At 39.6% G+C, this 72,089-nt stretch overlaps 3 protein-coding genes across 3 annotated transcripts; 1 reads left to right on the forward strand and 2 right to left on the reverse strand.

Moving 5' to 3' along the window:
* Positions 1-3,659: 3,659 nt before the first annotated feature.
* On the reverse strand, positions 3,660-21,346 carry LOC133407589 (centrosome and spindle pole-associated protein 1-like). Its single transcript, XM_061685637.1, is given in 27 exon segments — positions 3,660-4,000; positions 4,079-4,190; positions 4,337-4,446; positions 4,615-4,675; positions 4,783-4,820; positions 6,003-6,131; positions 6,264-6,355; positions 6,757-6,883; positions 7,543-7,609; positions 7,815-7,871; positions 7,873-7,929; positions 8,141-8,272; positions 8,359-8,508; positions 8,982-9,094; positions 10,258-10,356; positions 11,036-11,183; positions 13,746-13,857; positions 15,214-15,346; positions 15,437-15,555; positions 15,802-16,079; positions 18,193-18,250; positions 19,096-19,192; positions 19,303-19,403; positions 19,471-19,724; positions 20,360-20,463; positions 20,601-20,673; positions 20,897-21,346. Coding segments are annotated over 27 exon segments (3,129 nt in total). The 5' UTR covers positions 21,044-21,346; the 3' UTR covers positions 3,660-3,839.
* Positions 21,347-23,152: 1,806 nt separating this feature from the next.
* snx25 (sorting nexin 25) lies at positions 23,153-38,892 on the reverse strand. Its single transcript, XM_061686163.1, has 22 exons — positions 38,728-38,892; positions 37,764-38,460; positions 36,386-36,470; positions 32,805-33,021; positions 32,159-32,331; positions 29,692-29,878; positions 28,920-28,990; positions 28,176-28,366; positions 27,935-28,066; positions 27,683-27,832; positions 27,466-27,591; positions 27,194-27,358; positions 26,864-26,995; positions 26,374-26,514; positions 26,135-26,248; positions 25,800-25,877; positions 25,425-25,508; positions 25,235-25,352; positions 24,978-25,044; positions 24,692-24,873; positions 24,461-24,561; positions 23,153-24,374 (listed from the first exon to the last, which is right to left on the reverse strand). Exons 2-22 carry the CDS (start codon positions 38,106-38,108, stop codon positions 24,309-24,311), a joined length of 2,925 nt encoding a protein of 974 aa, XP_061542147.1. The 5' UTR covers positions 38,109-38,460; positions 38,728-38,892; the 3' UTR covers positions 23,153-24,308.
* Positions 38,893-56,290: 17,398 nt separating this feature from the next.
* Positions 56,291-58,688, forward strand: LOC133408092 (fibroblast growth factor 20-like). The gene is made up of 5 exons (XM_061686585.1): positions 56,291-56,342; positions 56,488-56,554; positions 56,643-57,055; positions 57,276-57,379; positions 57,728-58,688. The coding sequence occupies exons 1-5, from the start codon at positions 56,291-56,293 to the stop codon at positions 57,971-57,973; spliced, it is 882 nt and encodes a 293-aa protein (XP_061542569.1). The 3' UTR covers positions 57,974-58,688.
* The last annotated feature ends 13,401 nt before the right edge of the window (positions 58,689-72,089 follow it).

Consider the following 72,089-nt stretch of genomic DNA (forward strand, 5'->3'; position numbering starts at 1 on the left):
AAGACATGGGGGCACATCAATTTTGGTGAATATAGGTCATTAGGTCCTTTAATTATAAGAATTGTTTTTTTGTTGTCGGCTCCAAGAATAATTCGTCGTGAATTCGTTGTATTGTGCCATCCTAAAAACCATAAGCTTCTGGCGTTCAAAAATTCTCAGTGTCAAAATTTCTGTGTAATGTGATTTTTTTTTAACTCAGTTCACACTTGAGAATTTTTTTGTCACTCAGAACATTAGCAAAGGTATGGTAACACATTTTGATAGTGCAAAACATTTTTTAGATGTATAGCGCTTTGTAGCTTTTATCTATTTTTTTACACAACTGTTAAAAGTATCAACTCTGCAAGTGATGGTATGGCAAAGTGTTTTATTATATTATTATTATTATTATATTATCTTGTGGGTTAAACATTAGGAGCCTTTCATAACAATTAACTAAATAATACCTTAAAAAAATAAGAATTTTGGGGTAGCACAGTGACCTAGTGTTTAGTTCTTGGTTCTCAAGTTTGGGGTTAAAATCTCATCTCAGTATGAACATTCCAGTCCACTTTGAACAAAACATAGCCAAAGGTTACTGGGCTCATGGGATCCTCAATTACCACAAAAACGTTTTGAGTTTTTCCATTTGTTTTGGATTGAAGGAAAGGTGTTCCCACCCTTTCTTACATAGTCTACATATTTTGTAACATTAAAACTTTTTGTAATCACTGTTGCATAGCCTCACATTTGCTGCTGGAAATGTTTTGTCTTTGGCCAGACGTCTGTCATCACCTGGCAGAGACGATCTCACTGGCAGCTGATTTTTACAAACAAATTAACTTTGGTGGGGGTGAGCAGCTTTGTGATCAGGTGGCAAACAAGGCACTTCTTTACAGATATTTAACTTGTTAGCTATGAGTTCACTGACTAAAGAACTTGCCCTTGAAACTTTGACTATGATTTGATCCATTTAACCTGTCCAGTTGTATATTTGCACTGTAATGTCTGTTCTAATTCCTCCAAGTGCCTTGTACAAAATGGCCTGACTTACAGCCGATCATGTCCATTCACTCTGAATGGCTTCTCACACTCACTCTAGAGTGTGAGTCTTCTGAGGGGGGCTGGTTGTCGTTTCTGAGACACGAAACAGTGCTATCTCCTTTGCTACGAGTACACTCTAGACCTGTACCTAAGAGTCCTTTTTCAAGAATCAATATTCTTCCAAGATACTACTTTCGTGCCCGCTCAAGGTCGTCTGACATGAAATTTTGTCAGCGAGTATCGCTTCCCAAGCTTTGCGCCCAATACTTTTGGAAGCAACCACTCGGGTTCTTTTTGGGCTATTATCAATCCCGATTTTCCATAAAAATCGATAACTAGCCCCATGTTGGGCATCACATGTCAGATTTCGCTTACCCGCAGGACTATGTCAGATTTCGCTTACCCGCAGGACTAATCGGGAGAAATGTCCTCACCGACTCTCCGTTTAAAGGGTCAAGCTCCCCCTCAGTGTCATCCTGACCTTGACCTCTTTTTTGCTCACCCAAATAGGTTCTCAGTAAATACATTCGACTACAAGCATATTACATATGTCTTGTAGGTTCTTCAATAAATTCAATTACAAGCATATTTCATATGTCTCGAACACAACAAATACACTTCATCACATCCCGTTAATCTCTAAGCATTCTGCAATACATGTGTATATGTTAATTGTCAGTTAAATGTATATACATTCATGTGAATACAATTCTCTCATGCATTTCAACAGGTCCATGCTTCTTTTTTGTAGTATATTCGTGTGCTTCGTTGCCTGAGAGACAACCTTACACAGGTTACAGTACTTGCATAAAAGCTGTTCCAAAGCATTGCATAGTAATCCAAAAAGTAAGAATAATATATAACAGCCTTACTAGGCTTGATGCACTTTTTATAAATTATTTTCAAAAGAACATCTGAGTTATAACATCAAAGAGAACATAAAAATTATCTCAAAGATATAAAATCAAACAAATGATTATAAGTGGTTGACTTCAGTATGTGTTTGTTTACTATGACAAGGGGTTTAATAGTATTAAAATATTTAAGACGACTTATGCTTGACCTGGCGACTCATACGTCATGATCTAAATTTGGTTTGTCGACCTCTGGTGGTTGAACCAGGAATTGAAACCTAAATTTGGTGTGGCAACCTCTGGTAGTTGAACCAGGAATTGAAACTGGGGCTAAGCTCAATCACATGAACCCAGCTACATAAGCCAATTACAACCTTTTGTACCATCGCTATATGTGGCTTGGCCGCCCACTAGACAAGGTGGGTACAGAAAGTTTTCAGAACCCCTTACATTTTTCACTCCTTGTTATATTGCAGCCATTTGCTAAAATTATTAAGTTAATTTTTTTCCTTCAATAATGTACACACTGCACCCCATATTTGCAGATAAAAACAGAATTGTTGACATTTTTGCAGATGTATTAAAAAAGAAAAAGTGAAATATCACAAGCATAAAAGTATTCAGACCCTTTGCTCAGGATTTGGGGATCCTCTCCAGTTCTGTCAGGTTGGATGGTGAACATTGGTGGACAGCCATTTTCAGGTCTCTCCAGAGATGCTCAATTGGGTTTAAGTCAGGTATCTGGCTGGGCCATTCAAGAACGGTCAAGTTGTTGTTCTGAAGCCACTCCATTATTTTAGCTGTGTGCTTAGGGTCGTTGTCTTGTTGGAAGGTGAACCTTCGGCCCAGTGTGAGGTCCGGAGCACTCTGGAGAAGGTTTTCGCCCAGGATATCCCTGTACTTGGCCGCATTCATCTTTCATTCGATTGCAACCAGTCATCCTGTCCCTGCAGCTGAAAAACACCCCCACAGTATGATGCTGCCACCACCACGCTTCACTGTTGGGACTGTATTGGACAGGTGATGAGCAGTGCCTTGTCTTCTCCACATACCGCTTAGAATTAAGGCCAAAAAGTTATATCTTGGTCTCATCAGACTAGAAAATCTTATTTCTCACCATCTTGGAGTCCTTCAGGTTTTTTTTTTTTTTTTTTTTTTTCTGTCTGAGGTCTTCAGGCGGTTCCTTTGACCTCATGATTCTCATTTGCTCAGACATGGACTGTGAGCTCCAAGGTCTTATGTAGACAGGTGTGTGGCTTTCCTAATCAAGTCCAATCAGTATAATCAAACACAGCTGGACTCCAATGAAAGTGTAGAACCATCAAGGATGATTAGAAGAAATGGACAGCACCAGAGTTAAATATATGCGTGTCACAGCAAAGGGTCTGAATACTTATGGCTGTGTGATATTTCAGTTTTTCCTTTGAAATAAATCTGCAAAAATTTCAACAATTCCGTTTTTTCTGTCAATATGGGGTGGTGTGTACATCAATGAGGGAGAAAAAATAACAAATGATTTTAGCAAATGGCTGCAATATAACGTGTACATTAATGAGGGGGGGGGGGGGCGGGGAATAAATGATTTCAGAAAATGGCTGCAATATAACAGAGTGAAAAATTTAAGGGGACCTGAATACTTTCCGTACCCACTGTATTGCCCTTGAGCAAGGCACTGCATGTGGTCTGTTTCTCAGTGTGGTATACAACAAAAATATACAGCAATGTAAATTTAAATTCATCATTCAATATGAAAATGAAAGAAAAAATAAACAAACCATAAAATCCATAAGAATATTTATTCAAAATGTTATTGTATCAATACATTGTAAAATAAATTATTAAATAAAAAGTTGGCCTCTAAGGTCACTGAAAACTGACACTAAATTCCTGCTCAGAAATAAAGATTCCCACTGACACATTTGTCTGTGCAGTGACAGAGTGGACAGACTCCTACGTTGTCAATCAGTCCCTCTTCACTGATCCCTCTAAACAACTGAGAGTTTCTGAAGTACCCGGTCGCATCCAGGAATCCGTTGAGAAGGATTCTAGTGAACTTTGAAGGTTGTGAGGGAGGCGAGAAATTTGGGAAGGTAACAAGTCATCATCAGATAGATCCACAGTTCCTGGAGATTGGGGAGGGGGAGTCATTCATTGTATTTACACACAGCTTTAAACATTTTTAAATATGACAGATGATGTACCCGCTGTGTTGCCACGATGACTGGGGGACAACTTTTCCTGGCTTTTTTCCTCACTGCTCGACTCCGCTTCACTCTGCTTCCTACTACGTGAGTGGGTGGGGTTGTCTCGTTCCTAACCATCAAAGAATGTGAAATATGTTTAGTAATGAGTAAGACTCCTCACTGCAGTGTTATAGCAGTATAAATCCCACATGGACAGAGATGAACGACATGGGTAAAGTACATAGATTGAGCGATCGAGTGTGTAAAGCTGAGCACCGGGGAATGCTGGAACTGTCTGGTCAGCCTCCTCCTTGCCCGGGCTGAGAGCTGGGGTGTCTCCTCACCCTCCGGGGAGCTTGGCACAGGAAAAGCATCTCCCAAAGGGGCTGAAAACAGCCGAAACCAGAAATTAGTCAGAGTTACCCTAACCACAGGACACTCTCTTTATATATGCCACTCCTTAATGAAGTGGAAAATATTCAATATTGCTTTAAAAGATTGTAGCTCTTGAAAACAACTCGTGTTAACTTCCTGTTCAACCATAGCTCTCTTACCAAGAAAAGCGCTATCCGACTCCAGGAGAGATCCTCTTGCATGTCGCCCCATCACGCTCCCCTGAAACACAGACATCCTCATTTACAACTGCACTCCTACATTTGCCACTAAGTTCATTGGAGAAATGTTGAGGATGACAAAGCAACCATTATTTGTTTGTCGCTCACCAGATCGTTTTGATGAGGAAGGGACATGTCAAAATAATCTGAAACACAAAATTTTACGTTTTATGGCTTCCACACAAGAAACAAGACCAAACTATTCCCATTTACACCCACAAAAAATGGCTCACATCTTTTACTCCTTAACAGACAATTGTCAAGTATAGCCTACTATGTGGTTACCCAAATTACATACAGGACAAAAATCCTACAACAAACTCTACTGCGATTGTGTTAACCCATACTGCATATTCGTGAATAGACCACCATCTTGGAAAAATTATTACCGGTAGTATCGACTTCATAGACAAAACATTTAGCCATTGATACAAATTTAAGATCAAATGCATTGTACAGGACCAGGGGTCAAACATTTTGAAACGGAGAGCTACTTCTTGGGCACTGATTAATGTGATGCATGGGCTTCTGAAATAACAAATATACTCAAATTGCTTTTAATTTGATCATGTTATTACTAATTATTATAATTATATTAATCTATATAAAGACACTGATCACGTTAAGGATTTCTCACAAAAAACGAAAAATTATGATTTAACAGGGTAGGAAATATATACACTTCATTTCAATAAATGTCTGCAAAGTGTTGACATTTTCAAAGGATCACTTATACAATGTTCGTCAGAAATCACTTTGGCCCATCATTGGTCAGCAAAATTAGGAATAGGCCAGCGGACTACTCATGTGGTCCATGGAGGCTACCCGGTGCCCGCGGGCTCCATGTTGATGACCCCTGTACTGGGCAATAGTCTCAGTAGAATATAATCTTATTTAGAAAGACCTGAGGGAAATGCACTTTTCAAGATGTATTCTCCCCCAACACCAAACAAATACTGTATAATATTTGACTTACCTTTTTTCATTTGAAAAGCATGCTCACTCAAAGGTTTTTATCTAAATTCCCTTCTTTGTGACCATGGGCCTGGCACAGTTGCGTGTGGTGCTACGTCTGTGGTAGATGGTGGCCTTTCGAGATTGGGACCATGTTTTTCCACGTGAGTGGCCATAGAACCTCAGCTGTAGATGCATCCATATGTATTTTGGGTAACTACAGACAGGCTATTTCTGTAGTCATTCCTGTATTTCTTTTTATCATAGGGACTTGGCAGTTTCATGAAGAGAGTTCATCATCCAGACACAATCAAAAAGGTCAGGTTTGCTCTAGCTACACGATCTGGAATAAAAAAGAAACACTATTCGCTAACCATTTGTGTGTGTGGATCGCCGGCTACTGAGCTTCTGATGAGGATCATTGTAGACTCGCCTCCTTCTGCTGGCCACACCCATTCTCTCCATCCTCTCAATCTCATTGGAGCTGAGCCTGGATTCACAATCTAACATGCAAATACAAACCAGTCAGTGGTAATTTGCTGCTGTTATTGATTCTATTAGAATGCAATTAACTGCTAAAGTTTATCAACCTAAGTAATCGAGCTGAAGTGAGTCATGAATTCGCAGCAGATTACTTGGTTCCATGTTTCTGGAGTGGGGCTTTCGAACTGGAGCCTGGAGCCGCAGCCTCGCCATATCAAAAACATCAACTTTTGGACGTGCTTGTCTGTGTTATTGAAGACGAGAGGAACATTTTACATAATCTATTTAAAACATCTATCCATCACTGCATATAATTAAACAAAAATAAAAAACATTTTAGCATTGCTTTATATTATTTTACCATGGTTCATTTCCACCATTGGCCTCAATGTTTAATGCAAATGCAGCTGGTGACCAAGTACTGTTTTTCTGGCTCAGTACTATATTTTGATATACACTCTTTATCTAAAAAGGTCCTTTCTAGTTAAATTTATGTCAACACTTTTCACTTGAAACAGCATGAACGAGAGATCTGCAGTCAGATCTATTTTTCAGCACTAAAAGAGAAAGGAACCTACAATTCATTAAACTTTCACCACAGTCTGGAATTTTCTGATGAACATTGTAAAACATAAGAACTCTGACCTTCCAGTTATAAGGGAGTCTATTTCATCACAACCCCCCTGCTGCAGATGACGTTCGAGTCGCTTTTGCTCAGCGCGAAGCTGCTGACGCAATGCTGACAGTTCACTGTACACGTCAAGTTTGCCGACTGAAAACAGATACAATACAGAGACTTGTCAATTCTGTGACAACTAGAATAGAAGGACAATACAAAACATGTCTTTTCTTCGACAAAGCTTATGTTCTTGTAATGAGCAGTCACAGGCCAAGAAGAAAACGCAAAAGGCTGGATGACTTCATTATTGTGTGGTAGTAGTCTTTGTTGAATTACCAGTTACAACTCTGTCGCAACGCTAGGATGTCATGCTGTTTACGTAGCTGACAGTGGTCCTGTAATGATTTAAAAATCAATGCTTGGTTGTTTGATAATCGGTTCCAACTCTAGACGGATCTTCGGCATACCACAATGGAGAATGGGTCTTGTTACTAGAGGAATTCTTTATTTTCTGAAGTACTGTTGAGGTGCCCTTAACCCCAACTACTTGGAACCTGATGCTACTATGTGCACAACCAAGTCACTTTGTAATCACTATTAATGCACATCATATAAGCATTTTTTGCTTGAGTGTACATTCATGTGAATAACAGTACTATGGGAATATCCCATTTAGATAAAATAAAAGGGTCTTCTTATGAATACCGTTCCAAATTGTACCCCAAGGGATTTGAACTGAACCGCTTGATGGAAACAAAGCCGCTTATAGTGTTTTTACAAATGATACAAGCTCTCTGTCATTGTGTAAGCACCTGCAGCTCGTAGTTGATTCCTACAAGCAGGGACAGGGGGAGACTGGTTCCCAGACAAAGATTGCTCCTGAAGACATACATAGAAAAAGCGAAAGGGTAATGTTTCCAACCAGAAAAAAAGAAAAACATTTCGGGGAAAGAAAAGCATTTCTGTTTTATAAGCCAACAAGAAAGGAAACTTATTCTTGTTCTGTCCTGACACTGTAGGCAGCCAAGAATCATGTTCACAGCCTTAAGTTAATGTGGTGTGTATGCACATGTATGGGACTCACAGACAGTGGGGCAGTGGAGTGACGACTCTCAACAACGGCCGGCCCGGAGCAGTACTGTTGTGGCACACTGTTTCCCGTGCAAGGTAGGAATCGGAGCGGACGACTCATGGTGGACCTAAACCCACAGGATAAATGATATAAATGACACACGGGGAAATTAAATTAGTAGAATCTTTTAAGACTTTCATTACGGCCCCCCCCCCCCTTTTTTTTTTTTAAATTATTATTTATATATATATTTTTTTAAATGTTTTTTCTTTGAAGACATAGTGTACTGCCAATAAATTAAAGGCTACAAGCGGCCAAGGAGAGCAAAGAGGACGTACCATTTCTACCTGGGCCTGCTTCTCTTGCTCACGTTGCTTCTTCTCTTTCTCCCTCTCTTCAGTCTTCTTTCTTTCCGTTTCCATTTTCCTCTGTTCAGCCAGCTTAAGGAGTTTCTGTTCCTTGGCTTTTTGCTGTGATATAGATATCCCCCACCCAACAAAATGATCCGAGAGTGAAGTTTGTTTGGCACTGTGCCTTTGTACAATAAGAACCTTACCTCTAACGCTTTCTGTTTCTTCTTCTCTTGTTCTTCTTCATACTCCCTCTTGATGCGAGCCATCTGCTCTGCCACCTTCCTCTCTAGCTTTTCATCCTCCTGTCTGTTCCGTTCCCTCTCCTCTGCCTTTTTATTCAGTTTCTCCTCAATCTGAAAACAAGGGCGGTTTAAAATCTCTTTACCAAAATTCCAAATCATAAACCAGCTTTACGGAGGTAAACCAACTGGAGCTTGGAGAGATCAGACCAATTTTTGTGAAGGGCAATTGTGGGTGATTTTAAAATGTACTTTAACACTACATGAGCAGCCACAGGAATTTCAATGCAACACAGTCTCCATCTGATAGTCAAATGACTGATAAGACATCCCAGACAACACTCTAATGTACTACCTGACCAACATTCAAATATGTATGCAGTGTAGCAAAATGTTCATAACACTTGGTCTTTCAGGTCAACACAACATAAAAACAACTCAATTCTGAGCTTGGAGCTCTGACTGACAGAATTTGTCTGACATTTGTATGAATCTTCATTAGCTGAATTATCACCCAGAAAAAGCTCTTTGAGAATGTATCTTAAGTCATATTGAACCTTTTGGACCAACACTGTTTTAAGAGATACCTGCTGTTTTAGGTAAGCTTTATGCTTGTGCTGGTCATTGAGTTGCTGCGGTGTAGGCTGGCTGGTAATCACACTGCCCCTAGCAAACTGGGGTGTTTGAACATGGGTGAAGCCTAAAAAAAAGAGCAACAGAACAGCAACAGCTTTAAGTCTAGATTTTAAAAAAGTAAAAAAAAAAATTGTTGGGATTTGTGAGTATGTGAACTGAAGGAAATGAGGGTAGTCTGTGCCACTGTTTGCAGCATGTTCCACTGAAATACTGTAAATACTACTGATGCAGCAGAGGTTCTGTAAAGAAATTAGCCTTCTATATGTTAAATTTACATTTCACCCATACCAATTACCGGTACTGCTCGTAAGGAATACTCTATGAAAATGATGGACAGTTTGAAATGGAAGTAAAATAAAAAATGGAAGTAAAATAAAATAAAAAAGTAAAATAAAAATAAAAAATTCAAAGACTGTAGCGTCAACATGAAAAATCTCTCTTATAGTGCTGGCTCCACAAATAACTTATATAAACATACAAGGACTGCCCACCCATCAGTACAAGGGAAAGAAAAAAGAAAGGCAATTGAACCTTATAATGAATGTGCCAGTGTTTCTAAAAAATACAATGCGTGATTTTACTTATTCTAAATTGTCCAAATCATCGTAATTCTAGCCTCCCAACAGTAAATATGAATAATTATATTTATTATAATACTAAAGCAGACTTATTGTCTTTGTTTCATGAAAATAAGACATTGGCAAACATGTTACTTTGGAAAACACTCATCAACATCTTTGTCTATTTTCTGACACATTATGGACCAAACCGGTCACTGATTCAGAATATTTTTATGTTTGTGCTTTTTCTGCACTGTCAATTTGAAATAATCTCCATTTATTGAATAAACGGATGGAATTTTTAAAAAATCTGATTCATCGGAAAAAATAATCAAAAGATAAATCGATTATTAAAATAATCGTTAGTTGCAGCCCTATAAATTTATTTAAATATCCATCAAGCTATATTGGAAACCACTTGTCCTCATTGGCTGGTTAGATGGATGCTTTATTTCTACTATATTTATTTCCCGAAACCACTTGATATTGTTACAATTAATGATATACATTTTACAGTATAATTTTAATGTACATGTTTTTCAAGTCTGATCACACACTGCGTTATAATCCTCATCAGTTCGGAGAGGAAGGCTGTAGTGTCTAAAGAATATTAACAACACGTGTTATATAGTATGATTGTCATGGATACTTCTCTCTGCTACAGTACCAGAGATCCTGTCGTTGGGGTGAGTGTGTTCAACTGGGGCTCTCTGTTGTTGGTCTGGGTTACTGGGGGACTCTTCATTCAACATGTAGATCTGGTGTCCTGTTAAAAAATAAATAAATAAATTATACATATATATATATATATACATATACATACACATACATATATACATATGTGTGTGTGTGTATATATATATATATATATATATATATATATATATGTATATATGTATATATATATATATATGTATATATGTATATACATATACATATATATATACACACACATATACATATGTATATATACGTACTAATTCATCAAATAATTCATCAAATAAGAATTATAAAACAACAAAAAAATACTACTACTGACATAAGTAATCAATGTCAAAAGGCAGTAATGTCCAAAATAATTTGAAATTTGTCATTATCCATCTATCCATACTCTCTACTGGTTGTCTTTATTGGATTGATTTAATAGATGGCTAGAAAGAGAGAGAGATTGCCGATTATCATGGATAATTCACTCTGCTACAGTACCAGAGACCCTGTCATTGGGGTCAGCGTGCTCAGCTAGGGCTGGCTGCCATCACAGTTGGGGCTCTCTGTTGCTGCTCTGGGTTACTGTAGGCTTCTTCATTCAACTTGTGCATCTGTTTGAAGGTCCGCTGGCCATGAGAAAACAAAGGTTTACTATTACGTGTAGAAAAAAAAACTGTGTGGTGTAGTTATCAAATTGGAGTATTAAGAAAAGCTTTGATGGTAACAGTGGGACGCACCAATGAGATTTCCTGTACTGTCTTTGAGTGGGGCTCCACCTCCACCTCGACCCCAAGGCTGATGCCTCTTCATGTCGGCCTCGAGCTTGGCTTCGTAACGCTCCTGTTCCTCCCTTTCCACACGCTTCCGCATTTGTTCCTCCTGAATCTTTAAAAACAGTGCTTCTGTAGACACATGAAGCTCCTGCAGTGCTAGTTATTCTCAAAACAGTCATACTTCATTGATTAGTCGCTGGATAACTTTTTTTCCCAGCTGATCAAACAGATGATCATCATCCATGTGCATGTACTATCCTAATGACAAGTGAACTTTATTTATGATATATATATATATATATAAATATATATTTATCCCCCGCCCCATTTTTGCCCCATTAGACATTTTAAGATTAAATGAAGTTACTGTACTATGATATGCAAATAATGGATTGATACAATACTTTTAATACTACCATACTCCAGTGCTGAATACTGCAAAAAAATGGAAACAAATTACCCCTAACACAAAATACTTTTTTTTTTTTTTTTTTTTTTTTTACCCAATAATTTAGTAGGATAAAAATGTCCTCCTAATGTATTTGAAGAAGCTGCATTTTTAGAGCAACTTTAAATTTACTGTACATTTCCAAGCGAACGCTGTACCTTAAAAATAAAACGTGCTCACCGGGAGATATGGGATCCTACAAATCATGACAACAGAAAAGACTAAGGAGAAGAGCAGGAATAGGAACAAGATTGGTGTGGCAAGGGAGCATTTAACACCTGATTGTATAACAAACATTTAATAAATACAACCCCAATGAAGTTGGGACGTTGTGTTAAACAAATAAAAACAGAATACAATTATTTGCAAATCATGTTCAACCTATATTTAATTGAATACACTACAAAGACAATATATTTAATGTTCAAACTGATCAACTTTATTGTTTTTAGCAAAACATCATTAAATTAGAATTTTATGGCTGCAACACGTTCCAAAAAAGCTTGGACAGGTGGCAAAAAAGACTGAGAAAGTTGAGGAATGCTCATCAAACACCTGTTTGAAACATCCCACAGGTGAAAAGGCTGGGACAGGGGTCATGTTTACCACTGTGTTACACCACCTTTTCTTTTAACAACATTCAATAACACACTAATTGTTGAAGCTTTGTAGGTGAAATTCTTTCCCATTCTTGCTTGATGTACAGCTTCAGCTGTTCAACAGCCCGGGGTCTCCGTTGTCGTATTTTACGCTTCATAATGCGCCACACATTTTAAATGGGAGACAGGTCTGGACTGCAGGCAGGCCAGTCTAGTACCCGCACTCTTTTACTACGAAGCCACGCTGTTGCAACACGTGCAGAATGTGGTTTGGCATTGTCTTGCTGAAACACGTTGCTTGGATGGCAGCATATGTTTCTCCAAAACCTGCATGTACCTTTCAGCATTAATGGTGCCTTCACAGATGTGTAAGTTACCTATGCCATTGGCACTAACACAGCCCCATACCATCACAGATGCTGGCTTTTGAACTTTGCGTCCATAACAGTCCGGATGGTTCTCTTCCTCTTTGGCCCAGGAGGACACGACGTCCACAATTTCCAAAAACAATTTGAAATGTGGACACGTCGGACCACAGAACACTTTTCCACTTTTCATCAGTCCATCTTAGATGAGCTCAGGCCCAGAGAAGCCGGCGGTGTTTCTGGGTGTTGTTGATAAATGGCTTTTGCTTTGCATAGTAGAGTTTCAAGTTGCAGCGGCGAACTGTATTTACTGACATTGGCTTTCTGAAGTCTATCCATGTGGTGATATCCTTTACACATTTATGTTGCTTTTTGATGGAGTGCCGCCTGATGGATCGAAGGTCATGGGCATTCAATGTTTTCGGCCTTGCCGGTTAACATGCAGTGATTTCTCCAGGTTCTCTGAACCTTTTGATGGTGATATGGACCGTAGATGATGAAATCCCTAAATTCCTTGCAATTGTACGTTGAGGAACATTGTGCTTAAAACTGTTCGACTATTTTCTCACACACTTGTTCACAAAGAACATCTTTGCTTGTGAATGACTGAGCAATTCAGGGAAGCTCCTTTTATACCCAATCATGGCACCCACCTGTTCCCAATTAGCCTGTTCACCTGTGGGATGTTTCAAACAGGTGTTGGATGAGCATTCCTCAACTTTCTCAGTCTTTTCTGCATTAAAAGTGTATCTGCCTAAAGAAGCAACAAGTTCTTGTTAGTATGATCAGATCTGAGCTTATGAATAAGCATCGAGAAGCACTTTCACCATTTGCTTTGAGCAATCAAAGACTAAATTTCCTATATGTGTAACAGTGGTGTCCTGCACGGACCAGCCAGCGCTGGGCTCGATCTCGCCCACCTTCGTCATCACAGGTTGAAACTTGAGCGCACTAAAATGCCAGACCACTAAACCACCAACGAGTGCAACTCATGAAACGTTGGGGAGTGAGATTCATTAAAATACTGTCACACAGTGCTAGTTGGCATCCGTTACATATGTATGAATGTCTGTGTGCACATTTGAGAATATTTTTCAGTCCCTTACTTGATAGGTGTGTGTAGCATATGCTAAGAAGAACTAATTCTAAAGGTGAAACATCCATCAAACATTGGTGACAATAGAAATTAATATACTCAAGAGTGCAACAGATTTTTGTGGTAAGGTACAAAGAAAACAAATTATTTCAAGAGTACAACTTACCTGTTTTTTCAGGTCATCTCTATAGCTCAAAGTCCTTTCCCTGGTTGATCCTGGCCTCTCTGGAGGGAAAAGCCCAGTATGGGGGGCTGCTGTAACAGTCTTAGTATTGGGGCTACCACGAAGAACAGAAATATTACACTGTAAAGATCATTTTTTTCCCCCATTTTATTGGTCTATCATTTAACCTATTGATGTACAGTATTAAGAATTTTCAATCGAGTTAATAAAATGGGACTACAAGTAATCTTAATTTAAGAATGCACCCCTGTTGATACCCAACTATTTGACCCACCAGGATCTACACTGGCCATTTGTGTTCACCTTGCTTTTTATTTTATTTTTTTATTTTAGTGGTGTTCATAACAATTTGGGTAAACTGGGTTTCATTCTTGACTCAACACAATTTCATTTTAATGTTTTCTACCAGATCACAATAAATTTTTGGACAGGGGAGTTATTTTATGTAATACTTTTATTTTCCAAAAGAGGCCACGAACAAGCGGAAAGGGTTTAAGAATTAAACAAGGCCTGACAGTTAAATAATAAAAGTTCAAAATATCATCAAAAACAAATTAATATCAAACTGTGCAATTCCTAGAGAAATTGCGTGTGAATGCAGACATGCTGATTGAAATCATGTGCTCATCATCTGATTTTCTGGCTTTTATTTTGAAAATTAGTCAAATTTGGGGAATGGGAGAGGTTCACAGGATGGCTAGAATGAGCTGAACACGCAGAAGTTGAAACGGTACAAATGGGTTGAGAAATAAGGAAACTAGCAAAATTTGTATAAATGTTAAATTTCGGGCTTTTATTTTAAAATTTTGTAAAATTTAGAGAATGGGAATGGTTCACAGGTTGGCTTGAATGAGCCGAACACGTAGAAGTTGGAATGGTGCGAATCGGTTGAGAAATCAGGAAACTGGCTAAATTAGTAGAAATTTTGAATTTCGGGCTTTAATTTTGAAAATTTGTGAAATTTGAGGATTGGGAGCTGAACATGTAAAAGTTAACACGGTGCAAATCGGTTGAGAAATGTTGAAGCAGGAGTCAAACATGTAGAATATGTCTTAATTTAGACATTTTGTGGGTCAAAAAGTGGAAAGATTTGGTGAAAATTGTGAAATTTTTAGTGGGTGGGAATTTTTTGATTGTTGAAAATCGATCCCAAGGTGAATTGAATGAGCTGATGGAAATGAATGGTCAATTTTCAGGCGCAGAAAATTGAATTGTGGGAAATGTGAAAATGTTGCGGCTTAGATGAGTAATGCCACGCGAGGCGTGAATTTTTTGAACATGTTGAAGTTGGAACCAAGTGAATCGGATGTAAAATGGTGAAGGACAAACCCATCAAAAAAGTGGGCGGAATAATAATAAAAATAAAGATAAAAATAAAGGTAGTGCATTTACACAATTATGTAAATTTAGTACTCAAGCAACATTGACGTAGAGAAGCAAAGATATTTACTGTGTTGAGGACTCAGGGATACTGCTTCCACTTTGAGGGCTGGTGTCACCAAGCTGACTAGGCACAGCGCCTCCTGGTGGCATGTTATAATAAGACAGTGGAAGTCCCACAGCAGGGTAAGGCAAATGACCGTCTAGATAGGGAAATATATTAAAATGGTATAAGTTGTCTGTGGCTGAGATGAGAGAGTTGTTTCTATTCAACAGAAGAGTTTAGTACTCACAGTAGGCAAGGTTTGGGTCAAGCAGGTTTCTGTTACCGTAGTAGTAATGGGGCTCGCGATAGGGACCCCTGTAGGCTTCACTGACTATGTGGGGGTGATGAGGAGGGAGCAAAGGAATTCTGAAGAATGATGACAGTTGAATTAATTATTTAGTTATGTTCGAAGGATTTTAAGTCATTAGATATACAGCAATGGGACAGTCAAACTAACAATGAAAATGTAAAAAATCTGAGACTACATCTAAAAAAAAAGTTAGCCCATCAGATTACCTAATCAGGAAGTGCAGTCCTTCTGGTTAATAAATATGAATATTATTCCAATAACCAGACATGAAAAAAAGTTAACGTTACAAAGACAATGCATACCTGGAAGTGTCCATAGCTCTGGGGAAGGAGAGCGCAACAGGCTGTCTATTGGGAGCCAGCCCACTTCCATTCTGGTTTACGGCAGCACTGCTGCAGTCAAACATTGGGGACTGAAAGGCTACATGGGGGTGATCTGGTGGAGGCGTCCACCTGCCTCCAACATCAGTCTTGCTATGATTAGGTAGGCTTGTTGATGATTCACCCTGTCCCAACATCGGATGCCCCAATAGCTGAGACTCTTTTCTTTTGCCCAGTCCAAACTGCCTGATTCGGTTGGGCTAATGTGTGGAGACAGACAAACAAATTTGCTATGAATGCGCGCATCACCAGATTGGCATAGGTCTTACAACTCAGGTCTCAAACTCAAGGCCCGGGGGGCCACATGTACCCCACCACATCATTTTTTGTTTCCTGTGAAAGCAAATGTGTCAACATCCAAGATTCTTACTAAAATCTGCATCATTTTTTGTTTGTTACCAAGCCCCTTTTAGTAGTTCTCTATCAATTTCTTGTGTATATGTATTACTATAATGAGGTGATGAAACACTTCCATCCATCCATTTTCAACACCGCTTATCCTGGTTAGGGTCACGGGACGCTGGAGCCTATTCCAGCTGACTTCGGGCGAAAGGCGGACTCCATCCTGAACTGGTCGCCAGTCAGTCGCAGGGCACATATAGACACGGACAACCATTCGCACTCACATTCACAACGTCACTGAGTGGGAACTGAACCCACGCTGCCTGCACCAAAGTCAGGCGAGTGTACCACTACACCATCAGTGACTGATGATGAAACACTTATATGGTTATAATGGCCCTCTGAGGGAAAACGCATAAACAATGTGGCGATCAGCGTTGCCTGACAGTTTTAATATTGTTTTGCTGACCTAAGCAATCAAATGTCATAGTTGTCAAAAACAAGCATTCATTTGTTAGTAAAGGTAGGTTTGGTAGTTCTTTTCTATTGGATCAAGTTAAACTGCTCCGACAAACCTAAACGCTGCTGTGGCTGACAAGTTTATACAGCACAGGGCGGTTCTTGGTATTGTAGCTGTCCCTCAGCTCAATTAAGGGGTGAGACTTCTTCAGATGATGCTTCACGTTATTTTCAGCTTGGTACCGTCAGACACTGTGTGCACTCATCAAACGCTGTCTTTCAATAGGCACAAAAGGAAATTACCTCGTTCTGCTTGCAAAAAGGTGCTTATCTAAGATTCAAGAGAAGCTATGTCGTTGCCTGCTTTGTGTTCTGGAGGCCCTCTTTCCACAGTCTCAGCCTCCCCGACACATCTCAGTGTCGTTTTATGTCGGTCACTTTGAAAGAGGTTCGCTAATAAAGCTGTGTGACATGGAGACGATTACCTTAGAAAAATGTCATTTAAAGCTTTGTGACATCAAGATGACCTCAGAGTATATTTCATTTACACTCCCCACTACTGCTGCCATATGGCAAAATTTGAGACTTTTGTTGGATAAAACAACGAACTAAAAAAAATAATAATAATAAAATTTAAAAAAGCACAGACTAGACTTCTGAATCGGTCGCTCAATGATTGTGCACGTTAATGGGTTGCTTTTAGTTTTGTCCCTAATTAGCACCTTTCCCCAACAGACAAGTCCATCACTTCCAGTCATGGTCTTCACCACTTTACTTTTTGGGTTGCGCTAAGTTTTGTGCCAGTCCTGACTGTCTGATATATTTTGAAGATACTCTTTCTTACGACGACACCGGGAATGATAGGAGATATTGCACCCGACACCACCGTTTGTTCGCATCGAGTTCCTCTTTCACAAACTTGCCAGGAGGTAGATGTACTACTTTGGATTTCATCATGAACAAATGGTTTGGATTGAACAGTTCCAATGACTTAGAACTGATGATTGGCTGGCACTGCTCTCTGATTGACTCTGCGATTGGCTGGCGACCAGTTCGGGATGTACTCTGCCTCTCGCCCAAAGATAGGTGGGATAGATTCCAGGATGCCCGCAAGCCTAGTGAGGATAAACGGTGTGGAAAATGGATGGATAATAACAATAATATATAAGTTCTGAATCTGAAGACAATATCCATGTGAGATCAAAGTTACTGAAAGAAGAAACAGAGCTGAAGTCTTAACTCTTAGATTAGTGCTTTTGCCATGCGGAACAATTACATTTTGTCCTGATCTTGGAATTTATGTATTCATTTTTACATACAGTTTTCACATGACACTGTATTTGATGACTGCACACAGTGTCTGATATTAGCAAGCTTCAAAATAAATGAAGTGCCGGTCTGAGAACGTCTCGTCCATTCAATGAGGTGAAAACAGCCACAGGTATCGCTACAATGAATCTAATAGTGATAATTAATCTTGACATGAATTCGGTAAAAGGAGGTTATGCTGACCTGTTTCTCTGGATCATTTGCCCCCGTTGCAGCAACTTTTAGCTCCAAATCTTTCTCCCTGTACCAAGATACATTAAACATATTCATACATATTTAATATATTTTACATAGCTTCAAATTTTCCCTTAATTTACCTCACAGAAAAATCTAATTGAAAGTTGCAGAAATCTTTTGACTACAGTGATTACTTCTGCAGGTTGTGCAAAAAAGTATTAAGGGTGCCATCATTTACATCCAGGCCAGTTTAATTATTTTTTTCTTTTTTTGGGGTCAACCACAGTCCAAAAGCAGTAGAGCATCTTCATTTGTTAATTTTCAATACTTGTTGTGGAAGCAAGGTGTAATAATGGTAAGCACATCTGCCTCACAGTCGAGAGGTTCTGGGTTTGACTCAGCTCAAGCCCTTCTGTGTGGAGTTTGCATCATCTTCCCGGGCATGTGTGTGTGTGTTTTCCCTGGGGACTCTGGCTTACTCCAACATTGCAAAAATATGCATGTTAGGTTTATTGAAGACTCTAAATTGCTCATAGGTTAATGTAAGCGTGAATCGTTGTTTGTCTATATATACTATATGTGCCCTGTGATTGACTTGAAGCAGTATAGTAAGTGATTGACTGATGTTATTTAGTTTTACTTTTGTCAGAATTAAGCTATTTCCAGTTACCGTTGTGGGTTTTCTTGAGACAATAGTTTTGTCCTTGTGTTTAAGTGCACTATGGGATACACCTCATATACCCTTTTTCTTGTGCATTCATACAGGGCTCCATGTCCTTTTTGACTGTAAATCGAGCATCACGGGCTTTCCCATTCCTTGTTACAATTACTTGTTTACATGTGAATGTTTTTTGTGAGCAGTATGTCATATACGTAAATTATTCAAAGCCAAGCATAGTGAAGACTTGCCTCTTTTTGTTTCTGTGTTGCTCAGCGATCTGTTCCTGCAGCTCCTCTCTGTAGCGCTCTTTCCTGCTCTGTAAGGCTTCATCTGTATCAATTTCTCCTGAGAAAGGCGTTTGTTCAAAGAACTTTATTCAGAATGGTCTACTGGATGTCACAAGGCAGCAAGGAGGCACAGGTTCAAGTTAACTGTGTTTTGCGAGTCCTTTTTACCAATTAAAAGGCCAGTAGAAAATTCCGCTTCATCAGTTTTGTTCAGTGTTCTTAATCGCCTGCTTTGTCCGACAAAATATGTAGGAACGTCCCTCTTCTCCCTGGGAAAAATTAATGACTAAAAGATGCACACAGAACATACATACATAAAAAAATTCTTCTAACTACCTGCCATCATCCCTTTTGTGTTGTGCCTTCTCGTAACTGGAGTCCAACCCCATTCGCCTGCTACTTCCAACATCTATTAGCTTCTCTTTAGTGTACTGCTCCTCCTCTGACTCCTGGTCCACAGGCAACTCTCGCCTTACCTGGTGTCTGGAACCCTCAGGAGGGGAAAGAGCTCTGTGAGAGTCCTTAATGGCTTCCGTCCAAGTTGCTACATTCTTCCGTGAAGGGGGGCGCTGTCTGAGGACACCATTTTGCTAGAAAAACAGGGATGTAACGTGTAGTTTAACTGATCATAATGAGACAGGATTGAATATTTAAATTCTTCCCCATGTTTTTTTAAATTGTCTTCCTTGCTTGCAAATTGTATGGTGCACTTATTTTTAAACTAGTTAAGGTATGTATCAATAACCAATTGCATTGTTAGTAAGAGTGAGTGGAAACTGTGCAAGCCACTTCAATCTGCAGAGTTGAACATGACAGAGTGTGTGCAATTATTTGGGCACTAGGGAACTGTTACTGGAAGGTATCATGACTAGACCTTACACCGATTTTATCAGCCTTATCGGTATCGGCCAATAATTAGCATTTTATGCTGATCGGCTTTCATGTCATAATTCGCCGATCCGATCCATTGATCAGTCATACGTCATTTGTTCTGTCTGTGACTATCCCTCACTGGCATAAATAGAGGAACAAAAAAGGTACATTATTTATTGTAAATATAATGTTTTGAGAAATGAAGTACAGTAAAAGAACAGCTCATTTAAATAGACACATTCCTCCATCTTGTGATCGGATATCGTTTTTTTAAACTCGCTGATCGGCCCCAAACATCCTGATCGTGTAAAGACTAATAGTGACTTTTATGAAAGCATTAAAAATCTGTCACCTGTGCAATGTATCGTCTGTAGTCCATACGAAGCTCATGCTGAAGCCTCTTTTTCTTCTTTTCATATTCCACACCGAGGGGCAGACCCACATTGCTGCTTTCCTCTGACAGAATTCAATATTTCAATAAACTTCATTGCAGGGATTTCAAAATAAGACAAATACAATTTTACCATTCATTGCAATGAACACATGACAGAAAGCTGAAAACCAACAATGTGGACTAGTGGGCAGTCATGTACCTTGCTCCTGCACAGTTAACTTGGGAGGGATGTTCTCCTTGAGCAGGGATCCAAAGCTTCTGTGAGGTTTCGTCTGTCAGATGAAAATTAAAATACCTTTAAGGACATACAAAATTGGCCTCAAAGCTACCAGTATATAAATAAACCTAATACAGTACAGTATTGCGTTCAGCCTTTCTATTACATCAAACACGTGAGTGTTTGTCTGTGGACAGCCTACATTTGATCACAATGTGATGAGTTATCGTGTCATTATCAGAAAGTGTAGCTCAGTTTTGACGAATAAGTCAACTCACCTGGATTTCCATGTAAGGAGGATCCAGCTCCAAACTGGCTCTATCTTGGGCCACTCTGGCCTTGCGCTCCCTGATGAAAAGCTCCAGCTCATCTTCCATCGCCACCTGGCAAAGGTATTTACGTACCTGAAACTGCAAAAATACCATAATGACATACGTTCTCCAAAAACTCTCTTAATAACTTCACAAATTTATTACAAAAGCAAAAGAATAGTCAAATCTATGAAAATTCTTACAAAATGATGAGAGGACAGTTGAGGTTTTTTTTGCCTCAATTAATACACCTCTATAGTTCTATTGCTTGCACAAAGCACAGTACTGAGCAGCTCAATTAGTTTAGCTCAGGCCCTTCTGTGGCGTTTGCTTGATCTCTGCGGGCTAATCTCATCAATGGTAGAAATTACATCACGATATCTTTAACAAAATCCAATAGAAGAAAGTCCTGGAAAGTGATACTTATGGCGCTTTTCCATGACAAGTTCCAGAATGGGCTGGCCACTCTCTGTCCCGGACTCGCTTGGCCTGGCCTGGCCTGGCCTCCGTTGCTTTTCCATTACAACAGGCACCAATCAAAAGTGGGAGGGTTGAGGCGGGATCAAGAAGAAGGTAATGTGCTCGTTTCTTGTCGCGCCTACAATCGCTTGTTGTATTTCATCTTCTGCCAATATGGACAAAAATGCCCGCACCTCCTCAGTCGACCATGGAACAAAAGCCGCTTTAAGCCTGCTGCACACTGCGCGATGTGGTCAGACCAGACCATCGCGTTGACACCCCCCAGCACAGTGAGCGATTGCAAAAGTGGATGCCCAGCATTGTAAGAATCTGGTTTCAAAATATAAAAAAAAAAAATGACCAGGAAGCACGCTAGCAAGTGATTTCTGTCAAACAAATCACAATTTTAAAAAGGATAGGGGGAAAACTTTTGGTCCAGTTCCAATTAACTATAGTAAAGCACAATGATGCCCAGCCATGCGAATACCCTCACTGTCTCTTTAATTTCCGTTGTCAGGCAACCACAATACAGGCATAATTACCGAGCAGGAGTGCGCTATGGTGAGCTACAAACGGCGTTAGACTGCCCTAGCAGCGAGCGCAGTTATTTATCTTTGTGGCACGAACGATCAATGAAGACAGCGGTGGTTTACAAGCTAATATAATACCAACCCGATAGCTTGGGTTTTGCTAGCCTTTTGGCTTCATAATCACAAGAAAAGAGTCAAGACGAACATTAAACTAATCAGGCTAACTAATATTTGACATACAAACTATTGTTGGGGTATTAACGTTTACGCTGTGAAGACAATTTCAACATAAGTTCGTGAAATGTAACGTTACCTACCCACTCGGTGAATGTTTGGTACTTCGCAACTGTTCAGTGGCGCCTTATGTGTCTTGAATACTATCCGATATCATCAATGTAGATTCCGGCGGAACATGTCAAAATAAGTAGACAGTCTGGGAAGTATGGCCGCAAAATGTCATTCGCGCCTTTTAGCAATTTAAGGACCAGCAAAACATGATTTGGACATTTTTAATATAAAGATCTATACTGATTAAGCCGCAAATATGGGGGGAATACGCCCGAATATTATACTGCGGTTCCTGGCCCCACACCACTCGTTATGAATCCCGTGGGTTGCGGGTAGCTGGAGCCGACACCATGATGGACTGGTCGTCACTCGCCAGTCAATCACAGGGAGATTGTCTATGAATATGTTTTTCCACTCGTACCAGGGCACTCCGTATAATCGCGGAACGCACACGTATAGAAAAAAAATTACTATTTCACGGTTAGCTTTTATTTCGAAAGCACCATGGTCTACTTCCTACACATTGACACAAGCTTCTTTTGACAGAATCCAAATCTGCTGGGTGGGTGGCAATGCGTGTTACTGTGATACTGCTGAGGCCAAAATCTGCCGAGAGGGGTCGACGCAAACTTTCAACCTTTCTTCCACACTATAAAAATGTAAAAAAATATTTTAAAGTGCCTGTTTGTAAAATTACACGCTTTACAAACCACGTCGTGGAGAATATGTTGGCGGTATATAGGAAATGCTATTTATCCAAGATAAGATATTTAAATGGATACTTCAGTACATCTGGACCAGAGCTCAATGTTACTGCTATTCACCTTGGATCAGTGGTTTGATAATTGAAAGCACAATAATTAGTATGGTCAAGTCGAAGATCTCAAAATTTTAAATAACATTTTTAAGGGGAAAAGAAATACCACAAGTTTTCTTTTTCAATTTATTGCTTATATAAATGTTCTCTAAACAATTTTGGGTAAAAATAAAATCTATCAATAATTATAAATAAAATAATCACAATGACTTTTACATAGCATATTGCACAATTATAAGCCTTAACAAGAATCACAGAACACAAGTGTTGCTCAGATTTTGTGTAGCAGGTATGTTCAAAGGTTGAATTCATACATTTGTCACCTTAGAATGGCAACAAGCAACCTGAACCTCATGTCTTTGCTGCATTTAATCAAGGTCTACATATCAATTTGAACATGACTCAACAAACAAGTCTTTTACTTTCACAACTTGTTTCTTCTGTCTCATCTTTAGATCAGAGTGATTCGTCAAGAAAAGATCTTAGCTGGTTTTAAAAAGAGACCTTGTGTTTGCTGCTAATAAAGGAGAAGTGGGTCTCACAGTGTCAAAATGTGAATTCACACAGTGTTCTTGAGGGACTGTCAGCCTTTTGGAACAAATGTGAACTGTGTAGTTAGTCTCATTTGGGTGAAAATCTAAATCTGTGGAGTTCCAATTTGTAGCAGAATAAACATCAGTGCCTTTCTATCGCTTGCCAGTCCAAGACTTTCTCATTTCACAGCCAAATTTTACAAGTCGAATGAGCCTAATGCCCAACACAACTGCTTTGTGTCAGTATATCTTGGTAGGTAATGATTGGTTAACTTCAGAAAGGCTAAGTCTGTGCCAACATAGCACATTTTCCCTCAGTGTACCATTTTTTTATACAACCACTCAAAAAGCATATTGTAGAAAAACACAAACTTCTTCATTATTATGCCAGTTTTGTCACTCTCACTAGCAATGAAATAACACTTTTGATCTTGTTCCCATCACACTCAACTAATCTTCAAGGCTTATTGTGTGCTCTGGAGATGCTACCACCTGTGCAAAGACCTGTAAAATACAAGAAGTGGACTCTAACATTGACCTCATTCATGTTGCCAAAGGATCACAACATCCTCCTCCCAGGCAACAGTAGAAAGCATCTTAAAGTTGCCATTATGATAGACGAGAAAACAAACAGATGAATAAACTGTGAATGCTTGAAAGCTGTCACCGAAACAATATCCAAACTGTTTGTTTTTTTTCCAACTCTGGGTATCCTTTCATCCCCATCATTGGCAGTACTTTCTGCAACAAGTTCATATGCTGTCAACTTCTACTCTGAGTTCAGGACACACTTCCTTAAGTAACATTTCCATCAGAACCTGAAAAAAAATAATAAATAAAAGACAAAAGGGTTACGCTTGCACAGACAAAAAACTTGCAATACTAACAAAACTAGTGTTCTTACATAGAGAAGATGTTTGTTGGCACTAGCTTCCTGCAGGGCATTGAAAACCTTAATGACGCCATAACGGGCATTCTGTTGGCCCACTAGGTTTGCTAATGCATCTGACAAACAAAAAGAAAGATTGGGAAAAGTTATCAGTCAGTATGAATCTTGCATCCAGGTTTCAAACTTAAATCAACTTAGCTAATTTTCTCTTTTTGATATAATGTACAAACACATTTTATTTGCCACCTGGAATATTGTCAAGTAGTTTTTGTTGAGCTCGTTCCTTGGTTTCAGTGCGTTCAGCATCAGTTCGGACATTGACATGTGGTGCCAGAATTCCGTTGGGCCAGAAAGTGTCCTTGAAGACATTGATGTAACAGACCAACATTTGTTCAGAGAAGATCCAGTTCACAGTGTCCCTGATCTGTCTAGAATAGGGGAGGACAAAACGTTAAAGTACATATTCACAATAATGTTTTAATCTATTTATTGTTTGTTAAGCATATCAGTTTTACTTTTTACTTGTACTCACTTGTTGATAGTTCGTCCAAATGTCACCTGGACTAGTGCAATAAGAGTTTTCCTCACCCATTTAAACACTGAGTAGATGGACAGAAATACATGCATTTGAATAAACATTCATGAAAGGTGATCAGACGCATACAGAATTCATTTTTCCTTCTGAAATAGACATCTAGAGCAAAAGCAAGTCTGACATCAAGACAATCTTCAAATCAACAAAGTGTGATTCAAGTGACAAGAGGTGATGGCACAATGTGATGCACTCACTTCCTCGGAGTTCAAATATCTCGCCAATGAGCATAAAGCAAGGTTCAGCTAGGGCGTCTCTCCTCCCGTCTGTCTCATCACCGTAATCTGACAAGTCGCTGTCGTCGTCTGCCTCCTCCTGTAAGTAACAATGACAAGACGTGGCACTCGCAGTCCAAATTACAGCCAGAAGTCCTCCATGAGTTGGTACCTCAGTATGAGAAAAGAAATCCCCAGGAAGTTTCTCCAAGAAGGAGGCCAGAGAGAAAGAAGACTTCTTCTGAATGGACATCACCTTCAAACATCAGATAGTAGCATGACATGAAGATAGATGAAGAAGCTAATGTATTGCTTATGTCATTCAACACCAAATGAATTCATTTTATATTAAACCTAAATAACAGCCGGGTGACCCTTGATGGCACCCATTCATTCAGTCTGTTTTGACATCACTAAGAGAATATAAAAAAACATAGAGCAATTAAGTTAACTTAAAAATTTGGTGTTAGCTAGAAACCACAAAAATGACAAAACCGATTACGTGTTGTTGGTTCTTTGAAATAAGAGTATGAGAATAATTGGTTACCTTTAGGTGTTCTGGAGACGGGCTGAGGAACGCGTAGAGAGCCTCTGACTGACACAATCGCTCATCTGTCAGCAGACGCTGCAAACGTAGCAAATTTTATAAATTGCTGATATGGTCAGTATCACTGTGGCCACTGAGCGACCCTGAACCAAACAAGCTCAATTGAAAGTGTTAAGACAACAAGAGAAATAAAAAAACTACTAAAATGTGTTAAAAAATGTACATGTAGAAAAAGGAAATACTTAAATCAGACTATTTAATCAAATATATGCTGTGGAACATTCTAAATGTTGGTGTAAGTGTAACAATACATTATTTACAGTTTTCATGTTTACCTGTAGAAAGGTATTAAGCTGGGTTTTACTCTTGTCCAAGAACCTTTGGTCAATGGATTTGAAAGGCAGTTTGCTGAGGGATGGTAACTGGAATTTCTTCAATGATGGAAAACACTGAGAGAACAAGACTTAAATTACTATTCGCAAAGATATTATACGTCACATTACTACCACAAGTAATGTACATCACAATATATTTCCATGTGGTACTGGAATTAGTAGGTTTGATAATGTATTACCTCAGTCAGTTTGCGGTGCAACATATGGAATTCAGTTAGTTTTCTTTGGACGCTCCAGCGACTGTTAATGGTCTCCTCACCTTCCAACAGGTTGACACACACACTGTAACAAGCTACAGTCTCCCCGCCTTCCTCTGTAGCCTGAGACAGATAGACATTCTTTAGGGCTACAATTGTTTTTACCTTTTTCAAATTCCTAAAAATGTTACTATTTTCCACAAAACCTTGTAGTATGCAGTGCCCCATGAGATAATACCAGATTAAAAGGCACTCTCTTTTGTCAACGCTTGGATTTGAAGAGAATGGCTGTTGGATTGTGTTGTTTTGCAGGAAAAAAGTATTTGAAATATTTGTCACAAAGTCAGTCAAGAGATTGTAAGACCTAATCTTCTCGAAAAAAAAAAAAAAAAATTCATAAAAGAATGATGTTGGAAATCAGTTGGCTAATTATGTGCAGGTCGAGTCCTCTATTGCATCTGAATGAAATTACTTCAGCAGTAGTAATGGTAGCCCTCCAGTGACCCAGGTTTTCACACCACCAGTCAGTCCTAATGATATGTTGCTGAAGTTCACTGTGCTCTCTCTCCATGGCTCCTATTTCTTCTTTTAGTTTGCTCACAATCTAGAAAAACAGATGCAGTTTAGCCAGCATGCCAAACTAGAGTACATGTAAATTAATCCATTCATAATTTGCAGATGGCAAGATTTGTGCAGACTATGTCCATCTATTGGTTGAATGTAATCCACATTCTCGCATCGTTCAAGAGGTTGATCGTTAGTTCTAATAGTACTACCTAACCATTTATTGGTATTTCCTTACCCTTTTATCTGGTTTGGGTGCATTCTGAATCGATCCCAGGGCTTGTCTCTTGTACTCCAATTTGTCATACAGCTGGCGAAGTTTAGTTGCAGCGTAGCTAGCCTGTTCATTGATTCCTTTACTGCCCTCGTCACACACCTCATCTCCAGCATCTAGACCCCGACACTACACCACAACACAGAAGAATTTCATAAGACATAAAACTTCAGTTACATACGACCAGGAGGAATTTAAACACCAAAGCATGGGCCAATATTGTGCATGTGTCTAACCCCTTCTTCCTTCTCCTCAGGACTACAATGTGATTGGCTGTGCTGCTCTTCTCGTCTGATAAGCCTTTCATAGAGATCCGAAACCAGGAAGGAAGGGTAGTAACGCTCCCTCATAGTCTCAGCCACCTAGAAAATGACAAAGACAAAACTGATATAACAGAATATCTTGACATTGCTGGGCTTTTTCGCTCATAGTTGTGATGAGTGGAAATTTGACCTGTTCCTGTAATCTCACGAAGACTTGAGTTCCTCTGTTTCCCACTAAACTTTGTTGGATCTCTTTCAACAAAAACCTCTCCACTGGAATCTCTCTGCTTTCGACAAAGAACTTCTGGTAGATTTCCCCAACAATTTGGGGCACCTCATTCTGTTAATATGAATAAGAAATGAAACACCCACATACTGTACACTTTACTGTATTCAAACTTTGGCTGAGTTAGTATACTGAATATCTTGTCCAGTGTGTCACCTTGTTGGCAGTTTTCAGTGTTTCCACCAATTCCCAGAAGCTTATCAGAGCTCTCTTATCAACTCTCTCCATGTAATCTCTGAAATGTTCCCTGTAACCTGGATTGCATATGATGTCATCAAACAAGAGAATCTGAATATGTAAAAAAAAAAAGACAGATATAAGACAAATGGGGTTCGGTTTAATCACAAGCAACTTCACCAACGTAATATTAATTCAGACTTTAAATAAAAAATAGTACCCTCTGACTTAGAGGCTCATCCGTGTCATCAGTTCCTCCATCTTCATTACTCTCATAGTTTGGTCCACCAAGCAGACGGATACGTTTCTCACATTGTTTCTTAGCAACAGTCAGCTGATTGATATATCGTTTCATATCCCTGGCCCTTAGCAGGTCTGCCTTCATGGCTGCTGATTCTTTGCCTTTACGCTCTGTGTGAGAGATACAGACATATGGAACAAAATTACTTAGTGTTCAAAAGAGCACGCTAAATAGTTCACACAAAAACAAAATTGCTAATAGAACTTCAATTAAGTACTGATTACTTCAGTAATAGATCTAAAATTTACAAGACCCTCACGTCTTACACTGATGCGTAATCTTTTGTCAGCAAGTCATATTTTAGTGGTTAATGTGGTATTGAAGGCTGTATAATACATTTGAAAAGAATATTAAACTACGGAAACTGAATCAAGTGAAACCCAAGAACAGCTAGAGGCTTTAGAGCCCTGAGCTCTGAAAAAATGCACTGCAGAACAACTGATTTTTATAGTATTCAGATGCCCCAAATTGGAAGGGATACTTTTTGTCAACCTATTAACAAAAGCTAAATATTACCTCCTTGATGAAGCTAACACTTAATATTAAGTACCAAATTTAGTACAGCTGAAGATTAAAAATGACAGCACAAAAACAAAAGTAAGCCAATAGGTCTGACTGAAATTTTAAATAAAATAAATAATCTTGAGAAACAATAAATAGTACCTTTCTGTTTTTTGAGCTGAGGCAGGCTGCTTATGGTAGTGGCATGAATAATTTCTACCACTATCTGATACCTGCAGGAAGGAAAAAAGATAGGCTGTCTAGTACATAAAGGGGTGTCTTGGGATGCAGGGATTAATACAGTAGGACCCCCGCTATTTATGAGGTAAAGGGACCGGGCTGTACCATGTATAGCGAAAATCCGGGAATGAGTGACACCCATTATAATTGCAAAAAAAGTATTGAATAGGCAGGGATAAACTACCAGTAAGCGTTTTTGGGGTTGCACCAAAAAAGTAGAGAGACAAAAAAAAAAGTTTTTTTGAAAAAATTGAAAAAAGAAATAGTGAATCTATTCATATTTTAGCAACAGGATGTGGTTAATGTGGTATTGAAGGCTGTATAATACATGCGGGGGTCCACTGTACAACAAATATTCGATGCACAATCATTCTGTAACTTTGGAAACATACTGTAATGAGAAAGCAATTGGTATAGGAGTAATAAGTCTGGCGGTAGCAAATATCCTTAATGACACGAAATTGCAGTATGACTTTTTTTTATACGCTGAGGTGTTTCATATTGCCTCGGAGGCACTGACTGCTCCCATGGAAACCTCAGCCCACAGCAGCAAAATGATGAGCTGTTAACGCGATTTGCTAAACATGTTGTGTTACACTACACTCAGTATAGAAGGACAGCAGGCGCACATCTTTCACAGTGTCCTACCAATTGATCTATTGTGCTTGTGGTGTGCATTATTTCAGTGTCATGCCTGAGTTGTTTGAGGAAAATGACATCTGTGGAAGTTGATATCAGTTTGATGAAGTCCTCATAAGAGGCAGCGTAGGTGTAAGCTTTCTTCTGCTGCTCAGCCTGCTGCTCCCGCTGCTCCATTTGAGACAGCAGCATTCTGTTTATGGAGTCAGGGTCGCTAAGAACTTCCACCAAAGGCTTCAACACTGCAGTACACGGAGGTGCACACATGGACAAAAAGAAAGGGGAGAAAAGAACAAAAAAAAGCTTCAGTTGACATATATACAAATGTTGCAATATGACGTCTCAGGTGGCGTTATCTTGTAACAACAAATCTCCAATACAAGTTCGGAACAAAAATATGAGACAATACTTTTGGTTATTGCACTAGTTTACTTCTTAATGCTGCAGATGAAAAGATTCCGTGTGCTTTACAAAATGTGACAATAGTTTGCATTGGTTATAAAAAAAACATAAAATACTAAAAATTCTCATAAAATTTTAAGCAGTGGCGGTTCTAGGGTAGGGCCAGGGACGAAATGACATTTACAAAACAATTTGCAGACTGCACCCGTCGTCATTGAAGGATGGATCCTGCCACCCTGAAAATACCCTTGGACCTCATCTGGCCACCCCGCTAAAAACAGGCTACAACCGCACTGATTTCAAGGTTTTGTGATGTTAAAAATTAAAACAAGATACATTTATGGACTTTTCACACAATGTATCATTCCATATCCAATTAAAAATCTCTCAAGGTGAGCTAGCAGGAGATGCGCTCACAAACTTGACATATCAAGAACACATTTGATTAAACAAATACTGCCAGCAGGTCAAGATGGGCCATACCAAGGCAGGGATCTCGTTTGGTGTGCGTCCCACGTCTGAGACGCACAAAATTTAGCAGGAAGACATAAAGTACGATCAATCTGGGTCTTATGACGCAGAGAATTATTTAATTTTTTTGACCAGACAGGACTCTACAGTGAGACTTATTTGGTTGCATATGTGCCCTAATTTTTGAATGGTGCAGCAAATAAATAAAAAAGGTGCATACAGGTGCCTAGTCATTTGAGGAAGAAAAAAACATTTCCGCGACTTGAAAGCGGACACACGATGGGTTTCATCATCGTGATCTCTAAACCAATCAGAGATAGTGAAGCGCAGGGACCCGCCGTCTGATTGGCCATGTGGCGTGTGTTTGAAATGCGGGCACTTTTGTAGACGAAACAAAGTTTTCTGACGGCAACCCGGGAGCTGCACTTTTAATGGAATTAGTTCCAAAGCTTAACACCGCCGTGAGGATGTGGGAAGATTTTTTATTCAAGCCAGATGAACGTGGCCATCCCGATAACACCAACGAGCTGGTATGTTGAATTTATACGTCGTCGCAACAAAGACAGCACAACTTAAAACCTCAAGGTGACTAAATCCATTGTAAACACAACGATCCCACCCAATTAAAAAAAAAAAAACAGTGGGACATTTCCCGTCAGCTTGCAATTATGGAACCCTTTGCCCAACAATGCAAATACAAACGTGAATATGGTGCTCGAGATGAGATGTAGCCATTGAACATGTTGCCAAACCAGCGTTTAAAGAAAGGCTGCAGACTTTTAAAAAGTAGAACAAATCTTGAATAAAAACAGGTTGCTTTGATCGACTTGTGTTGGCACTTTTTCTTAACCAACTGGAAACTTGGTTGGCAGTATATTGCCTGTTTAGGCATTAATGACTCTTTATACCTCTGTGTCAAATTTTTATATTTGTTGAAGTGCAATTTTTTATGAACAGAGCCTGAGTCTGTTTTATTTATATTTTATACATTACAATGTCAATGTTTTATTATTTTTAGGATTAGAATTAAAAGTGAATTGCTACGAAAAACCATGTACTGTAATTATTATGCTCTACTATCATTATATCAGTGGGATAAAAAAAATATACTATCGTTTGTTGTGAAAATATATCGTCCTCAAAAATTTGATATTATGACAGGTCTTAACATAGAATATACAGAAAGAGAGAGAGAGAGCAAGAGAAATGGATAACACAAAAATATTGTACAAAAAGTATATATATATTTTTTAAGAGTAACAACTACGGTTACTACTACTAATAAAAATCTGTAATATAGCAGTACCGCGAAGCAATAACCGTGATAAAGCAGAGGATTACTGTATTTGTATTCCGTGAAGATAAATTGCAGGGACTCATTGTTCCCAGATTGGGACTCATTGTTTCCATGACATGTGCATCCCGAGACTCAGTCTCAAGTGTAAAATAATCTATGCTACAGAACTCATACCCCCCAAAAACTGAACTTATAAAAAATAAATACAATATATAAAATAAATATAATAATAATATTAAATAAATAATATAATATTAAATAGAAAGGTGCTATGCACACACTGCAACCACATTATTGTGTAAAAGTATTGATCTACAATCACACACATTGACGAATAAACAAGGTAAAATACCTTTAGTAGTGATGACTTCTGTGAGGCAGGAACGTAGCGTGTGAGACTTTGCATCCTTTTGCGGCAGCAGACATAGCAGCAGTATTCTGGCAACACAGCGGAGGAAGGCCAGCTCTGACTCTGGACTAACCAAACATGGATGGAGAGGAAACGGCCGAGCTCCCTCATCCAGTCTTTCCACACATTATAAATGACACACAACAAAGAGGGAACAGGACAGGTAATTTGTCATTTTAAGATTAACTGCTTCAAGCCCTGTTGATATTGACACAAAAAAACTGCATTGAAGTTTGTTGGACATTTAATTGTAAACTATTTACACAAAAAAGAGAAAGCAGATATTAAGTCTTGCCTGGCTTATCATGATAATGGACCAAGGTGATAAGTGAACGCTTCCATGTTTTGTGTGGGGTGAAAATGTGTGTATAAACAGAAAGTGAGTATAGAGTGTTAGCATAAACAGAATGGCCAGTGAGTCAGAGTGGAAAAATTAGGTGATGGTTACATCATTACATTACTACACCACACTGCAACACAACAAACTTTTTACTAGAAGTTTGCACTCTGCTGCATTCTTTCATGTTCTGCATGTTTTTGCTTTTTTGTTTGTTTGTTTGTTTTATTAACAATGGGTAGAAGTGTGTACCTTGCAGATGCAGCTTTGAGGCCAGTGAAGTGTGCATGTAAAATTCGGATGGTGTCATAACACACCACGTTAACAAGATCTATATCAGCAAGTCGACATCTCAACTGCCCAATCATCTGCCACCAGTCCTCTGACAGCATGGAGTACAATTGGCCCTCATCGCGACTCAAAGGAATGTACCAGGACAGAATGTAGTCTCTGTAGGCATAGTCCAACACTGTGGGGAGACCAAATATCTTAATTGAATATATTTTGTGGTCGAAGACATACACTTTAGCACAGCTGGGAACAGAAAATATCACAAGAAACTCCATCATTTGGGTGGCAAAGCTAAAAATATAGTCACATTACTGTATATACAAGTTATACAAATGAGACATATTTAACAAGTGAATGCACATAGAGTGAGACATATTTAACAAGTGAATGCACATAGAGTTTCACTGTTTCACAGTCCATTACCCCTTCAAATAGCTGTCTCCCAACTATGTACACCCTCCTCCTGTGTATGTTTAAATAAAAAAAATTGTCAATTTTCATATTTGGATGAATATAATTTTAATTCTATTGACTGCTTAAGCCTGTAACTCAGGGATATCACGAAATTCTAAATTCCCTCCCTTTGCCAAGCCTTACCTGCCGCTGCCTTCACTTTCTGCATGTTTGTAAGTCTTTGTCTTAAGTAGTTTTTTTAGTAATTGAAAAGCATGCTCTGTTGGGTTAAGTTCAAGCCATGGAGTTGTCATTTAAGAATATTGTATTTATTTGCCTTCTAAAGTCTTACATTACTTTACAAAGTAACAGATGATGGAAGAAACTGTTTCTTGGGGAAGTAAAACTACTTCACAATATCAACAGAAGTCAGGAATATGCTACAGAAAGTAGGTCTATCATTATAAAAATCTAAAATCATGAGATACCTTCATGAATGTAAATACAGAGGGTTTACAACAATGTGCAAACCACTGCTAACATTTGAGGAAAGAATAGTCAGATTAGACTTCTTGAAAAAAGTAAAAGTGGCATTAGATTGCTGGAACAGATATTAAATGAATGCTGAATGATAAGCTGAGAGAAAGAAAGGAACATCATGCATGAGCCAAAGCATTCCACATTACATTTCAAACAAGGTGGAGGCAGAGATATGATAGTCATGTATGGCTGCTATTGGAAGGAGCTGAAAGGTGTTTGCTGATAATGTGACTGCTGACAGAAGAAACATGACGAACTGAGAGGTGTATGGGAATATACTCTCTGCTCACGTTCAGCCATCATAATGCTACAAAACTCTTCACATCACAGTGCAAATTTAGGCAGTCATTTAGTATAAAGGCGGCACGGTGGTCGACTGGTTAGAGCGTCAGCCTCACAGTTCTGAGGACCCGGGTTCAATCCCCGGCCCCGCCTGTGTGGAGTTTGCATGTTTTCCCCGTGCCTGCGTGGGTTTTCTCCGGGCACTCCGGTTTCCTCCCACATCCCAAAAACATGCATGAATTGGAGACTCTAAATTTCCCGTAGGCATGACTGTGTGTGCAAATGGTTGTTTGTTCCTTTGTGCCCTGCGATTGGCTGGCAACCAGTTGAGGGTGTACCCCGCCTCATGCCCGATGACAGCTAGGATAGGCTCCAGCACCCCCGCGACCCTAGTGAGGAGAAGCGGCTCAGAAAATGGATGGATGGATTTAGTATAAAATATTTTCATCAATGTTAAAATTGATGGTTATACATCTACACTTCAAATCATTCGTTTATTTCAAATCTATTGTTCTGGTGTATAAAGACAAAAGCTTAAAAACGAAGTCCATCCATCCATCAATTTTCCATACCACTTATCCTCACTGTCCTAATACTTCTGATACCCACTGCATCTCCCAGCTCCCCTTAACTACAGTACATGTTGTGTGCAGCAGCAGCAACAATAGTGTAGTGTAGACCCAGTGTAGTGTTCAACTAATAATCAACTACATATATTACCAATGCTATTTTGTTCTAAAAGCGCATGCAGCAGATTCAAAAACACATCCTCTGTGTAAATAAGGAAGGCACTGCTTCTTAGTTTCACGACTCATTTTGCCTGTGGGTTACACAACCCTAAGAGTTTTATAAAAAAAAAAAAAAAAAAAAAAGGGGAAAAAAAAGTGTCTGGTTGTGAGGATATGTAGGAACAAAGATTCATAAATCAGCAGTTTTTAAGAAGTTGAGGTTGTTGTCACATAGTTTACCACATTCTACAATTTCCCAGCGTAAAGTAATAGCTCATAGTGTAACACCAGACGGAGTCTAAAAGTAGCCGTAATACACAGTATTCCTTTAAAGTACTGTAATTTCTTGTGTATAATGCGCACCCCCAAAGTTGACCTCAACATTCTGGAAAACCCTTCAACCTATGTATAATGCATTTTTACAATGAATGATTTTGTTTCTACCCATATGATCAAAACATGAAGTATTATCTCTATTTTATTAGTTTTTCAAAAGAATTATTCTGAAGTTGAGCACTTTATTTGAACACACAATACTTTTTTTATTTACTTGCTCTTATTTTGAAATTCACAGCCCTGTTTATTTAGTAAATGAGAAAACACAGTTGTGCTCATTTGTTTGATTACCCAGGCAGAATTTGTAAGATGTGTACAATTCTTTAAAGAAAACAGGAAGGACCAGGTGAAACACATTTAATTTTATTTTAATGGGATTCAAATTAAACTGTCAAGCATTTCAGAAAAGCATGATCATTAAACAAAACCATAAAGAAATTAATGATGGTTGTTGTTCAGTCATCAGTTGTATTTATATTTAAAAAAATAAAATAAAAAAATAAAATAAAAAAATCCACAAATTCTGCCTGGATATGTAAACTTATGAGCAGAATTGTACATGTATGCAGTCATACGTACCCCTGTCATACTGGCATGAAAGTGTAGGCTACACCTTTTTCATAACCTCTAGGTGGCATACTAGAATGAAAGTATTCAACTTTTTCATAACCTCTTGGAGGCGTTGGCATATTGGAATGAAAGTGTACAGCTTTTTCATAACCTCTAGAGGGCGGCATACATTTATAAAATGTGAAAGTCTACCCATGTATAATGCACCCTATTGACTTTCGAAAAAGAATTTGGGGAAAAAAGTGCATTATACACGAGAAATTACAGTAATACTACCATCATTAGGGTGCAAAAAAAAAAAGAAAAATAGTATCGTCAAAAGAAAAGCAATGACATGATGATTCACTTAAATGGAATTAACTAGTGTGGCTGCGGGATGAATTAGAACAGAGAAGATTGCCAGCAATTACACTTGGCTGACGGGCTAATACACTAATGTAATATTAGAATTATTAGTTAAAACATAGAAATACAGAGAACTACAGCTCTAGATTTCATTTACAAAACAAACAAAGGGAGTATAAGGACTCGTGACTCCCAAAGAGAGAAACTTTGCTAGTACAGTATTTGGATGTTAGAGTGTCGATGATGATGTAACATCAAATAAATATTAATGCACAGGATCTATAACTTTAGTTTCATCCTGCGGATTGCCATAGGAAATAAGAAAGAAAAGCACAATTCAAAGCTTACCTTCTTTTAGGGCTTTGTCCAAATTGTGTGACACCACCACCCTCCGACTCTGGCTCGATTCTTGTACTGAGGCCAAAAATCGAGTCTGGAAAAAGTCAGCATCAGTTTATTCCCTTCAGTCAGTAACAGTGTAAAACAGAAAAATCAAAGTTGGGGGATACGTGCTAGAGCAAAAAATGTAGGCTAGAATTGACAGTTTGTCCTGTAAGCTCTACATTAAAAGAAAATGCATACAATATGTTAAAATGTTTTCTCCAGTAGCAACATAAGTGTTTAAACACAAGCGTGTACAAAAACAGCCACTGCTTTGCTGTCTATAAAATCCAGACAGCAGACATGATCACTGTCCTTAGAATGAATCAGCCAAATTGCACAAGCCTGTGTTCTTTGGCGATGAATGCACATGGTCCCTTTTCAAAAATGAATCTAATAGAAAAGCCTTTAGAAATGTACCGTGACCTCAGCGAAACCAATGCATTAGTTCAGTCCAGCCCCACAATGTCAAGCTGATGGAACACAACAATGTCTAACATCCATCGGCCATAACAATTAGGTACGGTTACATGAGACTTGTATAAAAAAAAAACAGCTTTTTCAATTAAAATATTGGTCAGTTTTGATTGGGCCTGTCACAAAGTTAATTAAACAATGCAGGTTATTTGTAGTGGTGTACAACGGCACTGCATCGTGGGTCTTAACATCTCATTTAACTAAGAGGGAGCAAAATATTAGACAAAACTTAGTCTAATGCTGTGCAGTTCTACTCCATTGCAAACTACAACACCAGAAATAAAGATAGTTAAATCAGCACATCAGTGATAAAAAAAAATAGGCTGATTTCTTTGACACAGTTTATATACAATAAGAACTCATTAGATCACAGTTTCCCAACCTGTTTTGGCAAGCCAATTTTACATTAGAAAAATCTCACGGCACATGACCACACAGAAATTATGAAGAGTACCGAAAAAAAGATTTCCTCACAAACTGACTTACTCTGTGTGGAATGTGGGCCTGTTTAATTGAACACAAAGCTGATGTGGTTGGAAAAAGCAATGACTTCTTCTTTTGTATGAATGGCAACAGGTTTATTATCTTCAGGTTTATTAGTATCTTCTGCCCTCTAATAGAAGACCATTTAATGGTTCTCCCTGTCACTATACATCGTTGCCATAGATAGATTAACAAATATATATTTGTAAATCATAATATTTTTGGGACAAATTAAGTACAATTTAATAATTTTTCCTCAAGGGACACGTGTGCCACTGCACCCTGGTTGGGAATAACTGCTTTTTATTGTGCAAAGGTACTGAATGCTGTGGCTGGTGGAAGTAGAGAATCTGTGTCTTAGTTTAAGGAGGTAGCAGCATCTTACCATGAGCTTGTTGAAGAATTCCAGCTGTTGGACTGAATGCCTATTGTGTCTGTCAAAGCAGCTGACTTTCAGAGGACTTTTCCTCACAAGCAGAACAAAGCTCCCAGCCAGGAAACACAGTAGGGCGAATGACACATAGATGAAGAGCTTCAAGAAGAAAGATGTAAGGGACAGGCCTCCCCATGACAGCTGGAACACTACTGCTGCCACCACACCCAGAAAGAAAGCTGGGAGAAAACGGAAAGAGGAGCTAAGAGAAGAGTTAGAGCTGGCAAACATGGGCCCCTCTCCTGCACCGATGCAACCTCCAATCTGTTTTGTTGTAGTAGATGAGGGGGTGGGCATACTGCGACCCCACCATCCATATATGTGCCACTGCTGGTTGAGCAGAAGGGTTGATTCCCTTGTCCAAGTGTCGAGTCAGAGAGGTAGGTATACTCTTCTTTCCCCTCAACTACAACACAGTGTTCAAGAAGCGGCATCTCCTGAACGACCCTACTCCGCTGTGTCGCCCCCCTCTCCTCCTAACATCGGCCCGGCGGCTAGAGCCACAGCCACGCTGCACAGTCACTTGAGTCATCCACAGTATGGTCCCTCTAGGAAGCACCACGGTTGACCTTGAGTGATCGACAGTGGCTCACGTCTTGTAGAAAGATACCCGGCGGAATGAGATGAATGGAGCCACAAGCACCGTCACCTTGGAAACAAATGGCAGAGGTAGCTTAGTGGCTGTGCTAACCCGGAGAGCGAAAGGCTAATACACGATGTTAACTGTTGTTGACTATGACCAACATGGCACAAATATTCCTTTAATAAATCGCAAACACATTCACGAGTTAGCCAAGAAGCTAACTGCAACTACAATACTAGCCAGGTAGCCTCCTCTTTTTAATAAGCAACACCAGCTAACATTAGCTATTTTAATATCCTTTCAAATGAGTGGTCGACAACATTGCATCCTTACCTTCCTCCTCAAATAATAATTAGTCGGGCGAATGCAATTACATTTTAAATTTTAAAAAAGGAGCTTTGGTCCAGCGAAAAATCGTCTGCGACAGTTGGTTAAAAACAAGCTGTAATTTCTCATCGAGCTCCAGTTGAACAACAATCTGTCTGAACGCGATACAGCGTCAGCCACAGCCAATCAGCTGTGGTGTTATTGCCAGATGGTGTGTCTGTTATATTAATCAGCACACTCCGAGGGGACGGGACAGCTTGCAGTAATGGCATAGTAGATGTGCTCAGCGGAAAAAAAACTGTAAAGAAAAAGCGATTAAAATAATCAAGTGCACACAAATGTAAACGCTTGTAATGGCTCTAAAATGGGTAAGGAAGTGTCCTACTGAAATAAATATGACACAAACTAATAAAAAGTCTCATACGAGGTGGTTGGGGATCGTGGGGATTTAGTTTAATTAGTTCAGTCTATTTTTCTATTTTTAAAAAAAAGTCATATCCCCGTCGTCATAAGATTCCATCTACAACAGCAAATAAGCAGCACTAGAAAATAGTGCCTGTACGGTCCATTAAGGGGTAAACAATGTATCCAATATTGTGGGAGAAAAATAAGGTCAGAACAACTGTTATAACCTTGTTTTTTTTAAACTTTAATTTTAATTTAAAGTTAAATCATATGCTGAGTGTTTTTTATTTTTTATTTTTTGGGGGGGCGCTGTAATTTGCATTGCGAGTCTATTTCAATCCAGTAGATGGCGGTAATGCTCCACTTTTTGTACACAGTCATAAGTACAGTACTTGTCTGTCCAGATAATACATGACAAAATCTGCTGCAAGTCTCACATAAAATACATCTGCACTAAAATATCTAGAAGTATCTTAGTAATGGTCAAAGTCAGACACTTTTTAGACTTTTACAAGTCACTCTACACTATTTTCTTACCTAAATGACTACATCCACTCTTCATACTGCAAAAAAGAGCCATTAGAGTCGTCCATAAGGTAGGTTATCACACACATTAATAGACTTATCAGCTATTTTTTAAGTAAAAAACTAACAAAAAACTAATGATATTGTGGAATTTCAAACAGCACTTCTTTACAAATCATTACCAAACAGTTTACAGAAAATGTTTCAAGAAAGAGAAGGGAAATATATATTAAGAGATATACTTTAATGTGATGTTTTTTTTTCTTTTTGGTATAACTATTTGTCTGTGGCATTATCTAAAGTAGAAGTAATATACGCTGTTACATTAAAATAAATTTGTTTGTTTTTGTCTCTGTCTGTTTTTGCTCCAGTGCTTTCCCCACTTTTTATGCTTAAAGTCTAATCATCTAAATGATTTTTACAATATAACACTGCCTGTATTCTCCTGTGTCCTTGTGTTTAATGTGACTCGTGGTTTTAATCGCTTTTAACAAGCGTGAATGTGTACCAGCCCTGAGAGGTTTGACGCCTCAGCTTTCACTGATAATGCTGTATCTTTTCCATCAGCCAGTGCATCTGTGAACACCTCTGCAGTCCCTCCGTTTGCGTAAGAACACCAACGAGGTGCTCCTTCACGCTGTTGAGGGCTGGGTGGGCATATCACTGTCACCTTCAATGTCTAATTATTTTGCAGATGTACAGATTCCAATTACTGCTAATCCAAGACCCATTTGATTAATATTCCTGCAGCCTTCCCTGATGAAAGGATGTTCGTAGCTGGAGGTTTAGAAGACAAGACCTCAGGCAAAGTTTTTGACCTTACCTTCACCAGTATAACAGGCAATGGTAAAATCCTCCAGGTTGTTCAGAAATTGTAAGAATGACCTGAACTCTTCAAAGACGATTCCCTACATAGAGATAAACTTGAACGTTGTGAAATGCAAATCGTCAAATTATAAGTGCCACATAAAGCAGACAGCTGGAAGTGTCAACAAAGGGCAACGTTCCAGTTCACACAAAACGTAATCTTCTTCTTTTCATCCCAAAGGCAAATCCTTTAGTGTGAATGTGACCTTGAAGCCATCAGGTAGATAACACATCCAAATAGATAAAGCATACATTGCTGGATTTTCCCCGTGCAGTATGGACACGCTGAGCTGTCAACAGCAGAGAAGGGGGGTCGGTGTAGCTTTTGGGAAGAGGTCAGGCCTTTTGCAGACTTTTCTAAAGCAGATTAACCTGATACTTGAATAAACAAAAACAAAAGTGATGAATCCCCAAACATCTCAGGCTTGGCTGATGACTCAAACATTGGGCCTATTGATCTCCACTCAAGCATCCCACAGGACTAGTTCCTTCTCTCACCGAGGGCCCCTCCAAACAGGCAACACACACAGCCTAACAAATAGAGTAATGACTTCTCTGTGATGGTTTGCTGTTTTAACAAGGTGTGGGCCATAAAATATCTCTTAGCCTAATGATGAGGCCCACTTGATTATCAATGGAGATCTAGCAACATGCTACTCGAGGCTGCTGAGGGGCTGCCAGTGTCGTCTTGTGTAGGTCGGGATGAGTCTACAATGAAGATAGGCCATTCGACCGCTACGCCCTAACTAAAGCAGGAAAAACACTCACATTAAATAATGCTATTTAATTCTTTGTCAACATTTGAATGGAAATGTGTGGGCGGGGGGAATCACATTAAATTATCAAACAATATGAAAAATACAACATGGACAAGTAGCTATATCTTCTGTCGCCAATGAACAAAGCTTTAAGCAAAAACTTCCCTCACTTTATCAGTGCTGCAGCATGCTTTCAATTGTAATAGACTAAGTACATGACCCCAGTGGCAGTTCTGAGAGTTGGGGGGTTTCCGGGTCAGCGGGAGCCAGTGCCCCCCTAACAATGTGCTTGGACCCCATTGTCGCACCCTCCTTGGTTTTGTTCAAGCCAGGCAATATCATACCAACAGTCAAACATGGTGGTGGTAGTGTGATGTTCTGGGGCTGATTTTTTACTTCGGGACTTGCTGTGATTGATGGAACCATGAATTATGCTCTTTATGAGAAAATCCTGAAAGATAACGTTTAGCCATCAGTTTGTGACCACAAGATGAAGTGCACTTGGCTTCTGCAGCAAATCAAGAATACAAAACAGAATTCTGTTCTTTACAAGAAAATCCTGAAGGAGAATGTTCGGCCATCATTTTGTGATCTCAAGCTGAAGCGCTCTTAGGTTCTGCAGGAAAACAACGATCCAAAACACACCATCAAGTCAACGGCTGAACGGCTTAAAGAGGGTTTTGGAGTGGCCTAGTCAAAGACATGACTTGAATATGATCTAAATGCTGTGGCATGACCTAAAAAAGTCAGAAAAGCAGGATTGACTGGGAGTAAAAAAAAAAAAAGGGGGGGGGGGGAGGTCGGCGGTGTATGGAAGCGGGATCTTGTAAGATTTTGGCTCCGGATTGCGATCAGTCTCTTGGAGAGTGGGATTGTTTCCAAAAACTCAGGATTGGGTATGATTTTTTTCCAAAACTCTGGATTTGGCAGAAATTTTTTTAAAGACTTGGGATTTGGGGGGGATTTATTTATTTTTTAACACTTGGGACTGGGAGAGAGTGGGAGCGATGTCTGTGGGATTGGGAGGCAGTGGGATCAACCTGTGTGGGAGTGGGAGAGAGCGGGAGTCAACATCCACTCCTGTGTCAGCCTCTCGTGCACACGAGCAACAGAGTGTATTTCAGTTGTTAGTTTTTATTTCCCCTCCCCAAAAGATAATTTTTTTTCAATTGATTTGTACATGTAGTTCAAATAAATGTTGGAAAAAGTTTTTTCATTGTTTTTTAATATCACAAAAAACTGTCATTTGAACAGGGGTGTGTAGACTTTTTCTTATCCACTGTACAATTAGAATTTGCAATCTGAAAAAACTGATAGAATACATTTTTACATAAAGGTTGCGGAATCTCTGGGCAGCACTAAATGGAATGCTTCACCTTTTCATCAAGCATGCTGTGGTGCACAAGTATCCACTGATATCACATACATTAGTGTATAGCAAACAAGGACAAGAGCAAAGTTCTCTCACTGATGGTGGGCATGTCTCTGGAGTAGGACAAAAACTCCATGTCAAGTACCGATAGTTCTGTTTGCAATTCGTCCATGAACTTGGGTGAGAAAGCCAGGCAGCAGCCACAGTTGCAAGTACAAAGCAACACTTAACCTGGTCACTAGCAAAACACAATAGTGTCATTGTATGAGAATCATTATGGGGATACTAACATTTGAGACCATATTTACCTCTTGAGAAATTAATTTATAAAAACTTACCTACAAAAGTCTACAAAAAAGCATACCAGCGTACCAGCAATATTTTGGGTTTATGTTCTTACCCTGAGAAAACTTGATAACTGTGCATCATAACATTTGTCCCATGATCCCATGGATCGCTTTGTCAAATGCAATTCACCAGTACACAAATGATGACCGCAAACATCTTTGCATTCATCATCTGGATCTGTTTCACACTGCATCTATTTCAATTGGATTGAGGTGCAGCTGCCTGGTAAATATTAACACTGGCATTTACTTAACTATGTCTAAAGCTGTAAAGATGTTAGTTAATAGCTGTACAGAGATCCAGCTATTGAATAATTACTCAAAGTTAATGTTTAATATCTCACTATGCCTGAAACCAAAGAGGGGGTTGTTAATCCTGCACAGTACACATACAACATGGTACTGGCATCTTTGCAAGTGTTATTTTCGACAAAAAAAAGTACGGAAAAGAGTATTTACTCTTAATTAACGAAAAAGTTTCCACTTTACACCATAAACACCAAACCATGTGGAATTTGTACGAGAACTAAAAAGACGGTCAGATATACACATATAAGTAAATAAATAAACAAAGCATAGCTACCTAGGTGAGATCAAAAAACAGACCATGACTGGTGCCAGCCCACATGCTCCGGGCTTCCGCATGCTGGCTCTCTCTCTAGAAATACCTGCAACACGCATTGAATCTCAGCTCTTCGAAGCCAAAATACATTTTACATTTGGTGAATGTGATCTAGATTAGGGAAAAGCCAACGGACAAGAGCAAAGAGGTGTAGCTGACTCATTTGATTTAGTGATGAAAAAGAGAGTACAGAAGATTCAGACAATTCTCCATCAACCTTGTCAACAGACAGCAACATTTCTAGCTGCACCTTATGGTATGATTAATGCCCAAAAAAGAAGAAAAAAAAAAACCACCACCATTTTTTTTATAGTGACCTTTTTCCCCATCCTTCATTTTGAGTTTTAAAACGCAATGTTTGGTGATCAGTCCAGGGTGTATGCCACCTCTTGCCCAAAATCAGCAGGGATAGGCTTCAGCAGACCCTAATGAAGAAGATATCTGCAAATGAGTAAATCAAAGACCCCAGGCGCTATTTTAGAAAATATTGTCACACTTGTATGACTGAGATAATTAGACTTGCCTGAAAAGTTAATAAAGATTTCATGGTGGCATCGAGGACTCTTGGAACCAATTGTGTTTGACTTCAGAGTCTCACTGTATGTTCAAACAGGTGGAAACAGAGGATAGCAGGCATGATGTACTACTGTACTCTATCTGACAGGCACATCATGTCTGACATGAGACTGGTTGCAGTCATGCATGCATTCTCTTGACAGGACATTGAACCAATGAATCACATGCACAGGGTGCAGCATGCAGCAGTGAACACCTGACGGGTGATTCATGTAAGGTTGGCCGTGTAACTGAAGACTAATTCCTCATCCTTTCGGTGTTAGTTTATAAGGTGAATGCAGGTTATCAAGTGGCTTCCATCTGCTGTTTGCCTCAGAAGGCCCAGATTTAAAGACACATGGTGGAGATTGTTTGATGGTGGGCATTAATACAACCATACTACTGATCTGGGATTACTCACTGGCTATTATTGGCACACTTTACACAAGTACTAGTGCTCTCTATGTGGGTGTGGAGCCACTATAACTACACTTTGCTGAAATACAAGGGTCAATTTCTAATTAGTGTTATGTGCAATTCATTATGACGGCAGCTTCACTCGACATCACCTCACCCAAGAGCAACCTCAGCAAACCAACCTCAACTTGTGTTGCTAAATACTGCTTACAACTAATTGAAATGTTTATCACTGTGTCATTTTCCGTTTTTACATGTCGCTGCGCTGTGGGAGGATCTGAGACAGCTGATAAAACAGCTCTTCCTCTGTGCCTTGATGCTTTTCACCAGAGAAGATTTACAACATGATCCCACAGCTAATTACGGAACTACTCTTTACAATATTTCTCAATTGCTAAAACACAAAACCCTATTGTCTGAACCCAATCCTCAGTGCCCTAAACCCACTTATTGAATTGGTCACCCTAAACACTTTTCACCTAGTTAGACACAACTTGCAAACATATTTTCATCCACTAAAGCACATTTTGCACTCAGGTGCACTTGTGTTGCTTAACGGTAAGCACAGGTAGCAAATGTGAAACTCAATTAAAGCACAAGTCTCAACATGAACACAACATCTTAAAACTGATCACACTTGTGGCTAATGATGTGACGAATCCAATATGGGGCAGTTCAGGGAGCCCTCATTATAGAACTTTCACTATGAATAGAGACAATCAGAGAGACAGCGGCAGAGTAAAAGAGGTGGTTGAGGCGGAAGAGGAGAGAGAGGAGGTATAAGACAAAGAACAATTCTTCAATTCAAATGAACTACAAGCAAATTTCATAGATCATGTTCTTGACCACAGTTTGACAATGAGGGAAGCAAGAATGCAGCGAGCAGATTTACCATAGTCCAAAGATTCAGAGACATAAACAGTTAATTGCTTTTTTTCCCATTACGTGAATGTATACAGAATGACTATATACAGTGGTATACACTATACATACTGAAATACATCAACTTTCCATTATGCTTGTAGGCCTGGTACTTTTTAAATTATTTTTTTCTTGTTACTACAAGTGCTAAACAGGATTTTGGTTTTGTTTTTCAAAATGCATTTTCATTGTGAACAATAAAGATGATTTCTACAGCTTTATAATGCGATCATTGTGTTGTCGCCCCCCCCATATTGTGTGTAGGGAATGTTCAGTGATGTTTTTCATTTTGATTGACTCGCGGTCTGTTTTGAGGCAATAGTTTGGTTTTGGTGGAAGAGTCTGGGGTTTTGTGAATGTAATTTTAATTTTTAGATTTGTGTTTAAGGTTTTGAGAAAATCAGTTGAGGTTTCAAGAAATGTGTTTTAGGAATTGTGAAAACTGTAATGCCCCTCACTGTTGCCATCTCATTCCATGAAAGGATCCTGATACACTTGTAATTAGAACACATTGGGGAAAGCCCAACCGCAGGCCTGAAGACATGTCTGTTGTGTTTTGCAACCATTTCACTTTTGAACTTTAGCTGGAAAGATACCAACAGTAATACAGAGGTAATCAAAACAAAAAAGACACACCTAAGGTTTCAAGACTTTAGGCCGCATTCTAAAAGGATGCATTTGTCTATCGGGAGGCATACAATCTCTGTGTGTGTATGTTTGTGTGTGTGTTTGTGTGTGTTGTTGTGTGTATGTATACGTATGCGAGAGAGAGAGTGCTTTCCTGTTTTCCACGGTAACGCTTTTCCTTTTCTGGCTGATATCGTCATGGTCAAGCCCATTACAAAAAGTAACATGAGCCCAAATACCACTTCACAAGAAACTGTAAAAATAAAACATGGGGGTCTGGACAGAAATGGTGTCAATCTTCAGTTAAGAGGTTTTTGAAGTACAGCCTCGCAGCCAATCCTGACAAGTACATAAATCATTTGCACTGCACGACTACACACACTTACTCTTCATGCGCAAAGACAAAGAGAACGGCGATATCTAAAATAATTGTACTGGGCAATGATGAGGAATTTTCATAATCTCAGTTTAAGAGAGATGCCGGGGTTTTTTTCAGCACCCGAAATATATATTCATTTTAAAAGCACAGCATGTAAGACCCACTAAAGGTCTTATGAAAAACAGCAAAGCATGTACTGTGGCAATGATCTGTGTTGACTAGAGGTGCAGGCTGTATGAGAAGAAAGAAAAAGTGCATGCGTGAAAGAAATAGAGCATTAAGAGAAATATCATACATAATTCATTTAGTAGTTTAGAACTGGAAGACAGTTAGAAAAAGCTTTCAATTGATTTTTAAGTCATAACCATCTGGTTTATATGATCAGTATCGAAGATCCCGTATCTTATCTTTGAGCGTTATGAATACATGAAAAGTGTGTTTGTTTGCCTGCAAAGCATAATGATATTTTCAAATCTGGAGTACCCATTTAAATGATCTTTTTGATGGTTATGCGGGCTTCAGACTAATGCAAAACCTTCCAGAGATGCTAACGTTTGGCCCTGCAAAACTACTCTATGCCGTGTGTGAGTGATAAAACCTCAAAGAGAAGCTCTTATCTTTATACAACTATGCATGTTTACATCCACCTGCATGTAGCACGAAAGATGAAAGCCTCAGACATGTTTTACCCTGTATGGACAATTTCATACTTCCAGAGGTGCAAGCATAGATTCAGATGCTTCACACTGTATTAATTGCTCATTTTGACCAAAGCAATTGTTTGGTGGAGCAACACATAAGCACTCTGTTCCTGTGTTATCATCTTAAATAGCTGTCAGAAATATGAAATAGGGTGTGTATTAGCTCACAGGTGCAGGTTTTTAAGTATATCTTTATTAGCATCATTTGGAACAGCTAGTTTGCAAGGGTTTGCCAGGAAACCTTCTGTTGGTTTAATAAAACTTCCCTCCGCAACATGTCTGTCTGATTTTAAGGTAAACGGTTTATCGTCGCAATGCCTGTGACTCAGACATGAGATCCATTTGTGAGTTTGCAAAATGCAAGGCACACCACAACATAAAAAGCACTAAAAAGCCTGGAAAATACAAAGAAGTAAACTGTTTTCAAAACCTTTGCATGCCTTCTTTCCATTTTCTTATGAAATAAAGAAACAACAAAGCAAACAAAAGTGACTTCATGTACTTTAATAAATAAGGTAACCGGGCAGAAATAATGCACATTTCTGGTTAAAAAGGGCGTAATAGTCCAGCTAAATTTAAGACATTTTAGAAATATAATATTACTGTACATACAGTATACATATTGTATTATTACATTTTATTGCTATGCTACATATACATTGGGCAGAATTCATGGTGTGTCCCCCTTGGTTTAAGTGGGAAGACAACTTTAATCAAATTCTTTCATTGAACAACACAACAGAAGAATGAAAAGATTAAACATGTTCTCACTGATTCTAGTTGTTCCAATTAAAGTATCAAAATCTGGGTGTTTTAACTAAGATTGTGCATCACAAATGAGAACAAACATCAGATGAAAAGTTTCCAACATTTAAAGTTTAAAATTCTCAGGAATGTCCACATTATTTCCATCCATCTATTCCTAACAGCATTTAACATGCTAAAAGCAATTCTGAAGCTTACATGGGGCTGTGCAATCCAGCAAGATATAAAAAGAGCGCTTAACAAAACTTTGCACTGACTTGTTGAAAAAGAGGTGCTGTGTGTAGCGGATGACAGCTAGAACAGCGAGAACAATTAGTCAAGAAACCAAAAACAAAATGTTCCTTTTTCTCCCCAAATGTGGCATCAAATAGCATCACTTAGTTTGCTTAAGGTGTTTACAAATGTTCAAAGTCACGCATCCCAGATGAATAAGCCATCCAAAGAAAGAGAGCACGCCTTCAGACAAGAGTAATCTTCTCACGCTGACTGATAACATCTTAAAAGGTGCCTTTTTACTTCATGCTTGGCGTTCCCCTCACACAAACACAAGCTTTACTGAACTGAGCTGACCTATTTGGACACAAACCCAAACAAATTTAAGGCCTACGGCTTCTGATCGTGTTTGGGTAACAAGGTGTAATACATTCTCAAGTGATCTGTCACTGATTAAGAATGGACGATTCAGGTTTTGTGTCGTGTCCTTCAGCTCCCTTTGTTGTGTGACACGGAGATGGGAAGAATAAGTGTCAGGAGCCATCATGGGAGGCTTGTCCCCTCTGCCTCTGAAAGCATTCCCAAGCTTTTGTTTGCTCTGGAAGATAGAGAATCGTGCAAAGATAGTTCTGGGTGACTGCTCGGGTGTTAAGGGGGGAGAGAAAATCTTGTTTGAGATGTGCTACAGGGAGACTTCTAGGAAATAGACCGCTTGAAGGTAAAAAAATGGGAACCAATTAAACCAATTAAATATATTTTTAGCATTGTCTCTACAATTGAAGAGGGGAACATATCTGCTCTTTAGTTGATGTAAAAATCAGAGGAGCACATGTACATGTCAAAGTTCATCTATGAAACTTTGGCACACCAAAGTGCTCCTTCTTCTCACCCAGCTCTCTCGCCCTAGAATGACGACATATCTTTGCCTTCAAAGCCTTTAAAGCTTAAATGGGTTGAAGAGGAAAAAAAATACTTTCAAGATTCCTGCCATGTCTCACCAATACCACACACCTTCACTCCTGGAGGGAACCCCCCCCTTCCCTCCCACCAGCTCAGCCTCTGAGCTCAAGTAGATGTTGTTAGACAATACAAAGAATTCCACAGAAACACTTCATACAGAGTGGCAGTCCCGGAGATGTAATCCAATGCCATTCTTAGGCTTCATAATGTCCGCAGTGATCAGGGGGTGGCCAGTGGGACAAGTCTCGACATAGCTGGGTTCAAACAGCTCCCTCATTCTCTAAAGCAACGCTTTGTTCCCAGATCAATCCATTCCTTTTTTCCCCTGACAAAGCCGCAACTGTTTAACAGCAGGATTAAAAGCCTCGAATCCCAACGCTGGCACTTAGCTAAAGCAACACCGGAGAGAGCAGAGTTGGGAGAGCTGATGCTCCACTGGCTCACCTCACCCACTGAACGAAAGGTGATCGCTCAGGTGGAAACCTTAAAACCCTATTTGTCCACGCCGACAACTTTGTTACTTCATGCAACCTTGTTGTGGTTTGCAATTAAGGAGTGCAATGTTATTTAACAACTAACACAAGTTAATGAAATCCTTCAGTGAAGTTCAAGCTTGTATGACTCTACAGTATAACTGCACACTTGGGTTAACACACACAACCTGATAGTTCTGCTGAAGTGTTTATAGCAGTAGCTATGATTAACTCATTGTTACAAATTTTAAGACAGCAAGACATGACTCTCATCATTTGTTGGAGCATGCTTTGATAACAATGTTGGTTTTTTTTCCCTCCCATTGCCACGAATCAAGTTGCATTTCCAACTATTTAGATGGGTGGATATTTGTGTTGTTTTATCTTATTGAAAAGGTTTTCTAACTAGTTGAAATCAAACAATCAACTCGAATCTGTTTTGTTGAAATTATATGATGCAAAATGGGAAACCTTTCAAATTTCAATTTAATGCTGCTAATAATGCTGTCAATAGTATTGACTGCTCATAAATAGATAAATAGATAGTGTGGTCCCAATATAGAAAACTTTGTACACAAAATGTTTACACACACTAAGGCAAAGGCCAAAGGCCTAACTCTGCAGTTTGTTATTTGTCTTTTGGTGCCACTATAGATACACAGACTGTATTGCACAATGGTGGCCTCATTAAGTATGCGATTATGAAAACTCATAATCATAAAAGTATTTTTTTTTCTGCGAGTAGATGCCCCTAAATCCTTCAAAACGGTTGCCTTGACTTCTAGGGTAACCACAAGACCTGCTACAAGATTGTTACTTTTTTTTCCTGAAGCAATTAATTCAGTTAATAGGTGGGAACAAAAATACATTTTCAAAAATAAATAGAGGCTCTGTAAAAAAGTAGATAAACATTACTTCTTCTTCTACTCAGGCTCCACATTTGAAAATTAATTATAGAGTTTTTCTTGAAACAAATATTTAAAATAATTTTCTTGCCGAAAGCAAGAGCACGTAATTTTATTGGAGCATTTAGTATACGATGAATGAACCATCTGCTAAGGTATGAATAAGTGTAGCTACTTCAGTTGAAGAACCGACATGCAAACTTTGAGCTCTGCGTAAGAGAGAGGTGACGTAACAAGGAGCAATAAATGGAAGGCCTTAATTATGACTTAAAATGTGAAAACATAAAACGGATTCACATGAAACGGGTTAATAAGTGCACCTTAAATTTTGGATAAATTGACTACACCACCTCAAACAAATTAGACAAGCATTTCTGCAGGTAGTGTATATTCTAGTCTACAATCTAGAATGGAAAGTTATACACACACACACACACGCTTATATAATATATTCCATTTTTGTGAGTGTATTGTGATTTTTGCCCTAAAAAAAGGTTAGAAATGACTTTACTTACTTGCTGATTCCTACAGATACATCTCCGCGGCATACTTAATGTTGTGAGTACAGAACCAGGAAACAAAAAGTGAAAACCATGTTTGTGTGGACACCAATGCACCCTGTGTATTGCTGCCCATGCATTCCGACGGCCAATAAAGGAGAAGATAAGAGGAGGGCGTCGTAAAAACACATGGTGGACATAATGATGTTGATAACACTGCTGCCAATAACCCTGAATTGACACATTTTAGAGCCTGCATGGAAATCTGGGATGATGGTTGCTATGTGATGTGACGTGCTCTCCACCAAAGCGAATGACTCTGCTGAATGTGCTGATGAGAACAAATTTCATGACATTTCTGACTCATTAAGAAGCAAAGGAAAGTTGCACTTGCGAAAAGAAAAAAAAGTGAAGGTTCATTGTGCCAGTTTACTGCAACAATAATAATGTACCAGCATTCAGCAGTCCATGAGAGTGGTTAATGTTACATGGTACATCAATGCTAATCTTTAATCTGTTAATGACAACAATATTACCATCAAACGCAGTGATTAACCTTTTAAACACACAAGTGACAAGAGAATAAGGACAGCAATTCAGAAACCTTAAATGCCAATCAATCACAGTAATAAAAATGTCTGATCATTACATTTATGACACCTCTGTTGCATTGCTTGGTCACTGTGGATCTCAAGTTTGTTGCCAAATAAATGAGCCATAAAAGTGGGGTTGCTGGTAAAGATGTCTATCTTTATGCAGGTGTTATGACCGAAGCACATCAAGCCTGAACATATTGTCTGATGACGTGTTCCATGCGTTTTTCAACAACTTGTTTTTGAGGAGGGACCCAACTTGGACAGTTTGACACAGTTAATTGTAAATAGACCATAGAAAACGTTTTAAAAAGGCCAGGATTAAAGAATAAAACTTTAAATGTGATTGGCTTATTGCTCTGTCTGTCAGGCCAAGTAGATGGAGCCAAGCTGGGATACACATACAATGTATAACAAAGCCCTAAATTGAGTAACAAGCCAGCATATCAAAATCTCATGGGGTAAGTGTGATAATGTGAAACAGAACATTCTGTGCTCTTCCTTCAACCTGTGAGGCCTGACCTTTCAAATAGGAACCAGGGAATTCAAACTTTCAAAATCTTAAAAGGTTAGCCTGTACCATCAGGACCATAAATCTTTGCAGTTGGAAGGAGAAGTTGAAGATATTTATCTGATAACTGGACTCGGGTGTGTTTAGGCAAATCGCTACTGAACAACGTGGTCGGTTTATCAACGGATTAGTAAAGATAGGAACATGTGTGCAACAGCCATATCGACAACAGGAGGTTCGAATGGGAATACAACTACAGTAGCTACCAGAAACAGAGACCTAATCTAACTGAGGAAACCACCTGAGCACTCACAAAGGCAACTAGAAGGACACACCCCCATTACCTACCAGTCAGATGAAAATCAGCCCCGGTGTGTTTGTATAAGCATGCCAAAACATTACAAATTGCAGCGTGTGAATATCGTGAATCATCTTCGTGGAGGCAATACTATCCATTTGTATACAATTGTATTGTTGACGATCAACGGGAGCCTGGAGGCGGCACCGAGGAGGCTTGGCGCTGTGCGGCATTAAGGCCAGCGCGTCACTACATATACATCAACAACCATTAACGCCTAAAGACAATTTAGAGTCTTCAATGAAACTCTTGAGCCCAGATTTGAACTCCATCCATATGATAATGTATCCTCTAGGTCGTCATGCTGCTCTCAAGCAAACATAATGTTAGATTATTGCACATAATGCTGTCCAATTGCTTATTTATATTTTTAGTTTACATTCTGTCATTTTATTTATTTATTTATTTATTGAGTGTGTCAGCATCAGTGCCGATTCTTTTTTCTCTGCAGCACACTCACTTTTGCTTCAGTCATTGGAGCTGAGTGATGTCAAGTCGAGCTGACCGGGCACAAGCGCACATCTTCATCCTGAACACAAGTCAGAGCCTTTTATCACGCATACACCTTCATAGATTATTGAACACCATTTTTTTCTGAAATAGATGTAAGCTCTTTTTGTGACAAAAAGACCTGAATGCACGAAACAAAGAAGGCTTGCTTGAATTTAGTAGCACGGTGCATGTTGTATTGGCCCTATTTTTCATCCTTGTGCACGAGATAATGTCTCTTCAAACGTTCAATCCTAGTCAGATCAGAGCGGCTGGACTGGTGAGGAAAGAGCGGATCTCTCTGTCAAGTGGCACTGTGCCAGTTCTAATGGATACAGAGAATGTGTTTCCCCACCGCTTAACCATTAACCCCCCTCACTAACTGACCCCACCAATCATCGAATGTCAGCCCTGTGTACCAGTGTTCCTGCGGCCTACAGAGAAATTACCAGCCTGCAACAGCAATCTATTTTCAAATGCTTATCCTGTATTGGGTTGTGAGGAAGCTGGAGCGTATCCCAGCTAACGACACCCTAAATTGGTCACCAGTTAATCATACTTAGAGACAGGCAACTATTCACACTTACATTCAACCACTATGGAATCGAGCCCACGCTGGCTGTTCGAAAGTCAGCAGTGTGTCCAAAACACCAACAGTGACCTAGTTTCGGATGGAATACACCAATTAGCAACAATACTATTGCCACAACCTAATGAGATTCATTTAACAATGTGTTTATTATTATGTTTTATGGTGAAGAACTGCACTGCATAATTTCAGGGATATCAAAATGTCAGTAGGATTCAGGGCACTTCTATAACCCTGCAGAAATTTAACACAATAATTTTGTTAAACAAACACTCCTCGAAAAGTTTAAAGGGAAACTGAGCATTATTATCAAATTTTTGATACAGCTATGTCAGCAATGACAGGCGTTTTACATTTCTATCTTGGTGTCTAGGCTAGTGCCTATCCCAGTTGACTTTCTAGTGAGGGGCGGAGAACACCCTAGAATGGTCACCAGCAGGGCACATAAAGACAATCAACCATTCATATCTATGGCCAATTTAGAGTCTTCAAAGGAGACCTATTATACTTTTTTCCACAATTAAAAACAGTTCCCAGGTGTCTGAATAACATGTTGCTCACTTGAATCAGCCTGTTTTAGCATATTATTTACTTATTTAAATTTAGCGTATTATATGAACATTTGTTGGGATGAAAGTCCCGTGGTGGTGGGTTAATATAATTTCCCTATGGAACTAAAAGCCGATTAATGTGCTCCACACGTACATTTTTGGTGTGCCAGATCTCGTTTGACTTCCGTGTTTTCCTTTGAACAACGGGTTCTTTTAGTTGACATCTTTTCATTTTAGAGATGTGCTCTGTGAAGTGGCGGTACAAGAAAAAAAATCTGCCATCTAGTCAAGATGCTAATCTGATGCTGTCAACAGATGGACACGGTAGCAACAGATATGATATGATATCAAAATGTACTGTATTATATATAAATGTGTAAACTTAGACATTAAATATCATATTGGAATGAAAGTACACAATTTTTACAACCCTGGTTTAACGTTTATACTGAATTATGACTTTTTTTTCATTTTCCTTGCATGTATAATCTGCATCATCGACTTTTGATGAATTTTATGGAAAAAAAATGCTTATTATACACGCGAAAATGGAAGTACACTGTGTATATATGGTGCATGGACGCCTCACCAAATGGAAAGACTCGGTTCGGTGTAGGGACTGGTCAATTTGTAAATTAATGCACAACAGCTCACTAACAGATGCGTTTTCAGAAATAGGCAGATAACCAAAACAAATCACACTTGAGCAGTAACTCCAAATACCCAGCTATTTGTATACAAAGAATTTAAAAGTATATTTTCCAATATGTGCCTGTTCAATTAACATGTAGTACCATGCGTGTTTTTGGAATGTGGGAGGAAGCCAAAGCACCCCAAGAAAATCCACACAAGCGTGGGGAGAGCCTGTAAACTCCACATATGAAGGCCAGAGGTAATATTTGAACCCCGAACCTACCATATGTCACTGTGAATGTGGGCTATAATGATGATAATTTGAAACGAATGCATCTGCAGTACTGTGTGCCCGTACTATATTATATAATAACAACCGAGTTTTCCTTTATTTACATGATGTGCCATGCACCTTTCGATGTTCTTCAAAAGCATTTGGGTAGGACGGCCATTAGGTCACGTGGTCACCGTGCTGTTTCAGCACCAATGGGCAATGGACAGCGCCTGATAGTGATGACACTAAATTAGAGTACAGTACAGTACTTTCACATGCACAATCACGTGACGTGATCATAAAAGCCAAGGTGGATGACTTTTTTTGTGTTTGACAGATCATAATCGGCCCAAGGCTTAAGCAAATTAAGGCCCTGCTCGGGCCCTGCAATCACTAGGGGGCCTCCAAGAGCAATTAACAATCATCAGAGCCTGGAGTAATACTGTATTAATTTTTTGTTTGGGCTGGGAGGGGGGGCAGAGTTAGTCGTATTGAGGAAGAACAGACTAACATAAAAAAAAAATTGGGAAAAGAGTAAATAATATTGATTTCTTTTTTACTGGTGGTGTAGTGGTCCATGGTTCTTCCTTCCGCACAGCAACAACCGCTGATGAAATTCGTTTCACTGAATGGTGCAAACAGTCTGACACACAAATGCAAAATGAGAACACTAGCAGAGAACTACAGTAGCCCAAAACTCATATCCAGAAGCTCACACGAAGACTTTCTTACATCACTCACTAAGCCACACTCCTTAAAAGCACACAATACCTGTACAACATTACAGATGTTTTTGTTGTGTCTTGTACAAATGTACAGTAGTTACACTAAACCCTAACCTTGATTTATTTACAGTCTCTTATAAATCAAGGTACCACTGTATTTGCTTGGCAGATTATTGCTCATGTGATTGTTATTGCACTACAAATTATTTTTGCACATAGCTATTGCAGTTTTTTTAATTCCATATAACACTTTTACAGTAAATGCATCGTAGATTAGTTTATTTTTGTTACTTTTAGTAGGCCTGAATCAGGGGTCACCAACATTGTGCCCAGGTAGTCCCCAAGGACCCATGAGTAGCCTGTGGGTCTGTTCTAAAAAATAGCTAACCCCTGATGGGACAATGTTATTTCCTAGGAATTTTAGAAAATTTGGAAATGTAAACACAGTCAAACAGCTCATGGAGAAATTTAACAACATCAGTAATCATGATTGATGAGAGAAATAGAGGGCCCATAAATTCTGTCTAGAACCTCATGGAGGCGAGGGCCGACTCTGTGACAGATAGAGAAGGAGAAGAAGGACGGGGTGGGGGGCAGCCCTGCCAGGGCTTGTCTCAAGTGTGACAGCTCCGCCCATTTCTACGTCTCTGCTTTTGCACCTGCTTTACCTTGCCTGCCTGCCACTTTGAGTGCAAACATCCCAGGAGCTTACTTACCTTTTCCCACTGCAGCTTGTAGGCATCCTTTAATCGCCCTCCACGGACCCTCCGAGGCATCAACAACCGCAACGGGCAGCAGGTATGCAGCGTGAGGAGGTGTAGAAGAGAGAGAGGGGAGGGAGAGAGAGGGAGAGAGAGACAGGAAGAAGCGTGTATTTTTTTTGCAGAGCGTGGACAGCCAGTGGAGAAAAGCCCTTGCACAGCGTGGGTCTGCAACTGAGAATATGGAATAAAGTGATTGCGGCGGTCTGGTTCCACGCCAAGTGTGCGTCCTCTGTGAACTTCGCGATGGCCGCTTCTGCTGCTTCTCTGGGGGAAGTTGGTGGCGTCCTGCACGGCATCGACGGTATCGCGCACGTCGGATCCCATTTCCTCCTGACCCCAATCGCGGACAGTCCGCCGACGCTGCTGGGGGAGCAACTCTTACCCGGGGACAGATTGTCGCGCAGCTCGGCCGCGGATTTAACGCACCTCAAAGGGATCTTGAGGAGGAGACAGTTGTACTGCAGGACTGGTTTCCATCTCGAGATACTTCCGGATGGCACCGTGCAAGGGACCAGAAAGGACCACAGTCGTTTCGGTACATTGACATTCATATAGCCCTAAATGAGATGATAATAGAGCTCTGATAAATGTGAAATAGATTTTTTTTCTGCCCCCCAGAAAAATATATTAGGCTTGCATGTATTTTCTGTCATTAAAAAATATTGATTTACTTATTTAGCAGTTTTCTAGGATTTTTAAACATGACTCATACTCGCATACTGACTGTCATATGTGTTGTGCAATTACATTTTCAGGTATTTTGGAATTCATAAGCCTTGCCGTTGGCCTCATAAGCATCCGAGGAGTGGACAGTGGACTCTATCTGGGGATGAATGACAAAGGAGAGCTATATGGCTCTGTAAGTACCTTTGTAAGCTAGAGAGACAGAGAAGGTAGATAGATAGATAGATAGATAGATAGATAGATAGATAGATAGATAGATAGATAGATAGATAGATAGATAGATAGATAGATAGATAGATAGATAGATAGATAGATAGATAGTGCATACACATGATCTAGTATACATAGCGCAGTATCTACAACATACTGAATAAATGTTGGTGCAAATAATGGTGTTGAGGTTGCTTGCAAAAGCTGCACAATGCAAAACCATTTGGATCATAGTAGAGCTTTAAGGTAAATGCATTTTGACGTTTTGTGATTTTAAAAAAAATGCTTAAAAAATATTTCCCTTTGTTGTCAGGAGAAGCTGACAGCTGAATGCGTCTTCAGGGAACAGTTTGAAGAGAACTGGTACAACACATACTCGTCCAACCTCTACAAACACGGAGACAAAGGGACGCGTTACTTTGTGGCTTTAAATAAGGACGGGACACCAAGGGATGGGACTAAATCCAGGCGGCATCAAAAATTCACACACTTCTTGCCCAGGCCTGTTGACCCTGATCGCGTGCCAGAACTATACAGAGACATCCTGGGCCACAGCTGAGACCTGCCAAGATCTGCTCCAGAGCGGGAATAGCTGCTGCCGCCCTCACACGCAGGCAGCGGGCAATATGGGATGGATACAGGCAGTGCAGGCTGGAGCACAGCGAGCCAACCGGCAGGTATAAAGGCACCGGGGCCCCTTCTAGGAATGCACGGGCATCTCTCAGCAGCCACAGACAGGCGAGACTGACTCTGTCAGTCTGCACGCTCAGCATGAGAGGGTCATTTTGTCAGTGTGGACGGAAGAATCTCAAAGTACCTGCGAGGAATAGGAGACCAAGCGGAAGCGGCATATTCTATGTCTCTGGTGGGAGACATCCGATGAGTTTGTGGGAACGTGTTTATTGGGATGCTTTGGTCTGTTCCGGAGGACTTTGAAGGAAAACAGTGACAGAAGAGCTAAAGTGTACCGATTTATTTATTCCTTTTAGATTCATATATTTATGTTATATATTTATTTATTTGAGAATATATTTTTACATTTATATACATGCAATATAGAGAAACTACTAGAAACTGTATGAATTATGTAAAGACTGAAACACTGTACCATAATTGTCTTTTATCCAAAGCTCCACAATACTGTAGTACCACCAAAGATATGAACAATATTAGTATTTTCAATGCATTTCACCACAAGTGTCAGTCACCATTTAATTAACCCATATGGCACAGTTACAGACAAACTATGTGTGTCATGAACAAAATCGCTTATAAATTATTCATGTCCAACAATAAATAAGAATGTGATCATCATGTGTTTCACTGTGAGAATCAGAGCAACCTTATGTACAAGGTTATTTTAGAAAGCCATTTATTTTTATTTTTTTTAAAGAAGCACGACTGGTTGCTTTTTATCATCTACACTTTCAACACATAAACTTGCTTACAAGACCAATGTTGTGTTTCTTCATGGGCTCCATCATGCGTAGCAGCATCTCATATAGAGCTGATTCACACATAAAAACGTCCACAATGCACTGAATGGACCAATTACAACGGTGACCTCGAGATCAGCCCTGACAAGTTAGTGGCTGAATAAAAGTGGAGGTCAGAGTGATAAAGATTAAGTGACATCTACTGCCATCTTATTTTCGGAATGAAAGTTAACACTTTTATTTTTATTTTATTATTTTAAACAAGAGAGGAACATATCGCTTACAATGTTTGTGGTCATTATCACGTACACGTTAAGAAAAGATACACCAACAGACCACTTGCACAGTCCTAATGAGATCCAATCTAATAGCTGTACCACAAAGTCTGCCTTTATAAAAAATGATGCTCACATTTTGATTAAATATAATATTATTGTTGCTTTTGTTGACATCGCAGGATAAACCTTAATTAAACAATATAGTTATGTGAATGTAGTTTGCACTTGTGTAGAATTGTACTGCATCATCCTGAGAGCTGTTTCTGATATTTTAACTCATGTAGATAAATGAGCTAACTTACGCTAAGTGGTAATAATATGGCACATTGCTGTATGAACTCGTTAGTAGTAAAAAAAGAAAAAAGATGAATTGAAGGAGTAATGTGTTTTTAGGATGACACATTCTCATATCTGCACAGTTTCCTCCTTGGTTGAGAGCAGATCTGTGCTGAAGCATGAAAGATCAGCCTGTGATGTGTGTGCGTGTGATGGCGAACGCAGAGAGAGCCAAGCCTCCTGCCAGCTCTCTCTCTCTATATTTCGACTGTGTGATACTGTGGGACTTTCCCACTTGCACACCTTGAACATCAACACGCCTCTGTCATCGATTAATGTCGGCAACATCCAACCGGAATTATCACCTGGGTGCGTGTGGACCTCCCCTGTGCGCTGTGTAAACACATGCATGCCTATCGTGATACATAACTCTAATGTGCTAATGTCATTACTCATCTTTCTTTAACTTCACACAATAGAAATGATGGAAGGGGTGTGTTCATCATTCCTTTCCAGTTCCATCTCTCCAAGAGATCCAAAGAACACTGTATCGCGCAAAAGGATTTCTGCCACTTTGTTGTTTTAATGATTTATATGCTGCAGTTTGATACAAATAAATGTCATCCCAAGAATTGTACTGGCGCCACACATCCATTCGTTATCCTCTATGAACCCATTCAAAGTAACAAACAGCTAGAACTAGAAATGTAATGCTCAGTGATATACAGGTATATTTATTTGCACTTTTGTTAACACTTCGGCCTTGGCGAAAGTCTCTGCTCTACATTCTAGTTAACAATGCAATTGTTAAAACAATAACTGTGATACTGTCGAAGACTTTTGCATAATAGTGTATATTACATAAGAGCGTTACTCCCCCCTCACTACACATCACATGTAAGTTACACATTATTCATGTTGCACATTCATACTTTTAGCCGAGTCTGTTTTGGAAACAACCTGGCCCTTGTGCTAAAGCTCAGGTGGTACGTAACTACTTGCTGAAAACACTTAAAACTTCGCTCCCAAGGCTAATGGACACTCCCTGACTTTCATCACCTCCTCAGTGGTGGCCTTGAAGGGCTCTTGGAAACCCAATCAAGTGTGTGCATGCATGTGTGTGTGTTTGTGTGTGTGTGTGTGCGGGGGGGGGGGGGGGGGGGGTGCGTGTGGAAGTTGCAAGTCCACAAGCAGGTGTGGAAATCGGTGATTATCCACCCTGACAGGTGTTCCCTCAAGACTCTGATCTCAGACCTGCTGCTGAGGCCAAGACTTAGCGGGAGGAGGGAGGAAATAATATAGCCTGCTTTTTTGTCTAGCCCAGACGATCCCAGCGCATCACTTGTATATTTAGATTGCTGTGTTTAAGGAGGACAGGGAGGTACAAAGAAGCTCACCTGTAGCCCCTTCTGAGAGTACTGTATGTTTTATAGCAATTGAATACTGAGACTATTTATTCAGGCTCTTTGAAGTTTTCTCATTTCTTAGTTAATTGGTAATGTGCATACATGTTGTGCTGCATGTGTGTTTATAGGGATTACAACGGCAACCTAAGTGTAGTATTTACCCATTTGACATCAGCAGCCAGAGGTGGCAAAGACTGTATATCCATTCATCCTTTCCCTGACACCCGTCCATCATTCATATATTGCTGCATTGTACTCTGTTTTAGTTCTACCCTGTTAGGAGTTGTAGCTGACAGGGCTATGTGGTCTGACATCTGCGAGGGGCAATTAGTTCAGTATACCTGATTTACTTACACTCCACATTTTAAGCCGTCACCGCCAGTGGAAAATATGCTCCTGTTTGCATCTCCATCTCCATGGAGACATTGGTAGAAACCAGTCATCATTAGATGTAGTGGCAAGCAAATAAAAAATATCAAAGATTTTGGGGGATTGTAAATTCTGCAGACTCTAAAGCAGACAAAGTGAGAAAAGCACTGGTGTGTTTCCATGAACTGTCTTTCTATTTAACTCTAAAACTATCCATCCATTTTCTAAGCTGCTTCTCCTCACTAGGCTCGCGGCCATGCTGGAGCCTATCCCAGCTATCATCGGGCAGGAAGCGGGGTACACCCTGTACTCGGTTGCCAGCCAATCGCAGGGCACATACAAACAAACAACCATTCACACTCACATTCACACCTACGGGCAATTTAGAGTCTCCAATTCATGCATGTTTTTGGGATGTGGGAGGAAACCGGAGTGCCCGGAGAAAACCCACGCAGGCACGGGGAGAACATGCAAACTCCACACAGGCGGGGCCGGGGATTGAACCCCGGTCCTCAGAGCAGTGAGGCTGACACTCTAACCAGTCGTCCACCGTGCCGGACTCTAAAACTAATTGCTGCCAAAATACAGCATACATATACAGAGGGAATTGATAATTAGGATATGGTTGGAGTTATATTATCAAGTAAAATGCATGCTCCATATCACCGTGTGAAAGTATTTTGTCTGCTAAAACATCTAACCTCAGTGATTAACCCTTAGGGCAATACTTTAAGCTGATAAGAAGAAGAAGAAGAATCATATTTTATTGGCATGAACATGCATGCATGCACACGAAATTTGTTCTCTGCATTTAACCCATCACAGTGAACACATACACCATAAAACAGGAACTTCATGACATGGGATGGGTGGGATGTTTTGATTCGTGAATTAAGGATGTTTATGTATTGCTCAACACGGAAATTCACTTTGGCACATTTCTAATTGTTATTTGCAGTACTTGTTGTCCATATCTTGTTACAAAACACCGATCTTTGCATCCATTTTATACCGCTTGTCCTCACTAGGGTCATTGGGAGTCTATCCCACTTGATTTTGGGTGAGATGGATACATCCAGCCAGCCAATCTCAAGGCACATATTCCATCCATCCATTTTCTGAGCCGCTTCTCCTCACAAAGGTCGCGGGCGTGCTGGAGCCTATCCCAGCTATCATCGGGCAGGAGGCGGGGTACACCCTGAACTGGTTGCCAACCAATCGCAGGGCACATAAAAACAAACAACCATTCGCACTCACATTCACACCTACGGGCAATTTTAGAGCCATCAATTAACCTAGCATGCATGTTTTTGGGATGTGGGAGGAAACCGGAGTGCCCGGAGAAAACCCATGCAGCCATGGGGAGAAAATGCAACCTCCACACAGGCGGGGCCGGCGATTGAACCCCGGTCCTCAGAACTGTGAGGCAGACGCTCTAATCAAGGTACATCTTTCAATTAACTTGAAGCAAATGTGCTAACAGCGGTCGTCCATCCTTTTTCTGCCACCTGGAAGAACCCTGCCGTCTATTTACAAAAATTATGAAACGGTCGATAAGTATGATAAGTATGTCTTAATTAACCCGAAATCAAAAAAAAAAAAAGAATTGTTTTCATTTTTTCCTTCATTTTCCTGCGCTTTAAAGAAAACTATCCCTTTTTAATCTTAGATTGATATCATCAGTGCTCTCATATTGACAACAACTTAAATATCGATGTAGCTAAGTATGATGCCATTAATCACCAACTGATTCAAATGTAACTGAGTACGTATTTCCATGTTTTCAAGAAAAGTCTGTCTTTAATAGTGTATTTACTGATTCCATCTTACAAATAAGACCTTTGGGAAATTTGTTGCATTTATGTCAGTGATGAATGAAATAAACACTGGCAGCATTTGCACTGCTTGTAGCTCTAAAGGTGCCATATCTTAAGCGCTCACATCTGCTGAACAAACCTGTGTGTGAATCCCTGTGGAGAAGCATGTCACCCCTTCCGCTGGCCCATGTGTGTGTCCACATTACACAGTCACAAATTAGGGCTTGACATTTGGGTGCCATAATTGCCCGCCGAAAAGCATGAGGCATCAATTAGGCTCTGAGCACTGTGACAGGTTATCCCTACAGGACTTAATCACCCTGCCCGACTGCCCTGCCAGGAGGACATGCACACACACACACACACACACACATTATTATTTTTTTATACTACTATTTCCTACATTCATACTATTATTGATCATTAACTACACATTACATTATTAGAATTGGGAGTCATCTTATGTGAACTCGGGACATGCAGGGGGAGTGTCAGCATGTCTCACTGTGCCATTGCACTAATAACAGTGTAGCACTCCCCCTTTGATTTCCCGACTCTGGTGCCGCCTGACAGTTTGTTCTCCCCACAGGGCGTAGAGATCTTTGGGGTCAGGCAAAAGGTCAATTGGTTCATTTCCATAGCTTCCACATGAAACATTCCTCTCTGCTTTGGAAGCAATTCAATCAGCAGTGAAAACACTGGTTAGCAGGAATTACCAGCCGCAGCGTTCTCCAAAAGATGGATGGAGTCCTCTGGGAAACTATCATGTGCATCTGAGGGGTTTGGGGAAATGATTCGGATGACTTTGCAACATATATATTTTCAACATGCCATATCATCCTCTGTATTTTCATTCAAATATTCACACGACCGTCCATGATTTGTTCATATAGTACATTCTATATGACCATCTTTTTTCATGGAGTACAGAGGTGCAAATACTGCATCGAGTGACGAGCCAGAACGTTACGACAGCTTTCATCTAATGAAATCCAATACAAGAGCATTTCTGCCTTTACAAAGATAAAAGACAAAGATAATAATGATTAGATTTGATTGGCACTGTCTGGGAGGTAGTAATCTAAAAATATGTTCATAATCATGTTCATAGTTGTTACTTTTACTCTATCTATCAATCTATTGTTACTTTTACACTATCTATCTATCTATCTATCTATCTATCTATCTATCTATCTATAGCGCAACTTTGTATATCAAGCTGTTCAAACCTGTGAATAATGTGGAAATCGCTGGATTTTAGTTGATTTCAATGTCCTAAATTTTGGCTCATGAATGATTAGATTTTGAGTGGAAGCTACGATTAAAAAGCAATTCTGAGAAAGACAAACATAAATTTAGACCTAGGTGCATTGCAGTAATACTTTATTTCCATTTTATCATTGAGGCTGCAATCTAATGCTTGTATGGTATAGAAGGGAGTTACATGGGCTGCAGTTGTCAGGAGCAAATAATCATGTTTTAGGAATTCCCACGCAAGTCTTTTGACAGATAATGTGTGGTTCGTGTTAAATGGCTTTCGTGCATGATGCAATGCAGATGCAAAGTCCATCAAACAGTATACAGTTTCTTGTACAGCTAACAGCTGTCTGTTTGGTTTCGCTGGAGTGCTTCGGATCCTGAAGGATAAATACAAATTTGAAGGGAGTTATTGGTCAAACCTTGAAAGATAAAACACGCACGTGGTGTTCACTCAACACTGCCAAACCAAACAGGGTGCTTAGCGGGAGAGCCACTGCTACCAGTAAGGAGACAAGAAGCATACCCACTTTAACACCAGTGACTCTTTATGCTTTTTTTTTTTTTTGCTGCTGCTGCAAAGAATCATTGCAAACACATTTGCTGGTACAATTGTTCTCCGTTTAACCCTGCATCACAGATGAGCTCATCGTATGACGTCAGACTTGAAGAGACTTTTTGCGGCCACATCAAGGCATTCGTGTATTTTTGGCAGCTTTATGTGCTGCTGCTTAGACGGGACGATAGAGGAGGACTGTACTCTCACTGCCTGGACTGAACAGTGGAAGGGGAAATGTGCTTTGTTGCCCGTCATTCAGGTGGAAAATTGTGAAGCCATTTGTCATTGTGTGCCAAGATGCAGAGCTCGGTCAGTGGATTCCTACATGACAAGCTCTTATGTTTTTCCACAGCCTCACCCTTTCACACCTGCACCTCCAGGTAAAAATAACAAAACGGGCGGGGGGAACGAGAAAAAGAGGGCTTAGAGGGAGCGCGTTAAAGACAAGGCAGAGAAAAAGGATATGTGAGAAGAATTTGCCGTCAAATCCTGCACGTCTATTGGCCATTGCACTTGAGCCCAGTGTACGTGCAGATGCAGTGTAGGCAGATGAACTGCTCGGATTTGGCACTCATCCCAAACTGTGAATACTACCAATTACTCCTGCTTTTGACCATACTGGCAAAGAGTGTTTTATTGTTATGCTTTTTATTATTATTATTATTATTATTATTATTATTCCCTCTGTCAAAACAGTAGCTGATGATTTGAGGTGATAAATGACAATAAAACTCTTCCAAAGCTTGATTTATTGCTTGGTCAGAGGCTACTCGGTGCAGTATTTTTGATTGAGTGCAGTGGAAATGTCAACTGTTTGAGGGCTTGCAAAAACATATACCACCATGACCTTTCATCCCAGGTAAGTGTCTTCTGCAGCAGAACATCCGAGGTCAAACGCAATCCTTTCACAATAGTGGACCTACGATTTGTTCAATTTCTACTTTCAACTTTCCCATAGGAAAATAATTGAATTAAAATAATAAATTTCATGCGGCACAGTAGACGACTGGTTAGAGCGTCTGCCTCACAGTTCTGAGGACCGGGGTTCAATCCCCAGCCCCGCCTGTGTGGAGTTTGCATGTTCTCCCCGTGCCTGCGTGGGTTTTCTCCGGGCACTCCGGTTTCCTCCCACATCCCAAAACATGCGTGGTAGGTTAATTGACAACTCTAAATTGCCCGTAGGTGTGAATGTGTGTGCGAATGGTTGTTTGTTTGTATGTGCCCTGCGATTGGCTGGTAACTAGTTCAGGGTGTACCCCGCCTCCTGCCCGATGATAGCTGGGATAGGCTCCAGCACGCCCGCGACCCTCGTGAGGGTAATACGGGCAATTTAGAGTTGGCATACTTGGCAAAATAAAGATGATTCTGATAGGTCCTTCAGCATTCCATTATGTTAAAGAGAGCTTGTCGTGTTAAAATTGCTATCAAGATTTTAACGTAGCCTCATTTTACTCATCCCTCTCCCCCTTCAAGTCTGACCAAAGCCATGACTCTCACTATTGTGCACGAGCGCGACTCTCAAATTCACAGAGAACGCATATCCAACTTCAACAAAACAGCAGTGCTAGCCATACTAAGCTAGCATTAGCTCTGTAAACAAGCTAACAGTAGCTACGGCTGCTACACAGATATCATGAATGAAAGTACAATCAATTAAAATAAAAAAGATGCAATAAACTTACCTGTTGAAGAGAAATGTTGCTAATTCAGTTCTGAATCCCTCAGCTGTCTGAGGTGGTCTCCTATGTTCACCCTTGTTTGTTTGTTCCTGGGGTGGATATTTCAGCAAAGCTCCTTCAGCCCAAAGTAAAAGGTCAGCGCGAGGCAGCAGGAGTGTGCTCGCGAGTGCACAAAAATGACTGACAAATCATCAGTCATGCCTTGTGTTTGTTTGTTTACCTCAGGTGGAGGTTTATTGCAAACCAAATTATAGGATTTTTTTTTTTTACTGATCATTTTACTCAAGTATGAATATCAGGTCATACAAATATGACCAAAAGTGATTTTTTTTAAAATTGAAAACTCAACCTTTAAGAAATCTTCATGAAGAAATATTGTGTCATTGTTTTTCACCTTTTAAAAACTCTTATTTTCGTTCTTATCTGAGAATTTTGAGTGAATAGAATCACATAGCATAATCCAGAACAGTGGTCACAAACATGGTGTGTGCGGGCACCAGGTAGCCCCTGAGGACCATATGAGTTGCCGCAGGGCCTGTACTAAAAATACCTCAACTTCTAATTTTGTGTGTGTTGCTATTAGAAAAAAAGGCACTTACTAGTAGGCTGCATCTAACTTTTTTGTTGATATTATTTGTTTAAATCACACTTGCATTGTTGTACATTTTGGAAATGACAATATTAAAAAAAATAATAATGTAAAGTTCAAAGGGCAGTATTGTGCATGGCCAAACCATAGTGTTTGTACAGACAAACTACCAGGTGCAATGATGATGAGGTTTTACCCCCAAATAATTGGAGCAAATTTGTTATTTCAAGAGTGTGTATCAAACCGCACTAATTGGTACCTGAAGAAGTAGTATTCACATCCAAAAAGGTTGGTGACCGCTGATCTACAGTACATCATGCTGTTAATTCAAAGAAAAAATGACAAAATGCAAAATGTGTTCAAGGTAGCAAAATTATGGGCTTAATTGTTCTGTATATCTACCATCTATGTTCAGCTTTAATTGTTAAAATGTTGAGGAAAAAGTTGTCAGATGTGTGCATGGAAAAATGTTGTCCAAGCAAGCGAAGCAGGTTGGTGTTTATATGTGTAGTATTTTTTCTGTTAAGGGGTTCTCACGATCTCAAGAAAACATTGGTTCCAGTGGGCTGGATGACTCAAGGTGGACTAGATAATGTCTCTGTTGCTAGGTTGTTTCTAAGGGTCAGCCTACTTGCTGGAGTGGACAATTTATAAACTACACTCAAATGTGTACACGTGAAGTTTGCACTCCTGTTGTTTAATAAACCTCATTACTTAGGAGTTTGCTAATGGAAATAATGCAAGGTAAACTGAGAAGAAACAATCAGGGTTGGAAAGACAAAATGTTAATGTGCTTCAATGATATGTTATTGTAATACATTAATTACAGAATATTTGATCGCTTCTGAAGTATATTTTTATGAAAGATACCAGCACATATGGACCAACACACAAATATTCAGCAGTTCATACTTGAGTGTCTTCCAAACTCATCTCTTTTTCACACACATTCAGACTCCTCGTGAAACGAGTGGTTCAAAATATGTGTGTGTGTTTGTGTGTGGGTGGGCGTGCTTTAGTCTAAATAAGACTTTCACGTCCCATCATTGTCTTTCTCAAAAGTCTCATTTTAAAGTGCTGCCATCCCTCAGCTTGTTAGTTAATCCTTAAACTAACAGACTAAAATCGTTTTGCTTTCTAACCCATTTCCAAGTTTCTGATCAAGTTTAAAGAGGGCTTTGACATAAAGAACATTAATCTGCTGCTCTAACATTGCGGAACACTACGATTTCCAGTGTAAATCATGAGACTAAACCTGGACAAGTCCTAGCAAGAAGCAAGTGATCTATTAGTATGCGCTTTACAAAGGGAGCCTGAGGAAAAACACTCAAGTCAAATCCATGTGAGTCAATAGATTTGTAATCACTCAAAATGCTATATTCAATATCTACTTACATCATTTGCACATAGTGGATGTGTGTCCAAGCAGCGATTGGGGAAATTATTTTCAGGTGAACAAATGTTAAAGGGTGAGTTTACAGTTTTCAAAAATACTTTTTTAAAAAAAGAAAAACTGCCTGTATGACCTGACAGTACAATATTATCAAAATGATCTTTTGAAAAATCCTGCCTCTCTGGGCTCATCTATAGACTCTAATTTAATTTTAATTATAATTATACAACTGGGCACGGTGGGACCTGAATAGCCAATCCCAGAGTATAGTGACAGGATGCATGACCGAATAGTCTGACATTAATTTGCACACGCCCATCATGCACACGGAGGCTTGGCCGGATTATTTAACTCCGGTTAGCAGCAAAAGTTAAAAAGTAATAATTGGACAGCTCTGTCTCTACTTCAAATCAAGGGTAAAGATATATAATGGTAGTGTGTGTCAAAAAAACAACAACTGATATGCACTCTGAGGCGGCCAGGTGAGCACGACGAACTGGTCTCTTCCTGGTTCTTTTTTTTTTGTTGCTCAAGTTTAGTGAGGTGGGGGCGTTTCTTTGGACAGAGACGCAAGGGGGTGAGGGCAGCCGTGGGGGCAGAGGCGGGGACTGAAATGAGGCTGCGTTCAAACATTGCTAATAGTTTGAAAACTGCATATTTCCCTTTAAATTATATGTTATTTGAACCGATTACAAAGTAAAAACAAATATTGTCGTATAATTGACTTATTTGGTCTTTTAGCAGATCAGTGAATATTATTTGGGACTTCAGAAAGGCATTACAGCAGCTGAACTCTGATCCTCCTCCACACTAATAACTTTGAGTGCTTCTGGAAGAAGGAAATCCCCTGGCCAGGAAAGAAATCACTGCATCATCACAGGCAACAAGCTGGGTGGTTAAAAACAGACAATACTCAGACACCACCTTGAAATAACATCATGGAAGACTGCTGGCCGAGCGTCAGAGCCAGAGAACATTTGTTAAACAACACAATACTCCATCAACCCAACAAGATCCAGTGCAGGTGGCAGGGCAACTTGATCCTGTTCACTGGTTCATACATTTAACTGTGATTAATTGACATTAAATCATGAACCACAATGAACCTCATGAACCACAATTACAAGGAGGCATGAGTTCAAAATCTTGTCTTCTTCACCTCTTCAATCCAAATGTGTTTGTTTTGAGCAGAATCACACATTTGTCACACTCTACATTCATTGACAGAGTTTGAAAAGGAACCCACACATGTTGTTTATTAATGTAATTATTATACATCCATTATCTTTGGCGCCTGTCCTCATTCAGGTCACGGGTGAGCTTCGATCCCAGCTGATATTGAGCAAGAGGAGGGATACACTGAATTGATCTCCAGCAATCGCAGGGCATACAATCTTCAATCAACCTAACATGCATGTTGTTGAAATGTGGGAGGAAGATGCAGAAGTGGGAGAAAACCCATTGAAAATGAGCCCAGAGTTGTCAACGCAGTCACTGTGTGAGCCAAGCAGTCCTTAACCTTTGCTAGTACATGCTGTATGTTTTGATTTGAGCCTTTCTGAGACATGATGAAACTTTCCTTGTTTTACCAGATAAGGCAGTTGAGAACAGTTTTCTCATTTAAAACACCAACTTGGAGAACGGTTAGGGTTCCGTGTGTTGCCAAGAGACACTTCAGCAGCAGACAGTCAGAGCTGGGATTCGAACCGCCAACCCTTTGGTAAATTGATGACCCACTCTACCAATTGAGCCACAGCCACTCAAAACAGTCATGAAAGCTTGTTGTTGGAGCCCTTCTCCCACCTGAGCAAGACTGAACTTTAATTGCACCTGATCAGCAACTGTTGCTGTGATATGATTATGAAGCAGGCAATTTTTCTATAAAATTTAAGCCTTCAATCATACCACATGCAGTCTATAATTTGCAATTAAGGATTGCAACTAAATTCTGGTCTATTTTTCTAATGTCAACATCCGATGAATCTTGATCAAATGTAATAAAAAAAAAAGGCTTTTATGCTGTGTGGGAGTGGAAATAAGACCAAAAAAAGTATATAATGTACTGTAAAACTGAATTTCTTCAGTGGGATTAAATATAGGAGGTATGTATAAACGGCAATGAACATGCACTGGATGTAAAAAGTCTACATAAACCCTTTTACAATTCCATTTTAAAAAAATTGTTTTTAAATTTATTTATTTATTTATTTATTTATTTTTGTCCTGTTCGGCTGTTAGGTCAAGTAGAATGGAAAATTTGTATCCCTTTCATGCCGGAACAGTTTTACTGTGTCACAGTGGCGTTTTTAAGTATTATAATTAAGGTTTATTGAGAATCAGACTTGATCAGTCGAACAGAACAAAGTTTCTAGAAGGAAGAGGGAAACAAAGACAAAAGACAAAGCACTAATTATAGACAGGAGAGAAGTAAATCATTATATTATCTACAACAATGAAACATTAAATATGAGTGTTGCATGGGGCTGTACTGCTACACCCTGTGAGGGACGGACAGGACAAGATAGAACAGGACAAGGACAGCAGAAGAAGCATGCAGGACAAGGGTCGCGAACCCGACTGTGTAACTGAAGTGTGGCGGCATTATGTGAATTATAAAAGTCTACGGGACGAGAGTATCAGTGAGGGGATACACACGCGATTTGCATATTCATGAGTTATTTGTCGCAGTCAGTGAGTGACCCCACACCCAGTGAAAGAGTCCTAGGGGTGTGTGTCTGTGGATACATGCAAGTGAATTGATACCGTTTTACATGCACAAAGACTGACAGAAGTGTCCTGTAATTGTTGTGGCGGCACCGCGGCGGCCGAGGACCCCACCCGATCAATCGAGGGGCGGGGGGCCGCAGGGACCCTTTTACAATTCCAAGTTTGAATGAGTTTGCGATTGGTCAATTCTGGACACAGCCACATCCCATGATGAGCGCCGATGCCAGCTCCTCCTCCTCATTCAAGTAAGGTATACATCCTTCTACTTCCCAGCAGCTAATCATGGCAAAGATCTGGCAAAGAATAGAGTCAATGTTCACAGGAAATATCGTTGTCAGGATTTCTCGAGTTTCACCTGAACCTCCCAAGTTCATTTCCCATGTCATGATCAGGAGGATCTCCATGTTGTCTGCTTCATTAGAGACAATTAGCTTTCACAAGCCTGGACCCTGACAGGAAGAAGGATCAAATGATTTAGGGCAGTGAAAAGCGCAGTTTTTCTTTTTGGTAAATGTGTTAAAGGTTGCGGTATGGATAGTTAAATAGTACTGTTGTGTTAAGCAATACTGCTTGAGGTAAGATAATCTGGTCAATCATGTTACAGATTGTTTTGGAGTTCATTGACTCCTTGAGTGTCTGTGCAGCAGAACCCCAAATTTGCCTTGTCGTGACATTTAGACCTGAAAGACAAAGAACAGCACAAGGAAGCCAGCAAACAAAGAAATTGTTTCTCTAAAATGGTTAAACTATTGATGTGAGCTCATTCCAAGACACTGGTCAACATCGGATTGGTTTAAATTAAGAAAGGTCTTTCTTTAGTTTTACATGTGAAACGATACAGTCATGCAAATAATCTGTTACGGAGTCCAATTGTCATGATTATAAATCA

Source organism: Phycodurus eques, chromosome 9, assembly GCF_024500275.1.
Source record: "Phycodurus eques isolate BA_2022a chromosome 9, UOR_Pequ_1.1, whole genome shotgun sequence".
Lineage (NCBI taxonomy): Eukaryota > Metazoa > Chordata > Actinopteri > Syngnathiformes > Syngnathidae > Phycodurus > Phycodurus eques.

Bases quoted from the DNA above. Each gene is read 5' to 3' on its own strand.
- snx25 (XM_061686163.1), bottom strand. From the start codon at position 38,108: ATGCCCACCCCCTCATCTACTACAACAAAACAGATTGGAGGTTGCATC. The intron at 28,367-28,919 runs GTACTATTTATT...TCTCTCACACAG, and splicing joins TCAGCTCAAAAAACAGAAAG to AGCGTAAAGGCAAAGAATCA. The intron at 26,515-26,863 runs GTAATTTCATTC...TATCTGTCTCAG, and splicing joins CTACCATTACTACTGCTGAA to GCTACAGAGGAAGGCGGGGA.
- LOC133408092 (XM_061686585.1), top strand. From the start codon at position 56,291: ATGGAGGCGAGGGCCGACTCTGTGACAGATAGAGAAGGAGAAGAAGGA. The intron at 56,555-56,642 runs GTATGCAGCGTG...TTTTTTTTGCAG, and splicing joins ACAACCGCAACGGGCAGCAG to AGCGTGGACAGCCAGTGGAG. The intron at 57,056-57,275 runs GTACATTGACAT...TTACATTTTCAG, and splicing joins AAAGGACCACAGTCGTTTCG to GTATTTTGGAATTCATAAGC.